The sequence below is a fragment of the Osmerus eperlanus genome, chromosome 2, assembly GCF_963692335.1.
Source record: "Osmerus eperlanus chromosome 2, fOsmEpe2.1, whole genome shotgun sequence".
Taxonomy (NCBI): domain Eukaryota; kingdom Metazoa; phylum Chordata; class Actinopteri; order Osmeriformes; family Osmeridae; genus Osmerus; species Osmerus eperlanus.
In genome coordinates, this window is record NC_085019.1 from 6,689,340 (window position 1) to 6,749,273 (window position 59,934).

The 59,934-nt window shown below is 48.2% G+C and overlaps 6 protein-coding genes and 2 long non-coding RNA genes across 12 annotated transcripts; 2 read left to right on the forward strand and 6 right to left on the reverse strand.

Annotated features, from left to right (window-relative positions):
- Positions 1–904: 904 nt before the first annotated feature.
- Positions 905–1,861, reverse strand: LOC134009623 (RING finger protein 222). Its single transcript, XM_062449183.1, has one exon. The coding sequence runs from the start codon at positions 1,754–1,756 to the stop codon at positions 1,082–1,084; it is 675 nt and encodes a 224-aa protein (XP_062305167.1). The 5' UTR covers positions 1,757–1,861; the 3' UTR covers positions 905–1,081.
- A 641-nt stretch (positions 1,862–2,502) lies between these two features.
- ndel1b (nudE neurodevelopment protein 1-like 1b) lies at positions 2,503–9,774 on the forward strand. Its single transcript, XM_062449195.1, has 9 exons — positions 2,503–2,659; positions 4,139–4,235; positions 6,211–6,364; positions 7,405–7,553; positions 7,810–7,946; positions 8,061–8,234; positions 8,347–8,438; positions 8,729–8,874; positions 9,160–9,774. The coding sequence occupies exons 2-9, from the start codon at positions 4,150–4,152 to the stop codon at positions 9,248–9,250; spliced, it is 1,029 nt and encodes a 342-aa protein (XP_062305179.1). The 5' UTR covers positions 2,503–2,659; positions 4,139–4,149; the 3' UTR covers positions 9,251–9,774.
- A 543-nt stretch (positions 9,775–10,317) lies between these two features.
- Positions 10,318–11,200, reverse strand: LOC134009638 (uncharacterized). The gene is made up of 2 exons (XR_009928259.1): positions 11,057–11,200; positions 10,318–10,829 (listed from the first exon to the last, which is right to left on the reverse strand). It is a non-coding gene; the product is annotated as an uncharacterized LOC134009638 (long non-coding RNA).
- Positions 11,201–11,461: 261 nt separating this feature from the next.
- LOC134009645 (medium-chain acyl-CoA ligase ACSF2, mitochondrial-like) lies at positions 11,462–15,974 on the reverse strand. The gene is made up of 15 exons (XM_062449215.1): positions 15,835–15,974; positions 15,116–15,311; positions 14,571–14,699; positions 14,337–14,390; positions 14,019–14,137; positions 13,669–13,831; positions 13,462–13,557; positions 13,188–13,339; positions 12,762–12,930; positions 12,565–12,672; positions 12,304–12,455; positions 12,068–12,209; positions 11,866–11,976; positions 11,705–11,773; positions 11,462–11,596 (listed from the first exon to the last, which is right to left on the reverse strand). The coding sequence occupies exons 1-15, from the start codon at positions 15,951–15,953 to the stop codon at positions 11,546–11,548; spliced, it is 1,830 nt and encodes a 609-aa protein (XP_062305199.1). The 5' UTR covers positions 15,954–15,974; the 3' UTR covers positions 11,462–11,545.
- A 389-nt stretch (positions 15,975–16,363) lies between these two features.
- Positions 16,364–23,567, reverse strand: slc16a5b (solute carrier family 16 member 5b). 5 transcript variants are annotated; one of them, XM_062449341.1, is made up of 6 exons: positions 23,141–23,313; positions 21,540–21,840; positions 21,335–21,407; positions 20,062–20,202; positions 19,092–19,943; positions 16,364–18,376 (listed from the first exon to the last, which is right to left on the reverse strand). In XM_062449341.1, the coding sequence occupies exons 2-6, from the start codon at positions 21,822–21,824 to the stop codon at positions 18,123–18,125; spliced, it is 1,605 nt and encodes a 534-aa protein (XP_062305325.1). In that variant the 5' UTR covers positions 21,825–21,840; positions 23,141–23,313; the 3' UTR covers positions 16,364–18,122. The 5 variants fall into 5 exon arrangements, with proteins under 5 accessions (XP_062305325.1, XP_062305300.1, XP_062305317.1 ...); XM_062449316.1 differs by adding an exon at positions 22,686–22,943 and having other exon boundaries at positions 21,335–21,840; XM_062449333.1 differs by lacking the exon at positions 23,141–23,313 and adding an exon at positions 23,378–23,567 and having other exon boundaries at positions 21,335–21,840.
- An 868-nt stretch (positions 23,568–24,435) lies between these two features.
- On the reverse strand, positions 24,436–26,260 carry LOC134037610 (uncharacterized). Its single transcript, XM_062483020.1, has 3 exons — positions 26,102–26,260; positions 25,998–26,026; positions 24,436–25,809 (listed from the first exon to the last, which is right to left on the reverse strand). Exons 1-3 carry the CDS (start codon positions 26,219–26,221, stop codon positions 24,459–24,461), a joined length of 1,500 nt encoding a protein of 499 aa, XP_062339004.1. The 5' UTR covers positions 26,222–26,260; the 3' UTR covers positions 24,436–24,458.
- An 8,173-nt stretch (positions 26,261–34,433) lies between these two features.
- On the reverse strand, positions 34,434–41,854 carry metrnla (meteorin like, glial cell differentiation regulator a). The gene is given in 5 exon segments (XM_062449353.1): positions 34,434–35,302; positions 35,304–35,311; positions 35,474–35,533; positions 39,098–39,486; positions 41,498–41,854. Coding segments are annotated over 5 exon segments (861 nt in total). The 5' UTR covers positions 41,596–41,854; the 3' UTR covers positions 34,434–34,996.
- A 4,062-nt stretch (positions 41,855–45,916) lies between these two features.
- LOC134037619 (uncharacterized) lies at positions 45,917–49,270 on the forward strand. The gene is made up of 3 exons (XR_009932550.1): positions 45,917–46,044; positions 46,300–46,586; positions 47,630–49,270. It is a non-coding gene; the product is annotated as an uncharacterized LOC134037619 (long non-coding RNA).
- The last annotated feature ends 10,664 nt before the right edge of the window (positions 49,271–59,934 follow it).

The window sequence follows — 59,934 nt, forward strand, 5'->3', positions numbered from 1 at the left end:
ATTTTGGGAATCTGTCTTTTAATTCAACTTGGGCTGTTTAGTTTCAAGTGGATTTTTATTTTTTCAAATGGAAATTAATCATGCCTCTGTAATGAGACCCTGCCCATCCACTCTTATCTACTGTGCCTGTGGGTTCTGTGTCCCAATTATGTCATTAACTTAAAATCACTTTTCACTTCAAATCACTATCATTCCCCTCCTTATCCCAACCAACTAGAGAACAAGAGGCGTCTGAGAAGCATGGACTGACAAGAGATACAACCAGCAGGACAGGAACTACGAGACAAACACCTGTGACAGGAGGAAACTCCGAGCCATACCACACACCTCCCTGTTGTCAAGGGAAATGGGAAAACATCATTTCAGCCACTGCTGACTGTGAACTTTTTTGTTTGTGAAACAATATGTATTTAGCACTGACCCCATGCTCTATCATGGATAGGCCTAGTAATTCTTAACTTTCTGATGTGCTACAACAGCACAACTAACATTAAGTAATTGGCCTTAGTGTGCAATCTGCTGTAAGTCAATACCACTGGTTACCTGTGTATCTCCTTACAATAAACAATTTACCAGACTAGCTCATCTTTACCTGCTAGTCTTTCTCTTAAACGTCTGAGATGCATTAATTATTTGTCATGGAGACCAGACCACTTGGAGAGTCTCTCTCTCTCTGAAACTTTGGAAAATGGCTAGCTACTCTAGAAACATTGTATCTAACAACAAAGAAACTAAATTAATTGCAGTGAAACCAGACACCAACCAAGTTATCTGTCTCCATCTGGCTGTCTGTTCTTATTCAGAGTGATCCAACCACCATATATCGAACCCACACGTTACAGTGCACTCACAAGGTTATATAAACACAGACATCAGTGACACGTTTCAAAAGGCCACAGCTGACTTCAGATCACCATTTTTAATTTGTTATAAAAATAAAAATATACAAACATGAGCAAAATCAATGAAATTTGTTACTTTGTTGCAATAACCATGCTGTGTTTGTTGTGTGTCTAGTGCAATTATTAAAGAATAAATATATCATGCCAGCCGGCCTTATCAGTCGAATGTCCACAATAGTTTATGCCAGTAAAACCCAAGGAAGTGTCGCTGCTACCAATGCCAACAAGGTAAACAGCAGAAGCAGCACGACCAAACAACGCGAAGTTGTGCAAATTTTGAGTCGCCGCCGCTGCCTGCGGTTGGGTTGAACGGTCACTGTAACAACACTCAGCGCATCTTCCTCCTTCATTGGTCGACCTTGGGCACTAATGATGAAAAGCTGAGAATCGATTTGGCTGGGTTTGATCAGTCTGTGTCTGTTTAACCTCTCCACAATTATTCTAAGACGTCCCACAATCCAGTTGAATCCATTTGGTGCAGTATTTCTTGAATCGCGTCGTGCGCTTTGGAACTGTAAGTTTCCAGTAGGTGCGAGGACTGGGACCTCCAGAGTCTGCCCCTCTTCTGCGTCCTTTTCTGTACCTTCTGAAGCCAGGACCTCCAATTTTTTGAGGAATGTTATGTGTCGGCATATGGGACATATAATCATATCCTTTATTATCCCGCAGTCCTTGTTGACGCTGACCAGGGTTTTGACCAAACAATCATGGCAAAAAACATGTCCGCAACTCAGGGTCCTCTTAAGGCCTGAAAGACACTCGTAGCACACTGGGCATTCGTGTGAGTCCTCCGGTGCATCGTCCCCCTCAAGTGGCTGCATATTCATCCTAAAGGAACTGAGTGAGCAGGACATTTGAAAACGAGTTTTCACCACTGTCACCTGGACCTACCTGTATGGGTGGAGGCGAGAACGTGTTGAACAAGACAAAGCCTTTACTTACGTGCGTACTTTAGAACCCCTCCCCTACTTGGAGCAGTGTAACAAGATTTGTCGTGTTTGGAATGGACCATCACATTCCAATTGAAGAAACGCTTTCTCTCTCTCTCTCTCGCTCGCTCGCTCGCTCTCGCTCTCTCTCTCTCTCTCTCTCTCTCTCTCTCTCTCTCTCTCTCTCTCTCTCTCTCTCTCTCTCTCTCTCTCTCGCTCTCCTATGTATGACCTATGTATTCGCAGCCTACATGAATGAGTAGCCTACAAGTATCCTACTTTAAACATAGCCTATCTCTATCAGGCCACTTTGTAACAAAATTCCAGGTATGTTATCATTCTGTTTGTGTGCAGTTAAGGCAAAATTCTGTGATAAAAGGGAAATGAGACTGATGAATGATGAATCAGTGAAGTGGCCTCATAGCATCAAGTTTGACCTCTAGGTGGAGGCATAGTCTATGAACGTTCTAAACTTGCACCTCAATTAGTCACGTAATCATTAAATAAGTGGTATAAGAGCATAAATCTAAACCTAAACAGAGGAAATGTTGCCGAAGGATAGTAGGTTAGAAAACTGCAGTGTTTTTTGTGTCGCATGCAATAATTTACCACAAAATTATGAGAGAAAGCAATTGTATGACGTATGACGTACATTGACATCACTGCGCTGTATAGGAAGCTACGTTTCATTTCCGAGACGCGTTGGCAATTTCCTAAACACGGGAAGTCGGTCCCTACATTGACAGTCCAAGGATAAGATGTGGTGAATGCTTTCTAGCTGACAAGCTACCGAAACTGGAAACATTGGAGACAGTCGGACATGCGAAGGTAATGAAATCGTCATTTTATCATATCCTGAAATGATTATTCAAGTGTGTATTTTGAGTCCTCCCGACTGTAGTCTACGCTTCCGCCTATAGCCTATCAGTACTCTTTAATACCTTTTCAGTGGCTTTTTAAATTTTGTAATTCACGTAGGTTTTACATTCGCATTTCACCATACCCTATTATGTCTTCATTACTGTGATCAGTGCTAAAATTCACACGGATTTAAAAGTTTATAAATATTCAGTTAATATTTAGCCAAGTCGAATAGGCCTATTACGAGAGTAGCACATTTTCCGTTTCTGTCTATGTTTAATTCAAAAGTAGCCTATGTTCACCTCAAATAGTTTTTAGACCATTTAAAATATTAGTCTACCACATCTTGTGACAATGGATAAATCATACAGGGAGGTAAACTGTTTACACTTAAATTCCAGATTGTACTGTCCCCCCAATGCTTCCAGTGTGTTGTGTTGCCCAGATTAGTGGTGTAATACCACGTGAGAGGACTGTGGTGGGTTTCCAGTACACCTGACACTGGGAGGATGTTAACAACGAAGAGGAACGTGAGGGGAGAGAAACAGGCTGTTCTGGCTTTGACCCCTCACGTCCCTCACACCAGGTCACTTTCCTGAATAACAACAGAAGTGTCAGTAAGGCCCCCCCCAAAAAACGGTTTGCTTCGGTTTGTCTGCAAGTAGCGATAAACTGCTGTGAACACGATGGTAGACTTACATGGCTTAGATGACAAGTCAACCATGTTTGGCTGGGTCAGTTCATCAAATTATGTTCTTTTCTTCAAAAGAGGAACTCTGGTTGAGTGAGTAATTAATGAGTGAGTAACTGTCTGGGACATTACCACAGTCCTGCAGTGGCAGTTATTCGACGCAGCACCCCTCCCCCCCCCTCATGAGTCAGGCCTACTAGGAATGACAGACCGAATGTCAGGACAGTGCGGGTGACCTGACCTACTCAGACTGAGTAGTAGATTCAGTCGATAATGAAAAGGTTAATTGTGTAGGCCATACTGAACATTTAATGAGGGACTTGTTGTCACATCACACGAAGCTCTTTGGAACATTGTCAAATGATGCTGGGATAGCATGGGTCATCAGGTTTTGCACAAACCGGTGGTGTCATTAAAGTAAAAAAGGAGGGACATACCAAAACACTAAGATATTCTTTTCTCAAATTTCTTTCTCAAACATTCAGCTTTTCACTCAAATTGTGAAGCTGATATTATTTATCCAAAAATGTGTACCAAAATCGAAAAATCCCATCTGATAAGTGATCTCAGACTTTTGGACCCTTTAGTCTCATTGATGTCTCACCACACTGCATGTCCAGACTGACTCAAATTATTAGCTTCAGGATATGTATGTTATCAACTCACCTCTCAGTTATAACCCCTCAGGACTTGTTTGTCTGTCCAATACTGATGACTGTGTGTGACTGATGACTGTTTCCTCTCTGCATCCTCAGGTCCCCCTAACATGGAAACAGAGATGATTCCGAAATTTTCATCCAAGGACGAGGAAATCGATTACTGGAAGACACTTTCCCTGAAGTATAAGGAAAGGTATGGAAGTGCCATGTTTGTTTGAGAAAAGTAGGCCTAGTGCTTTTTCTTAGTATGATTTCCATCCCCTCTGTCAAGGCCTCTGGTTCTGTTGCTTTATCCAGTCTTTTGTTGTTGTGGTTAGTTATGTTTGTGCAGGCATCCACACACCAAGCTCTCTGCTCTCTGCTCTGTTACGTAATATGAAGCTTTAGTGTTTGCTCAACGCTATTTAATCGTCTTATATCATCATATCACCTGACTGGCCTTTATTACCTGTTCAGACAGAGGTTTTGTACTATTCATTTGTGGGGCAGTATATCCATTGGCCTAAATTATTAGCATACCAGTGTTTCGGAAATTGTATTGAATAGTGTCCTAATTACTGCCGGATTCAGCTTTGGCCTACTCCTTTCACTAGCACCAGGGAGTGTGCAACCAATCCAGGATCTTATGTCATAGACACTCACTAAGATCCCTGTGGACTCCCACCAACACACAAAGCTTTGAGTAAACCGCTTCGTCATGTAATCAGCCATCTTGACCACAAACAAGCTTTGACCCCACAGTAACACATTAGCTGGAAATATTTGGCAATACAATTTTGACTATTCTATACTGAAGATACATTACTATTGAGGACATTTGTGTAGATGATTACGACTTTAGGAGTTAGCTGAGCTGGGATTTGGTCAGGATCAAACTATTAGGCATGACGTGTTGATGGTTATTGAGTGAAAGTGACTGTCTCATTAAAGTCCACCATTGGTCTGACAGCTGGGTAGGGTTCAGAGGGTCAGTCTGTGTGTGGGGGGTGTACAGAAGGTCACAGGAGGGGGTGAGTATTAATACCTCCAGTGTGTCCCAGTGTCGTACAGCTGCTAGCCCGCTCCTGTTGTCTCCGAGCACTGCTGCAGCGGCACTCAGGCAGTTAAAAACCAGGAGTTTTATAGAGAATTCCTGCCTCGGAGGAAGGGGGAAAACACGTCACGGAAAAAGAACACCAAGTCCCAGAGTTAACCAGCCGCGGGTTACCTCACACACATATTTGGGTGTTGACGCTGTCAGAGGAGACCACTTTCAAGAAGAGTATACAATGTTTTGTTTTTGTTTCACTCCAATGTTTTTATTTTTTTATCTTTTAGAGTCTGTATGTTTCTTAGCTGTTTTTTGTCACGGTGATAAAGTGGGCTGAGCATAGAGGCCATAGGAAAGAGCGAGTTGTGGGGTGCGAAGGGAAGGCCTTGGTGAACAGACGTGCCATTTGACCCTGGGAGCTGCTGATGAGGCGGACCCAGGGCTTCTGGAATGCGTGGAATGAACTAATAGGGGGAATACCTTTTTAGGCTAAGCTATGGGCAACGGCCCCTGCCTGTGATTATGAGGCCTCGGCCAGAACGGCTAACCTCAACGCCGTCTGAACCAGATAGCCTGTTGTCCTCTGTGTGTCCACGGGCCAGCTCCTGTACAGGGGTCAGCCCCGCCACGGCGCAGTGACACATCCTGTGTGTGTGTGAGCTCATATCCTCATCCTGTCTCCAGACCCCCTGGTGTCCTGCTGCCGACCCCTGACCTGAAGCTCCTGCTCCTCCGCAGAACTTGGGCCAGAAGGCCTGTTTCCAGCCATCTGCTAGCCTCCTTTCAGGAACTAATTAAGAGCTGTCTGTCCCTCCGTTGTGCACAGTCTGGTTGACGCTCAGCCCGGCTTGGACGGTTTCTGTGTCGCTGTGTTCTATTGAAGGGAGACAACATTGCTAGCAAAACTCAGGGCTTTTTTCGACAGACTGTGTTTCGTCCCGTGGCCACACGACGAAGAGAGCTCCAACAATTCGAAGCTGCACGACTCACGACCCGTGTATCGCCACAGAGTAGACCGTGCCACTCGGGCCTTGAAGCCTGCCATTCCGCCCCTCGGATACATTCCGCGGAACGAGCGTATCTTCCGTGTGGCTCCGTGCACCCTAAGCCTCTCCATGCCCTCGCTGTGTTTCTCCAGTTACCATGACGCCCAGGAGGAGCTGCAGGAGTTCCAGGAGGGCAGCCGGGAGTTGGAGGCCGAGCTGGAGGCCCAGCTGGGCCAGGCGGAGCACCGGCTCCGAGACCTGCAGACGGAGAACCAGAGGCTGAAAAGCGACGTGGACTCCCTCAAGGTAACTTAAGCCTGACCCGTTAGCCCCGGCCTTGCCTGGATGCCTCTTACAGATCTCCCCCACCTGGGAAACAGGACCCAGCGCCAGCTAGGTGGCCGAGTGAGAAGTTGTCACTCTTGGCTGGCTGTGTGTGTGTGTGTGTAAGGTTGTGTGTGTGTGTGTAAGGTTGTGTGTGTGTATGGGTGTGTGTGTGTATGGCTGTGTGTTTTAGCGGGCAGGGAGGTACTGCATGCCGAATACAGAGCCAGAGGTAATCCTGCAGTGCACCATAATAGGATGTCAGGATCAAAGAGCAGGAAATAGCAGACGGCAGGGACACGGCGGACCTCAGGGTGCTCGCCCCGGTTTGATGCCTGCCCCGCCGTTTTATCTTCCTATTTCTAAAAATAGATGCACACGTGTTTCTGTTAATGGAGGGGGGGTCCTGTTGTGGTAGTAGGGTGTGAGAAGAGCAGGGCATGTGACATGAACGGGGGTGGAACCCTGCTCCGGTCATGATCCCGGAGGGTCCGGGAACGTTGACCAGCCTTAAGCCACGCCTCTTACCCCAGAGGACCCCGCGCTCATCTCCTCCCTTCCTCTCCTCTTTTCCCCCTTCCAACCCAGCCAGCTCTCCACAGGCGGCCTTAGATGGCACCAGAGGACAGGGAGTGAGGGGAGAACTGGTTAATAAAGACAAGACCGTGTCGGCTGGCGCAGTGTCTCAGCTTTCATACATCATATCCGCGCGTGTCACCTTTTTTTACTCTCAGACGGCAACATGCCCGCACCCGCTTGTCCCCGTGTGTCAACGTCCTCTTCTCTCTCGTCTCCCTCTCGTCTCCCTCTCCTCGCCCTCTCTCTCTTCTCCCTCTCCCTCTCTCTCGTCTCCCTCTCGTCTCCCTCTCCTCTCCCTCTCTCTCGTCTCCCTCTCCTCTCCCTCTCTCTCGTCTCCCTCTCGTCTCCCTCTCCTCTCCCTCTCTCTCGTCTCCCTCTCCTCTCCCTCTCTCTCGTCTCCCTCTCCTCTCTCTCTCTCTCTCTCTCCTCTGCTCCTTGTGCAGGAGAAGCTGGAGCAGCATTACTCCCAGAGCTACAAGCAGATCTCCGTGCTGGAGGACGACCTGGGCCAGACGCGCAGCATCAAGGAGCAGCTCCACAAATACGTCCGAGAGCTGGAGCAGGCGAACGACGACCTGGAGAGAGCCAAGAGGTCAGCAGGCTCGGGACACCCCTCCGGTCAATGACGCTGGCTGTCAAGCTCGGGAGTTCCTGCTTAATTCGTGATCGAGCGTCTTTGAATGATTAATGATCCCCGTGTCCCCGCGTAGCCAGATGCAGGCTGCAGGCTACGATTTCTTCTCCTGCAGCTTGCTTCGGGGCAGGATCCCCGCAGGTTTGCTCACAGCTCCAACCAGGAAGTGACGTGGTGTTTGACTTGTTGTTCTCCCCCCCCCCCCCCCCCCCAGGGCCACCATTGTGTCTCTGGAGGACTTTGAGGGCCGCCTGAACCAGGCCATCGAGAGGAACGCCTTCCTGGAGAGCGAGCTGGACGAGAAGGAGTCTCTCCTGGTCTCGGTGCAGAGGCTGAAGGATGAGGCCAGAGGTGCGGTACAGAGCCTCGCTACTCCCCCTATGCTAACCACCCCCCTCCCCCCCTCCCCTCCCCCCCACACCCTCTCTCTGCTCCTGGCCCGTCTAATATCTGTGTGTGGTCCAGACCTGAGGCAGGAGCTGGCCGTGAGGGAGCGCAGCACGGACGTGACCGGGATGTCAGACCCCGGCTCGCCCACCCTGGAGCTCGACAAGACGGACTCGGCCGTCCAAGCCTCGCTGTCTCTCCCCGCCACCCCCGTGGGAAAGGGCGTGGAGCACCCCTTCGTCAGCTCCAAAGGTCGGCCCCCTCCCTGTCCGTTCCCGGGGTCGGTTCCGCGGGGGCGTTGTCGGACTGTGTCGAGTCGAGTAGACTTGTGTCTTAACCCCCCGTCCGTGTCTCCTCTGCACAGCCTTGACCAACGGCTGTGGAAGCTCTCCCCTGACCCCCTCGGCAAGAATCTCTGCTCTTAACATCGTCGGTGACCTTCTGAGAAAAGTTGGGGTAAATATCATTTATTCCAAAATGAAAAAGAAGTATTCCAAAAGGGGTAATTGCTGCGACGTGTCTGCCATGAGACCAACGGTGCCGACAAGATAAAGTATGTCGTAAAATGCATAGAGATGATGAGCAGGCATTTCTTTTTTGGGGGATGGGGGGGAGTGACTACACCAGTAAGTGCTGCCTTGGTCACCCACTGACCGTCTGAGAAGCAGGTGTGTGTGTGTCCTAAATCAGCGGCTCTCTGGCTTGTGATTAGGCTAAATGTTGGCCGTGGTTCTGCCTGTCCCCAGGCGCTGGAGTCCAAACTAGCTGCTTGTAGGAACTTCGCCAAGGACCATTCGGCCAGGAAGAGCTACTCCACAACCAACGGCACCCTCATCAACAGCAACGCCACCAAGTTCTCCCACTCTCTGCACACCACCTACTTTGACAAGACGTGAGTGTCTCTGGTGTAATCTTCACCCCCCCCCCCACACACACACACACATACACGCACACACACACGTTATCCCCACCTCACTTGACCCTGACAAACACAACTTGCCACTACACACACACACACACACACACACACATCCTTCACACATACTCACAATCTGCCCACACACACACACACACAAACAACAAAGTGCACTCTGTGTCTACACTCCTGTGATTCAGACAGAGCCAAGATGCGGTTGAAAATGTGACTCACCGGCAGTTTTATCCACCTCTCCTGCAGGACTGTGAATGGACTGGACAACAGCACTCTGACTGCCATGGCGTCACCCAGGACTGTGTCCCCCCCTGGCATGCTGCCACTCATTGTGTGAGCCCCCCTCCCCCCCTCACTCCACCCACTGTGCCCCCACATGCATACCTCCCAAAGCAAGGGAACAGACACAACCCTGGAATGACCGTTACATTGTGTCCGGTGTTTCTCTTTTTGATTGAGAGGGAGAGATGGTGTGTGATGAGTGCATGTGCGCTTGAGTGCAAGAGAGAGGGCGTTTGTGTGTGTGTGTGTGTGTGCCCGCGCGTTTGAGAGAGAAACTTGAATATACACACTTGACATGCCTCACTGTTTGCAGCTGTAAATGTTCCCATTAGTCTGCGTGTGCCCGGGTTGTGAGTGTGTGGGTCGACCGCACACAGACACGTAGCCTGCCTGCTAAGACCTCCAAGTCTCCAAGTGGTTCCAGGATGCCCCACTTCCACATATCTGCTCAAACCACTCCACCTGACAAGAGTCTTCAGTTAGACCGCAAAACAGCAAGAAGGATCGTTCTGTCTTATTTACCTGTTCAGTTTGTTGCACAGCCTAAGATCATTTCTACGTAGCATATGTTATATGAGAGAAAGAAAGAAAAAACACAACACCTAAAAGGGATATGTTTCAAGTTTGAAGTTAATCAAATTGTATTGTATGCTTTGACATTTCCTACGTGTTCGCTTGCACAAGTGTGTGTGTGGTGTGGGGTCGGAGGAGGAGGCTGGGGGAGAGGGGCCACTTGTCCAGGAGGACTGAGGTGAATGTTGCCCGTGTTCAGAGCCACGTGCGGGTCTACCCGCTGCTCCTCCTCTGGATGCAGAGCAGCCAGGGACCCAGCGGGAGGTCAAGCTCACAGGACGCTCCATGATGGCTATCATGATGGGACTGAAGCCATGCTGATCCTGGATATCTCCATGTTCAGGCTGCTGACATTTCAGGGACATTTCTTGCAACCTCTTGTCCCCCCCCCCGTCCCCCCCCGTAATGGTTCACCGGATATTCTGTTTCATGAAGTAGGCCAACGCCGCTGAACCGAATACAGTATTTATTATTTCTAACGTGGATCCCTTCGCAGGACAGGTCAGTTGGACGACATCAGTTGGTTTTGGTGTGTTTTGTCACAAGGCGGCACCCTGTTTGATTCTGTGTTTTTGTGAACCTCTTATTTTGATGTGCCTCTTGCTTTTTTTAAATTGTGGATTTGATATTATTTAGGCTTGTTATTGATCAAACAACCCATACTGGCAGTTTGAATCCATTAGACTCTACATTACCTGGTCTCCCCATCATCTTTGCAGACTTTTACCATCGTCATTTGGGGCACTTAATCCAAATAGTATGTGTCAACTTTGGCTAACATGTAGTTGCTGTGAGCAACCTGTGGGCTGGTTGCTATGTTCCCATGTATATATTGTAGCCTTATAAGAATTGTAACGTTGCCTACCACGTTTGTACATATTGACATTTGGCATTACAGCTTTATTTATTTAAGATTCTTTATAGCATGTTTTGAAAGAAGAATGTGTGTTTTACAATTGTACAACGGTTAAAAATTATGTTATGTGCAATCAGTTCGGTCTATTAAAAATAAATAAAGATATGAATTCTGAGTAGATGGTTTGATTTTGCTTGTCACAATACTAGGGAGTACACAGTAGGGAGTCAGGTGGCTGAGCGGTGAGGGAATCGGGCAAGTAATCAGAAGGTTGCTAGTTCGATTCCCGGCTATGCCAACCAAATGACGTTGTGTCCTTGGGCAAGGCACTTCACCCTACTTGCCTCGGGGGAATGTCCCTGTACTTACTGTAAGTCGCTCTGGATAAGAGCGTCTGCTAAATGACTAAATGTAAAAATGTAAATGTATTACACAAAACGTTGAACTATGAAACTATAAGCATGGAAAAAATGTATGCAACTGTCGTAAAAAAAAAAAGGAACATTTTAGGGTGGGAACATTGACCAAATTCTTCACATCGTGAGTATAGACAAGCAGGCCTAAACAGATATAGCCTTAACCCTTGTGTTATCTTCGGGTCATTCTGACCCATCAGTCATTGTGACCCACCTTCGTATTGCGACAGATTTACCGCATACAAAGACAAAGTGAAGCATTTTCTTTTAACAGCTAGGCTGTCTCAGACCCCCCACATTGCAAAGGTTAAAAGAAAATTATTTTAATTTGTTTTTGTATTGGGTAAAATTGGGTAAACACAACGATGGTTCGTTATGAACCTTTGGGTCATGTGACCCGAAGGCAGCACGAGGGTTAAGCAGATCACAGGCCAGAGTCTTCCAGCCTCTGTCTGTCTATCAGCCTTGTGTGTCTGCAGCTTGACCCACTCTAAGGTCCTAGGTGTCACAGGCCCAGCTTCTTCTCAATGGCCTCCCTCAGGTTGTTCTTCTGGATCTAGAAAAGGCAGAGAGACGGCAGCAGCCCTCAGTAGGTGTACAGTCCAGCTATCTTCACTTAGTTCTGCACACCTGGCTCCTTTTAGCCTCACCATTGACCACATACCTTCCCGGAGGCTGTCAGAGGATACCCATCCACAAACTCCACATAGTGGGGGATCTTGAAGTGAGAAATCTGAGAGATGGAGCCAATACACTATGTTTACATGGAGATATGAAGGGAGTTTGACCATGGATCACAGGTCTCGGTGCCCACCACTATCTCACCTGGCCCCTGCAGAAAGCTTGGATCTCCTCCGCACTGCAAGTTTGGCCCTCCTTTAGCTTGATACAGGCACACACCTGTTCTCCCAGCCTCTCATCCTTCACTCCCACCACCTGCCGCAAAGAAAGACACATTTAGTCGTTTCGATTCAGACCAACTTTTCTAGACTGCTCTCTGTTGCCCTCTAGTGACAGCAGTCCTTACCTGCACCTCCTGGACTTTGGGGTGTGCGTGGAGGAACTGCTCTATCTCGGCAGGGTAGATGTTCTCCCCTCCTCTAATGATCATGTCCTTGATGCGGCCCTCGATACGGCAGTATCCGAAACTGTCTAGGCGGGCGATGTCCCTGTGTAGGACAACCGAACACGGCAGTCAGAGCTAAGCTCGCGTCTCACTCCCCATCAGTCTTCCAGTGTGGTTATGGGCTGTACGACACGTACCCGGTCTTGTACCAGCGATCTGTGGAGATGCACGCCCTGGTGTTGTCCTGGTCGTCCCAGTACTCTAGCATCACGCAGTAGCCTCTGATATGAAGCTCTCCAGAGGCTCCCAAAGGCACCAAATGCCCACTGGAGGGGTCCACCACTCTGGCCTGGACAACATACACACACACATACAGAGTTGCGTGTGAGAGCAAAGCTAGTACACGATCATGTGGTCATCATCGGTCGACATGGAAACTGATGACACAGCCAATCTACCTCAGTGTGATTCAGGATACACCCAATGGTGTTCATCTTCAGCTCCTCGTTGTCCAATGGGAAACCCAGAAACGTCCCAGGGCTGTTCTCCGTGGTACCATAAGCTATCTGACGCCAAAACGCAGAAAAGCAATGAAGACACTTGACATTTAGGTTTTCCCTTGACAGGGTTCTTTACAGGAAGCCGGGAAACTCACCATCATCTCTTTCACGTTCATGTCTCTCCTCAGCTTCTTCATCACCTCCTGAGGACATGGAGATCCACCCATGATCCCAGCCTCAACGGAGGACAGGTCATACTTATCGAAATCAGGCTGCCCGAGCATGTCAATGTACATGGTGGGTGTCCCATAAACAAATGTGCACCTAGAATACCAATAGAAAACAATAAACATACTTTTTTTTCTCATTTCCTTTAACCTCTCCACCCAGCCAACCCCAATACTCTCTCTCTCTCTCTCTCTCTCTCTCTCCCTCTCTCTCTCTCTCTCTCCCTCCCTCCCTCCCTCCCTCCCTCCCTCCCTCCCTCCCTCCCTCCCTCCCTCCCTCCCTCCCTCCCTCCCTCCCTCCCTCCCTCCCTCCCTCCTTCCCTCTCGCACTGTGGCCCGGGCATAAAGGCATACCTCTCCTCCTGAATGGCCTGCAAGCTGGCACGGCCGCTGTAGTCAGTGGAGGGGAAGACCAGCGTGATTCCGTGCACAGCCATGCACATCCCTCCCAGCACGGAGCCAAAGCAGTGGTACATGGGCACTGGAATACACACCCGCACCTGAGGCTACAGAAAGAAGGCACAACAAAGGCCTCAGGTACCTGCTGTCTCTGCATGTGAACGCATGTGTTGGCGATTATAGACGTGTGATCGAATACATGATAGTAGATTATGTCCGGCACACTGACCCTCCAGCTGTACCCTACTCTCAGGCCCATGAAATAGGCGTTGTTGACGATGTTGTGATGGGAGAGAGTGACGCCTTTCGGACTTCCTGTTGTGCCCTAGAAACAGGCCCCAAGACACGTAGCTTGATGAGAGGCTGACATGAATATTAGCGGCCGGCTTATGACACGTTACTAGCAGCGGTGTGGATAAGGAGATGGGGGAGTTACTGATGTGAACTGAATGTTGATGGGGTCGTCAAAGGACAGCGAGCTCTGCAGAGCCTGCAGCTCCTGGTGCTGCTGTCCGGAGGCTGCCTGCATCACATCATCCACGTGGATCATGCCTGGCTGTCTGCTGTCCGTCAGTATCACCATGCACAGGTCTGGCAGTCTGACACACACACACACACACACACATACATGCATGCCCACAAATACAGTAAACTCACACAAACACACAGGTTGGTTACAGTGCTACATTCAGAGTCGGTTTACAACAGTGTACACTCTCATATTTATACTGTTATCAACACCAACAGTCTACTGTCTACATACAGTTTATAACGACGACAAAATACCTGGCACTCTTGAACAACCCTGCTGCCCCTGAGTCAATCTCTGGACAGATCTCCCGCAATATCTCACAGAACTTCTGGGTTTTAAACTGGGTTGGGCACACCACTGCTTTACACTGGACCTGAACAGCACAGGCAATGAAAACAACAGAGATAATGGGTCAACTATTCAGATTGTGTGTTGGACCGTGAAGAATTGTCTTTGGTTACTATTAGCTATTTTAAGCAAACATCTTTCTGTTGTAGAACTATGTTTGAGCTCAACTAGCTTAACTAAAGTGTCCTCTAAATGAATAAAATGAAATGCAACTGTCCACATACCCTCCTCAGAGTGAACTCCACTTCCTTCAGCTGATAGGCTGGGTTCACTGATACCTGCGGGAAAAGCAGTTCCTTATTTTATTTTGTGAAAGTTTACATGATCAAAGCTATTATGTTGAAAAAGAAAGACCATGCTATGTTTCATTTACCGTGCTACATGTGATTACTTTCAATCATCCATACAATGTCTTTGAACCCTGTGCCTACCCCAGATTTTCAATCGGCTCGGCTCACCAGAATGATGCCAGCCTTGGCAGAGGCAAACTGGAAGAGGAGCCATTCATAGGTGTTGGGCCCCCAAACTGCCAGCCTCTCTCCCCTCTTCAGACCCAGGGCCAGCAGGCCTGCAGCTGCCTGGTCAACCTGCAGCACACATGGAACATGATAACATTCAGCATTTACCTATGCATTACAATGAGACTTGACTTGTTCGTAGTTTTGTTTAGATGAGCATGCAAGAATCAAGGTGTTAATCAAGAATGCCCTGGTGGCTCACCAGGTAAGGGTGTGTACCACTAAGGCAAAGGTCTTAACACTGTGGCCTGGGTTCAATTCTAGCCTGTAGCCTTTCTGCCCCTCACAATGTTAATACGTAACCACCACAGGCTGAAGTCCAACAAGACCATGAAAGCACTCGTAAAGTTACACCACGGCTCTCAGTACTTTTGATCAGAAAACCAGAAAGAAATAACTGATTATTTAAAAGGGATGAAGGTGAGCGAGTGGCGCATTGAGAGAGACTGGAGAAACCTGACTGGGTGTGCCGGAGGGGGACTCACGTCCTGGTTGAACTGGGCAAAGGTCTTGCGTATGCCGTCCTGTCGGAAGACCAGGGCCTCCCGTTCAGGCCAGCGACGGGCTGCGGCGTCCAGGCTCTGGCCCACGGTCAGAGGGAGCAGGGAGACCGAGGAGGTGCCGTGGACATAGCTGCCGGTCAGGGTGGGGACGTGCGGGGGGCTGTCAACATTGAGGGAGCTGGGGGAAGAGACATTTTTCCGAGAAATGGACGGTGCAGAGAACGAGAATGAGGGTTTGGTCTCATGGGAGTGGACTGTGAGGGAACATGGGAGTCTGTAAATACAGAGGCATGGGGGGGGATGCTCGGATCTCTCTTGTGGTGTTTCGTAACCGCTGACCACTGTGGGCCGCTCTCCAAGGAGCCATAGCAATAACACTCTCACTCGCTATACCCATGGGGGTCACAGAAGCGATCCAGCCTTTCGGAGGAGAAACCTGAGATAACGCATGCGAGGAAAAATACGACCAGTGCCAAGACAACCATTTAGAACCCCAGATCTAGTGGCAAAGACCTAGCAAAAATATGGATTGCGTAATCAGTCCAAATATTTATGAAATGGAACTCATGCAGGCATTGTTCCTGTGCAGGGATATGAACAGGCACTGAAAGAGATATACCCTGAAACAACATGTAGTTCATAAACACTGGAAATCTAAAGGTTGAAGGGCAATGGTATTTCAAAGAGAGAGTTGAACTTACCGACAACAGAGCCAGTTCGTGTTAATGGGAATCCATGTTTTTTTCAATGTGCGTGCACTCATGAGGCATAAGTTGTGAGAGTAGGACCTGAGTAGTAACGAGGGGAGTCGAGCAGACATGGTTCCAGGCAGGCTGTGAGAGAGACAGTTGGACCCAAGGAAGCCAGAGCCCTGGCTACTCTTAACTCACATAATCTTTAACTCTGCACTCTGGTTGGTTGGAGTAAATTGCACATAACTGGAATGCAGAGCAAATAGGCCAACACTAACCAGTTAAATGTCAGTGAACCTTCAACTTTCAATAATGTTTGGGTTCTTGACTTCTAGGTTGGTTAGACTATAATTGAGATATGATGTATTCAATGTGGAGCAGCTGCCGCCTCAGCCTTTTGCACAGCGCAGAAGTAAAGAGCTCAACTTTTGTTTTTTGCTCTCTGCTTTCGAAAAGTCAACAGTGAACTGCCTCAGCATTCCCACTAGGGGCTGTCAAAGATTAGAACAAAAGTAGTCCACCAAATTCAGATACAGAATCCGCTTATCATAAAAACAGTTTTAATATTGTGTAAACATTTTAGATGGAACAGTGTTAAAATATTCAAGAATAAGTTAAAACTAATAAAAAAAATATTTCGGTCCTTTTTTTTTTTTTTACATAAGGCTACCACTTCATTTATATGAATCCATCTATACAACTTACTGAGGAATACATTCATTAAACATTCTACATTTTACATTCATAGCACAAGGCCATGATTCCAGTCATTTTTTCTGAGTGCACTTATACCCTGATACATAGTTTGTAATACTGCTGTGTTCCTAACTGACAACTCATGAATGAACATACTATGAAATGCTTTTAAATGACACATATTCTAACACAATTTTATACCATTTCACAGGATATGGCCAACATAAATTAGAAAAAATCTAATATTCCCATTAATGTGGATATTCAGTTCAACATTTTAGATTTAGGGGATTTACTCTCATTTTGACCGTCTTAAACAGCATTACTATCATGAATAGATTGAGGAATGTTCAGTAGTTCTATGACCCTTGGGCAGAAGCTGAAGTACAACAGGAACAACTCCCTGTCTATAGACAGAAATAGAGAGATGGATAAATACAGGAACACGAGGGGAGGAGCTTTTGGCATGTGACTGAACATGTGCCTTCCAGGTCCACAGTGTAAGTGTGAGGGGGTCAGATGGCTGAGCGGTTAGGGAGTTGGGCTGTTAATCAGAAGGTTGTTGGTTCGATTCCTGGCCGTGCCAAATGACTATGTCCTTGGGCAAGGCACTTCACCCTACTTGCCTCGGGGAGAATGTCCCTGTACTTACTGTAAGTCGCTCTGGATAAGAGCGTCTGCTAAATGACTAAATGTAAGCCAATGCGGTGTGTGTGTATGCACACACATACCGTTATCAATGCCTCAAAATTTCAGGAAAAATCAAAGATTTCCTATGTGTTTATATGAAATACAATCAGTTACTTAGCTATTGCCATCTGTTCATTGTATCTTAACTCGTGTGTTCTTCCTGTAATCAATATTGTGTATCAATGACAGTCCTGTGCAGTTACTACCAGTAGTCAGGCCTAGCTTCTAGGAGTCCTCATATGGTAACCCTTCCTAAAAACACTGTGGCTATGATGTTGTATCCGCCTGATTGAATAATGAACAACTGTTGGCCACGTTATCTTTGTTTTTTCTATTCACTATAAATTCCATCCCCTGACTTTGCTAATACAACAGTGTGTCTGAACTGGTCATTATTCTTGTACAGGGGTGGTGAAGGTAACTGAACATGTGAGATGCGTGTCTGGGCTACGAGGCCATTTTGTGCCAAAAGTATCTTTGGTACAGCTTAGTACTTAGCCCTCTTATTTTAACACCCCCGTACTTGAAGTATAAAACTATTTTCTTTCTTTTTCAGATTTAATTTTTCCTATATCAATACTACAAGTGAATCAAGAAGTGTCACACATTTGTCAGCCTGTATATTGGAAATGTAAAGTAAAATTGCGAGGTGATGGATGTTTCATTGCGAAAACAAACTCTGTGGACATCTGTGTTGTGTTGTGAGTATCTTTTGATACTTAAATACTGTTAAAATCCAATACTTAAACACTTAATGAAGCGGTATTGTAATGGGTGACTTGTAACTTTGTTCCCTAGTGACCTAGTAAGGTATCTCGACTGTACTTGAATCTGGTTTATAGGTACTCTAATACACCACTGATGTGTTGATACTGTACAGTGTACAGTATGTGTGTGTGTGTGTCCATTTGTCACACATTGGTGACGTAAACCGTGTCTGATGCTTTCCCTGCTTGTGAATGTATATGGCTATAATGGCAGTCAGGGGCCAGGATAAGAGCAGGCTTCTGTGGGTAAGCAGGGGCTGACGGTTTCTTCTTCTTCTTCTTATCTTGTCTGTCCAGCCAGTAAAAAGAGGCCATGAGAAAGAGACCAGCTGAGGACACAGACACACAGCAGGCGTAGAACACGTACGAGTACTGGCCAGTGCTGTCCACCAATATGCCTGAAGAAACGACACAAGACAAACAAAACCGTAAAGAAACATGACTGTGATGAGCGAAAGCCTTCGTATCAGCCAAAAGATATATCACTACGCGTTTTTTTTTTTTTTATCCTTTCATGACCACCTGTAGGGGACAGGATCTTATTGGAACCCTGTTGTCAAGACCCGGTCTGATGTCTGACACCGAGCATGACATTTGAGTTACCATGGCGCTCGAAACCAGAGACGGGCCTTTTGAATTGCTTCTCCCTACTCTCCGCAGCCTGTGGCGCCCCCTCCTAGGTGGCGAAAAAGCTGACTCATAATGGAGCAACCAGCAGGACTGAGCCCACCACCACCAGCTCAGCACAACCCCCCTTTTAGGCTCGTGGAATACCGAGCACATGACCCCCTCAGCTCCAGCTTTGATGACGTGGGCTAGTGTGCTGGCCAGAACATTCCACAGCTGTGTGACAACCCCATACCTTCGGAGCGCACACAGTCATACTGTGAAATAGGAGATTTGTGTGCCCTTTGCCAGTTTAATGACAAACTCAGAATACACACTGGGCTACACAGCCTGGCCGTAGTGTCAATATTTAAACACGCATGTTAAACTAATGGATGATATCCGTTAAACACAGTACTCAGTACCACATGCACGAAGCTCCCACAATGAAAACATACATAGTGTGTGCATGTGTGTGTGTCCATGTGTGTGTGTGTGTGTGTGTACCTGCGAGGGGCGGCCCCACTAGCAGCATGCCGCTCTCCAGCATGCTGATGAGCCCCAGGGCGGAGGGGAAGCGGCTCATCTCCACCGTCTCCATCAGCACGGTGAACAGCAGCGAGCCAATCACGCTCATGGACAGGCCGAAGAGCACCACGTACGCCACGAGCACCGGGAAGCTGGCCGACGCGCCGCAGACGGCGTTGCTGAGCCCGTTCACCAGCACGGCCGCGGCGAACACGTACACGAAGCAGCCGCTGCCCTGGAACCGGGGCAGGCCTAGGAGGAGGGCCACCACGGGCCTCACGGCGATGTTGACCAGGCCCAGGATGGCCATGAGCAGAGCAGCGCGGTCCTGCTCTATGCCATGGTCAGTGGCATAGGGGACCAGGAAGACCAGGGGCACCACGAACCCCAGCATCATCCAGGTCACCCCCAGGGCGTAGGCGCGGTAGCGGACGTTGCTGACCAGCAGGTCAAAGGCCATGTGGTGCCTCAGGAAGGCCGTGAGGTCAGAGAAGGTGGTCCTCAGCCGAACCTTCAGCCCCTCCCTCTCCCGAAGCTGATTGGCCGGGTTGGCGGGCCACGCGGAGGATTTCGGCTTGGTTGGTCCTGGTCTGGCGGTCAGAGGTCTCATCACAGCCCCGCACACGCAGCAGTTGAAAAGCACCCCTCCCAGGACCAGGAAGCTTCCCCGCCAGCCAAACTGGCTGAGCAGGTAATTGGACAGCAGCGGCAGGGTGCTCAGCCCCAGTGCTGTTCCGGTGGACGACAAGGCATTGGCAAAGACACGGCGACGCACAAAGTAGTGTCCCATCATCGTCACCGAGGGCTGGAACGACAGGCAGAACCCCAACCCTGCGGATCACAACACGCCAAATCTGAGGACAATCGTGACAAAGGATGACCGCAGGACAGGAGGTTTTCGTGGGCGTGACCTTGGAAGCTATATGCACTTTAGGCTATGACCTCTGACCTGTGATGATGGCAGTGATGTATAATTCTGTGATGGTTCTGGCCAAGGCACTGACCACCATTCCCAGCCCACTCAGGACCCCGCCCACCATAACTGTCGCTCGGCAACCGAAGCGTTCCACGAGCACGCTGCATAGTGGACCTGTACAGACAGAGAAACAAGTTTCAAACATGAGATTCAAATTCAGGGCCAGTGCCCACACACATTGGGGATTTTACACAATGGACGTATTTAGCATGACAGTTATACATTTGCATCAGGATATTTATTGCTAAACATTGGACAATGGTCTGCAAAACAAAAAACAATCACTATCCACTTATCTCTAATGAATTCCTAGAAACACAACTAAACTAGTTTGGGTCCATGCTTTCTACTCTTGCCAGCAACTGGGAACAATTTGTAGATTTGAATGATCCAAATGAATTTTCCAGCTCTCAAATCTATAACCAAAGCCAAATGGACTACTTATCAGGTTAATTTAATAAAATGACATGAAATTCAGCTTAGTGAGTCTCTCGGCTCTTTGATGTTATAATAATGGCTGTATTATTGGCCCATCACAGCTTTTAGGATTATGTCTGCTATTGTCATGTGGTCTGGTTGTGAGGACTTTCAAGGATAAACGACAGTAATATCTGTCCCTCCCACCGCCTCAAGCAGACAGACTAACACTGGAAAATGAGCTCTTTATTCATCACTCCATGGACAAACTCATGTTAGCCTAAACTGAAGTGATGTGCTCCAATTGAAAATCCATGCTCTTTTTAGTTGCTGAGCTGATTTCTGACAGTGAAGCAGACCAAACTTCCAAAACATGATAAATTAATTCACCCAATCATTTCTTTTTTTGCAGACATTTGTTTCGCCCAATGTTCCTCTTAGTTTAGAATTTCCTATTGGAGGGAGCAGAAACAGGCAGACGAAAGATAAACAAACTTCCCAGTGTAAGAACAATGGACTCCTGGCTGTGTCTGACCCTGAACTGAGGCTCAGCAAGAACAACAACCAACGCCTGATTTACTGCTGTCTGTCTGAACCTCCTCCAACCAGGGGTAAAGCAAGCAACATGCTGTGTTTGCAGAACTCTTCATCTTATTTCACAAGCTCACAATGATGGTGTAATTGTGTGTGTGTGTGTGTGGGGGGGGGCAGGGGGGGGCAAAGAGAAGAGAGCTGACTAGACAAAAAACTACTGTCATAAATGGAGGTTGGTTTGAAGTGAGTAACAAGGAAACACATGATCCCTACAAGTAAAGCAGTCCATCCCTACCGCCTGCATGCAGCACTGCAGTCATTATAGCTGGCACCCAGGACGTCTCTGTGTTGCTGGTGTTAAACTCTGTCTGCAGCTCAGTGAAGAAGATGCCAAGGCAGGAGGGAAAGGCCAGTGTTAGAGCCAGGACCAAGACGGTACCCACCAGCACCACCCAACCCCAGCCTCCGTCTGGGGCCACCTGTTGGCCATGCTTAGTCACCCCATCCTCCTGCCCTTCCGGACGGCCCGCAGGGAAAACCCTCTGATCGGCCGGATCCTTCTGCTCATCTGAACCACTGTCGGTGCTTCTCATGGTCCCGTGTTCCTCTCCATCCAGCGTCTGAGAGCACCGGGACTCTGGACCCCTGAGGCCCTGGGCTGCCTCTGTGCTGCCCCTCCTGAAGACAACCGTGTCCCCCGTGCTGTGCCTGTGCTGGGGCCTTTGAGTCGGCATCTGGAGGCCCTCCACCCCCTCAGTCATACTGGCCGTCTGGCAGGGGAGCATCTGTTAGGCCAGCTTCCTGTGATGACGATCAGAGGAGATATCTGACTGATGGAGCAAACTCTACTGCTCCCTTTATTATTACTGGCCATGAACTAATATTGGATCTTTTAAATGCAGCATACAATTGTGATAATGAGACTGGAAAGTGTACTCTGATAATTACTAGGATAGAGATATATGGCTATGTGCCTACAACCAGCACTTGTAGATAGTGTGGTGGCCATAAGGACAAGTTAAATTGGAAGCTGACTTTGACGAGTCAAGTGAATGAGTCAGTTTTAGGAGGCCTAATTTGGGGAAACTCAAAATGTAACTTTACATTTTGTTATGGAAATAGTTACCTAGATGCCTAACTTGCTCCAGCACCTTTATTGTTAAACACCATCATATCCCTTTGCCCCAGCAGTGGCAGCTGCGTGCAATAAAGTAAAGTATTTTCTACCAAATCGAAAGACATTTTCTCGGTGATCTAGTCACATTTTTATTAATTTAAATGAACAATTAATTCACCATCCCCACAAAACTGCTGCCATGTGAAAGCCTTCTAGTCAAGTTCTCTTAGCTTACATAAAGTCATCTTCTTTACTACATCGTCAATCCCTAATTATGCTGCCCGTTACAAATTTATCTCCCGTGGTTTTTCTAGAATAATACTCTTCAGTGTGCGATGGTGTCAGGTTACCTCATTCACTATCTTCTAGCGATGCATCAGACAAATGTTGTTTGATATCCTATTAAATAGCTTGGGAAACTAAATTTACGGGCATATTCTCATTGCTGCTGCTGTTCTCAACTTTCACTGCCCTCTGAACTACATACACAAAAAGCGAACCGGTAGAATCTGGCTTGCGAAATCCAAACCTGTATGGTGGCCACATGCACGAGGCAATCCCCTCTGACCGACATTAGTCCAATGTTCATTTTTTCATTATATGTGTATATTGTTTTCTTCTAAAAGACCTCAACTGGATGTGATAGTCAGAATGCTGTCAGTGTCTTTGTATGAAACCACCGTTGAGTGGCTCTGTTGGACAAGAATCATCTAGCACATCATGCGCATTTGTCTCCATGGGAACAGCCCGGGCAGGCTTGCACCTGCACGCTCTACAGGATATCGGACTGCAATAAATCCAGATAATTTTACAAAACAATCATTAGCAGCATCTAGAAACAAACATATTAGTACACATGCTTACAGTATGTTTAGAAATCACTAAACACAATAAATGTGCTATGTTAAAACAATTTGTCAGAACAGCCCATTAATGAGTAACCCAATAAAGTTTTTTTCCTACATTGGCGTTTAAGTTAATTACCTGTTTTGACACCAGTTTGAAACGCTTAACCTCCTTTTCATCATGTTCTGACGCATTCCTGTCTGGTTAACAGCTTTCCTTGACATTAAGTCTTCCACGCGCTTGCCCTGTTTACCGTAACAGAAGCAGCTATGAGCATTGCTGTCAGCTACAGAGTGAAGCTGCGCTCTGAGTTGAACGGGGTTTCAGTACAGTGGTCAAAAAAAAACTCGTGACTTGAGAGTCGTGGTTACTTACACACATCATCGAGGAAAACCGAGGAGGGGGCTAAATGATTTGCCATCCTTTTTCATATAGAGCGTCGAACTGTAGTCAGATTAACCAGTTTACAGATTTAGTTCACCATCAAGTTTTAAGCAAAGTGTAGGCTATTACATATTTAGAGTAGAGTAGTTTTGAAAGAATTTCTCTGCTGCATCACCCAACTGACCCAAAAGGATGATAATTGATCTTATAAAAACAAAACCTAGGCGGTCCAACACAGGAAAGGAGTTCATTCTGAGTAAAACACAACATGGTTGACCTTGACTTGAGAAATGTAGGCACTTATGTGCTTTTGTTCTGCCCAGGAAGGAGTCAGTGAGGATCCACCCTGTATTTCTGGCAGAGATACAAGGGTTTTCAATTGGGCGTGAGATTAACATCTGGCTCTTAATGTACTGTAGCTTTCTTGTCATTTCCAGTCTGTCCAGACATAAAATCATATTTACTGGATCACAAAAGTGAAAATATGACTAACTGTCAGTGAAGAAAATTGGCCTGGGGCAACATAGCCAGCTTTAATTTACAGTCAAGGATGAAACATTAGATTCTGGAGGGTCGAAAAGTCAGGGCTGGAAATAGTAACCAAAACATATTTATGTCAACTTGTGGCTTTCTGAAAACTCCAAAACAAAGAATACGTCACTGGTAGGACAAATGAGCCTTTTAAAAAAAGTGTATAATGAAACCTATGCCCCTCCTATATCTAGATACAGGAGCTTGCATGAATTTGAATTTCAGCTCTATACAGTTCCATCATATCTGGATGCATTTCAGTCAATTAAACAAAATGCTCTTCAAGTGTACTACTGAGTGTAGGTCTCCCTCTTGTGGGTTCTCTACGCAATTAAACAGCTAATACAAATTACACAAACAAGGGATGACGCAAAATGTACACTGTATTGGATTGGAATGAATTGTCCTTCCTCTAGGAAAGATGATTGGGCGAGACTGAGAATAGATATCAATCACACATCGGCTGTTGTTTATACATAGTGAAAATGTTTTTTTCCCACTTCAGAGTTGTTCTCTGTTGCTCCTGGGGCATCGATCACATCTATTCTGAGGGGCTCCCAAGAGGATTAAACTTCAGTCCAAGGTCTATGGCAATTGACTCAGGAAGCGCATATACTTTCAGTGAGTCCAACACTCGTGTTGGGTAGCCCAAGTTCCTGTGAGCCTTCCTCCTCATCACATTATCCTCGAGAGCCGCTTTCCGTTCCTTGGTCAGAAACGACAGATCACTGGTCATCACTTGGATCTGATAATGGCCTGTTGAGGAAAGCTTAGAGCTGGCCACCTTGTGAGCCTTGGTTGTGGGGGTTTCCAAAGTCCAAGGGACTTGCTCCGACAAACCTAGCTGGTGCAGGATCTTCTTGCGCTTTATGTGAAACTCAAGGTTGTCTCGGATCTCTTTACTGATAAATGGTATCTCTGAGTCGGAGCTATTGAATTCCAAGTTTGCATTTGGTGGAGGTGTAGCCTTCTGAGATAAATGCAGGGCTGCTCTAGATATGATCACTCCCAACAGTTCCGTGGAGTCAGTGAAGATAGTGGGAGCGCCAAACAGATTCTCCAAGTGTTTCTTCCTCTGGGTCATCTCAATGAGGTTCATGGCCTCATGGTTCATGAACAAAATGTGTTTGACTCTGGGCAGAGTAATGCACGTGCCTGGCTTAAACAGCTCCCTCATAGACTGTTCCGGAACGGGGGAGAACAACTCACAGGTCTTCGGTTCCTGACTCTCTCTCGTCCACCCACATAAAGTTTGCTCGTTTATATAATCAGTAGCCTGAATTGGAAAGCCTGGTGGGTTATTTGTCCTCAAGGTGTATTTTAACTTGAATGCTGTCACCGACCGGACAGCAAGCCGGAGCAAATCCCAACGCTGTTGTGTCACTGTGTGCTTCATGTGATTCGCCGGTGTGTCCTTGTACTCATGAGGGATGAATTGGGTCCCTGTAGCTTGGAAATCTAACACTTGTTTGACAGATGGTGTGGCCTTGCTCACCTGAGGATCTAAGCTGAGAGGGGCCTTGGAATCTAATGGTCCATCAAACAAGTGCCTCAAACTGTGCATATTCTCTCTCCCACTCCTGGAGGTGTAATCCCTAGACGCTTGGGACTGCTCTCTGATATCTTTGTCGTTTCGATTGCTGTTATCACAGGGGTGCAGAGGCATGCACTTCCTGCAGTCAGATGGGAACTGGGCACGATGTTGCTGGGGTTGTGAAGCCTTTGTCTCCAAAAGGCATTCGGAGTCAGAGGTGTCCGAGTCATCACACTGACTGATAACTGAGCTGTTTGCAGCATGGGACTTTACTGTGAGTTTCTCTAGCTGTCCCAGCTGGTCTAGGCAGTCAGTGAACAAGGTGACAGTCTGTGATGAAAGCTCCTGCAAAAGTTTCCTTTTAAGACAAGATCAGATGTACAATATGAACATTAGAATTGTTTTTGTTCATTTTAATTAATTAAATTAATTTACAGAATGTCACCCACACGTTTTTGCCCTTGCTTTCTCATTCTCTCTCACACACAGACCTTCTTTTTCTCTGACACAAACACACACAAATGAAAAAGCATTAGGCCTACTTACAAATCCGATGTTTGATAAAGACCCTCCTCCTGAAAAAGAAAGAAAATTGTACAAGTTAACAGTGATTTTTATTACCACAGTTGATTCAAACAATCTCATCTTACCTCACTGTATCTGTTCCATGTCTTGAGTAGCTCAACCAACAACAATATTATCAGGATAATACAAAGTAAACACACAGCGCCCTTGAAAAGAATTGTCACATCAAGGCCCAGCGACAGCATGACTCGATAAATGTTCTCTACTCCTGAAATGGTGTTTAGGAGCAGTGAACATAGTGGCGAAGCGAGAAGCATTTCACGCCAATGTTTTTCTGAAGATCGTTTTTACATTCTAATTTCATATGGAATGCACGGTTGAAACACCCTTTGTTACACAACAATTAATTATAGATTCTAAACTGTATTCTTTACACTCATGAAAGACTGACTTCAAGGACTCTGGTGGGTCTAAAACTAAATAAAATAAAAAAAAGGGCCTGTCCGGAGAATGTAATCTATACACAATACCCAAACACCATGGAGTCATGTCTTTGCATACTGATTTTAAATAGTATAGTATATTAAAATACAGAACAAAATCACATAATCCTACAGATAGCAAAACACACCAAATTCCAGATTGTGTAGGCTACTATAAAAAGTAGTCTGACGATCTGTTTTATTTAATCCCTGGTACACCAACAGGTGGCAGTCTGCACCTATGATCTGCACACACCAATCCAGTAGCCAGCAACATAGCTAGTATCCAAAAACAACACCTTGCACTTGCACCAGACCCAAGCTCTTTCCGAAGCATGTATGGTGTATATAGTGACAAATTGTATTGTATACAGTTAATGTACATGTTGTTCAAGATAGTTTGTGAAATTACCAATGATCATGAAAGAACTGATGGATTCATGTGTGCAAATAGACATTTGAAGTCATTTGGTATTTGTGAAAAATTGATGTGGTGATTTTAGAAGATGGGAACATTGTTTTGTGTTGATGTAGTAATACAACATACTCAAACCATGAAGAAATTCTGTAAGTAAAGTTGCTCCAGAGAGGATCCCTGTCCTCTTGTGGGCACGGCAGATTTATTACTGGTCTCTTTCCCAGATAGTAATAACATGATCTATAGTACAATATGTGCATGCTAAATTTGGTCTGGAAAGTCATCCAACACTAACTGAAAGAGTAGGGTCTCTCCCCTCGTGGATACACTGATGAGATTTTAAGTACACACTTGGCCAAAGCAGTCCCACCAAGAAGTGGAGTCAAGTTTCATTCGGCTCTGAATCTATTATTTTTAAGAACTATAAATGACGTCTCATGGCCAATCGTCTTCACGGTCATGGGAGAAGATTTGTTTTGCAGCGTCTGCATGTGTCATCATGTCTAAAGGTAGTCTTGGTCTCCCGCAGAGCTGAGGCGGGACTTGCTGTTTCCTGATTATGATGGGTTGAATTCACTGTTGTGTTTGAGGTCACCGGCTCATCCATCAGAACGCAGACATCAAGTCCCGGGATTTTAATGATGGGGTGTCTGTGTGTCACTCGTGCTTTGTTATGACTGCTTTATAAATCTCCGTTTTGCCACGGTTGGAAACGCGAGAGGCCCCTAGAGCTTTATCTACGTGACGCTCTCTGTACAGTATGCTGTGTTCTCTCCGTCTATGGGGGTTAGGGTTAGCAGACTGAAATATGACTTGTATGTAATATATCAGGGATTTTATAGTGAGGCTGAAAAGTCAGCTGAATGTCCTGACTTGGTTGATGTAAATGCACATTCCTCCGTTCGGTGAACTACGCTGCCTCTGTTGAAAGATACATTTTATAAATCACATTGTGTTGTATTCTCTTCCATCGTGAACATGAACTTCCTCTGTTCCTTAACACATCAATTTGTCACAGATTGGTTCCAAAGAAATAGCCTACCAGATGTAGGTCTTAGTGTAAGACACCAGAAGGGGGCAGCACCTGTTCTACAAAAGAAGAGTTGTTCAATTTTTCCTTTCAAAATCCTTTTCATGATAAAGACACAGGAACAGGGCTAGATTAAAATATTAGAACATGCACCCAGTTTGCCTCATGCTCCATAGAGGGCTGAAATGTTTATATATCCAATCAGTCCTGGCACTGCAAGCTAGAATACGTTAGAAGTAGTACATGCATCTAGTTCCAGAAAATGAACTGTTATAAATCATTCATTGAGAAATCCAAAGTGATTTATAGTTACTGCTGCAACAAGCAGTGGTTATAAAGACTTCTACTGTTTTACTTGACTCCTGGAGTTGCAGTGGACCAAGTATACCAACAGAGTAAGAATGAAAAAACTCCTGGCATTCGTACATGCTTGAGATAGCAGGGTGAGAGGGAATGTCCCCGTCAGCACATTATATCGAGGGGCTCTCATCCCGCCCTGCCTCTCCTCCTCATCCAAACATTACATACATTCCATAGTAAAACAGCGATAATCCCCATTAGATCGCAGCATTATGTCATCCCATGCTAGAGCCCTGCCTCACATGTTCATGCTGTTGGGCGAGAGATCAACTCGATCGTTTCACCTTGAGAGAGCATTGCTATCCTTGCTTCACATTCTTAAAACTCAGCTCTTAATGTGTTAGTTTCTTAAAATGCTGTTCGTTTTCAGAAGTCCGACTAACTGAACAGGTTCTGTTTTGCGTTACTGTCATACAGGTATTGGGGGTGGGAGTAGGCGTGATTAAATAATCGCTTTCTTTCCATCTAACATTTGCCAGGCCCCCACCTAGTTGCATTTCATTTCAACACAATCATTATCATTAAAAAACACAGTTGTAGTTTATCTTCAGTTGTTGGTCTACTTTTAGTTCTGTTTAGCTTTGTTGATTACATCCTCTGACCTGACCTAACGGAGTAAAAGGGGATGACCTCCCATGACCCCTGTCAGGGGCCTGGCTGCAAAAGTAGATGCCAGGCCATCAGATGAGGGTCATGCAGACTGTCAGCTCTGAGTCCGGCTGAGCTATAAGTAAAATGTGTCGACCCTTGTGTTTGTTTCGGCGTGTGTGTGTGCGATGTGTGTGTGTGCATTTGTACCTCCCCCATAAGCTCTACTTTCCCTAGGCTCAGCCATTCTTTCCCCAGCTGCTGCCGCAAACACTTGTCGATTCTCTAACTGTTGTCGTGGCACATTGCACCCCACGCCACAAACAGTAATGATTTTCATCCTCCTGCACAAACCATTATTCGATGTGTGGTTGGGATCCTGTGAAACCAGCATTAAACAAAATCGAAGTAAAGTCAATAGGTGGAGTTATGTGCCACTAGGGCGTGTACTGTGCTATGTGCATGGCAATAGTGTGTGAGCGCTCCCAAATTCCATTGATACTTTCCTGAATTTAGACTGCTGTGTTGTCAGCTTGGGTTTCCATTTAAAACAGACTCACAGTGTTCAAAAGGCACGCTCAAGCTCTTTTACACCCCCACCTAAGATTCGTAGAGCCTTTTCTCAAAGTTCACCTCACGACACAGACATGGTTGGAAGAAGCTGAATTGAGGGTTTGGAATTGGCTTCATTTAACGTCCTCTGTTTTTTGACAGTAAAATATATGTGGTGACATGCATGGAAAATGGCCACAGATTTACATCCAGCTGGGGATGTGTTTTGCAATTCTGTCATGATGTATGCGGCGATATTTCCATAGCTCACAGAATTAGCCACACTAACGAAACGTTCTCTGTCAATCTATTCAGCAGTGCAATAATGTATTTGTAACGTTGTGTTTTTTTCTGTTATCCAACAGACCTCCTCACTTTCTCTCTGGTCTATTTTGTGCAACCCAGTTCAGACACACAGTCCATTGTCTTGTGTGATCCCGCTCGGAAGAGCTCAGATCACATGACAAGGGGATGCCACAGAAAGCTGGTAGGTGATTGGCTATGATCCGACGGTGGATCCTTTCTCCATGGTAACCCGGTGGTCTGTTATGAAAGTACCACTCGGTTCTGAAGAAGATGGAACTGGAACAACCAGGGGCAATGCCAAAGGGTGGATCTTCCAATCCATGTACTCACTGTTTGCACTGTTGTGCACACTGTTTGTGGAAACAAAGGTGAACTCAGGACAGACGCAGAGATGTGATGCGCACCTTCTGCCGTGTTCCGGTCATCCCTTGCCCTCCGCCCCCCACGAGAATCCATCCATCATTCGTCGTCTCAAAGTAAACAGCTCACATCCGCTCCTGTGTGAAATGCCGAGTGTTCTCCGTCCCCACTTCCTACCTATCCATCACGCCCTCCATTATGGCCCCTATTTAGGCATCCCTCAAACGTCACGCGTTCAATTAGGCCATCAATCACGCTCTCCACTCGTCATGCCAAGGCTGATGATCATTGTCAGGCAACAATGCCTCGAGATTTGTGAGTTTCTCCTGTGGGCTAGGGGGCACGCCCTTGTCTACCTCGGCTCTAATGACTGAATTAATCTGAGATCCAGTTTGCCTTTCCTCTTTCCCTCGGACCAGGGGTCAGCCAGGGTCAGGCTGGTTGCCACAGAGACCTTCTACAGCGCGACAAAGCTACTGGTGCTCATTGGACTGTGCAAACAAGAGATCCTGGGCCCTGACCCTGACAGTGACGTGTCTGGGAGTGGAGGAGGCTGGGAAAATCTCTCGCAGCCAATCGGATCACAGGGCTGCGATGACTGATGTATTGAGTGCACACAATAACCTTCATTCAAAGCCGTCATAAAGTGACTGAGCCATGGTGAGATTATTACTATTTTATTTGGATCTTCATCACATCCTCCACAATGGACGACCTCCACAAATCGTTCATCCGCAATGGATCGTACTGACCACTGCACTGATAATATCTAGGATGTAAAGATTAAGTGGGGGATGGATCTTGAGTGAATGGATCATTTTGTCTATGTAGCAGTTGGAACTCGCTCTTCAGTATAAACAGCGCCCACCGCACCATGGAAGAGCTTGCTTTATAGTAGAGTAGCAGGTTTACACAGAGAGTAAAGTTGGTGTGCACAGTGCCAGTGGACCCGGTGTAGTTTGAATCCCAGTGTAGGAGGACTCGAGAGAAAGCCATGCTGATGGGCGCCAACACAACTCCTGTGACACCTACACATGAGTGAAACCAGATCTTGTCTTTCATTAGCAGTATCGGTTCATGGTCAGACATCTCTGCATAATCCAGAGCACTTGTGGACTGAGGGAATGTTACGGAGAAGGACGGGTGGAAAACGATGCTATGCATCCTTCATCTCATCCCTGGCGACCGCATATTATGAAGCCACGACGACATCATGAGAAACCCCCTCCTCCAAGTTGACATGGCCTGGGCTAGCGTTGCCATGGCGCTGTCTAAACTCACTGACCATCTCGGTAGATGAGGAGTGTTGGGAGGCAGGAAGAGAGGCCTTGGTACGTATGTAAATAAAAGTGTCATTTGCTGTGTGTTTGTCTGAGGTCCTCCTCTTGTTGAAGCCAAACACTGCTCTATTATTGGGCTGTTGAGGGCCCAGAAGCTTCCAATAGCCAAGAGTAGAGAGAGACTGGAGGACCTCCTTGTTTCAATGTGTTTGCTGTGCTGACCTCCTCCCCCCAGCCTTGCCTTAGGCAGCCATGTGACCAGACAGCAGCCCCTTCTATTCACTGTAACCTAACCGGAGGAAGGAGAGGGACAAACGAGAAAGGGGCCAAACTTGTAACAGCAGCAGACCGACTATCTGCTTATGAACAGAGAGAGGGTCACTAAATCAACATTTAATTGACAGACATTCATTGTCTAACAGGAATAGCTACATCAACGCCGTGTCAAGGTGTGTTGAGAACATTTGCTGTTTGAGGTCAGTTTAGACTAGCAAGCATTTGATCAAGAAAAACCCCTTTTAATGTCTTCTGGCCAAATGGAATTTCTTGTGGTTTGTCTCACTGTGATCTCAATGGTAAGTGTCAGCCAAAAACCCAAGTAATCCTCAGCTAGAAGACTTAGATTATTCCAGATCGAGAAGAGCCTCACCTACAAACGTCAACCCATTCCACTGTTAAGGCGCACACAATCCCCACTCCCTTTGATACCTGATATTTGGACAGGCCCATAGCATGGCCCCAACACCACTTTCTGCTGGAGACACCAAACACCATGGCCTTAATCCTGCTGTACCCCTGTGACCCTACAGTGGAGGGCGAGGCGGGGTGAAGGAGGCAGAGAGGGGCGGAGAGGCATTTCATCATGGCAGACTCACGGCCCCCTTGGGGATTAGAGAACGTTCTGGAAGGCGCCTCGTCGGCTCTGCCACTCTCTCTCCCACCTCATCCTGTTGACGCGTTCATCGGTATCTGACGAAACACGGTAAACGCCGAAGCAACAAACAAAGCTCGCGAGCAACACAAACAGTACAAGAAAGCGTCCAGACGCTTCAAAGCCAACGGGCGATAAACAGATCAGCTTTTTCCGCCGACGATGGATGAAGCTGTGTGTTTTTCCTGCATGGCTGCGTGTTGTTGAAGCCCCCCACGTCGTGGTGGACCAGGGAGGTGTCAGCGCAGCTGCTGCTGGTGCTGCGGCTCGGTGTGGGTGGCGGCGGGTCCGTCCGCCGGGGCGCAGTGTTTGTGTGTGTTGGAGGCAGGGCCACGTGCACACACACACACACACACCACAGAGTCCCCATTGATTCCCTCTAATCAAGGTGGGGGGCGGGGGGGAGGGGGGGGAGGGGAACCGTGCACGCGTGTGTGAAGTCAACGCATTCTCCGCATTCCGCCACTCTGCCAAGTGGCAGAAATGTCACCAGTGTACTGTTGCTCACTGGGCTCTGTTCTGGTGTCTCTCCTCTCCTCTCTCCAGGGGACCTCTCGTTCTTTCACTAAGTCCTTCTCTCCTGCCAAGTGACTGGGCAATTTGCTGCCACTGCACATTTGGACGGGGCCTGGCTTTTCCTTCTTTATTCAGCCCCGCGAAATGGGCCGTGCCCAAGCCCCGTGGAGGACAGGACGATCATTCATCTGCCGTTGTCCACAGTGATTATCATGGTCTGTGTGGCTCGTTCACTGAGGTCTTGCCGCTGTGAGTAAGCTCTCCCCTCTAACACAAGCCTTATTCAAGTGCCTCGCTTATTGACTCGCGCCAAAAGGAAATCATCAGAGGGAAACTAACTGTGTCAAGACATTCCAGATAAATCCCCTTCTCTGTTTTTGCGCAAAATACATCAAGCGCAGGAGCTAGCAATCACCGGTTGATCTAGTCTTTCTAAAGTCTGTGTGAGAAGGACAAGGGTTAGCACCTGAGGAATGGAGACACGTACCCGCCAGACAGCTGCTGAAGGCACACCAGTGACAACAGAGCAAGGTGGGCTGAGAGGAATGACAAGAAGGACAGCTGGGCAGATGAACACCCTGTCAACAGCCACCCGGCCCCTCCTCCTCCTCCCCCTGCTTCCTCCTCCTCCTCCTGCTTGCTCCTCTCCTCTCCGAGGAGAAAGGGTTCACAGCACGGCACCGTTACCATAGGAACTCTGTTTGCATTTCCCAGTGAGCGATTCCGGGGCTGCTGGCTTTCAAGCTGGAATTCAGACATTCATTCAGCATGCAGGGCTGTCTGGAATAGCAATTGTCTCCTTGGGCCGACTTATTGAAAGACGTGCGAGGTACATTTCCGTTTAAGTAAAAAGAGAAACAAAGACTTTTTAGTGTCTCAACAAATACTCAGGCAGCAGCATCCAGAGTGGCAACACTGAGTCTTTGACTCCCTGTTTAACCTGAGGCAGAGCAAATGAAAGGCCTTTTTTTAGAAAGGCATAGTAGAAGAATTTAGAAGGCTTATCAAAACCATGACTCTGGTTCCTGGGTGCAGTCGCCAGCCCAGAGACTGGTCACAGAGCTGTACTGAGCGCAGTCCCCTAGGCCTGTCCTCAGACTCCTCATAGCAGGCAGCCCCTGAAACAAAGAGGCCCTTTCAGGTTGACCTTGACGCACTGCCCACCCCCAACACCACAGGAACCATGCAGAGGAATCCACCCAAGTCTCATTCCAACCAGAGACATCCATCTCCCAGAGATATCAATCTCCCTCAACTTTGAGTCTGAGGTGAACCTTGGAAGGAAGGATAATGCATGTTGTATGGAGGGGCATCTGTTCAAACCTCAGACGAGACTGTGGAAAAATAACCAGCTAATGCTGCCGTGCATTTCAGATGGGATCAGAGTGGTAAGTTTATACATGGAGATGGGCCCATGATATCATTTTTCTAGTTGCTTTCCAAAGGGCAGGAAATGCTTTGCTCACAAAATGAAATTTAAGGCTTGTTTTTTTTTGTTTTGTTTTTTTGAAGCGGGACATTGCCACACAACTTCCATCCCACAGAACTTGACTGGGTTGGCTTTGCTAAAGACGTGATTCCAGGAATTGACACGGCAAATCACTTATTTAAATAACTCAACTCAAACAAAGAAGTCCAGAAAATACACGTTTTATTTGCTGAAAAAAAAAGGCAAAGACATCTTTTACACAATTAAACAGCCTGAGGACATAAATTCAGACGGTAAATTGCACATCTAATTTTCTTAAAATCAAAATACAAATAAAAAGCAGGCTTTAACTTTATACATTTCTGTCATAAGAAACATCTTCAAAACTGTACATCAAGCTTTTTACAAAGCACTTGGAGCTTCCATTTTAGAATGTCCTTTCACATTATATACACATTGGCCAAACAATCTGCTACATTAGACACAAGGAGTTCCTTCTCCAGGAAAAAGGTCTTCAGTCTTCAGACATTCCTCGGTGGGTTAAGGTTGGCTTGGAGAACAGAGTCCAACCTCAATGCTGCTTGGCAACCCTGACGAGCACCAGCCTCTGTCTCACAGAGCAATAAGACATCGGGAGAAGGGGGGTCAACTCTGTCAGTTCGACACCACCCTGCTCGTTCCTCAGTAAGAGTCAGCACTTGGGACAAGGTGTTCCTTTCTGCTCAACCGGGGGGCTTGTTTCTCCCCCGAATCGGCCAGGTCGACAACTCAGTCCGTGTCCACGTGACAGGGGTTGGTCCCCTGGTTCTGCGCCTCCTGGTACAGCCGGAGGAAGTCTTTGTACCGTGGGGCACACCCCAACCAGGCCTCCCCGAACCTCACGGTCCCCGTGAGGAGGAAGTCGCCCCTCCCGGGCTTCACCCCGCACTGGAAGGGCACCTTGACCCGGCCGGTCCAGCTCCTCGCCCTCACCCCGCCGGACACAAACACCTTGGTCTTCTGGCGGTACAGGCGGCTGATCGCCACGGTGACCGAGGACTGTTCGTCCTCCCGCTCCACTCTCTGGATGCGGCCCGCGCGCCACTGCAGACAGAACAGGAAGCAAAGGGTTAGCGCTACAGCATGGTATAAGTACGGCTTAGTTCTGCCGGTCAGGAGGATATGAGAGTTAAGGAAATGCATATGACGCTTTGTACAATAAAGGATCCCCGGGGGAAACGTGAGGTCGCGTGGAAGTCATCTTACCAAAGTCGCTGGTGCAGACTGCTAGGAGCACCTCGGCATCACTGCAAGGCTGGCAGGGAGCTGGAGAGAGACAGAGAGAGACAGAGAGACAGAGAGAGAGAGAGAGAGAGAGAGAGAGAGAGAGAGAGAGAGAGAGAGAGAGAGAGAGAGAGGGGGGGGGGGGGGTGAGGGAGGGGAGAGAGGGAGATGGGGGAGAGAGAGAGGTCAGATGAGCTTGGCGCCAGACCATAGCTCAAAAACAGGGCACACTGTGAGGCCTTTATTGTTTTAACAACTCCTTGCCATACAGTGATAAAAATCTCACAGTCGACCCTACAACTTTCCAGCTAACTACCTCAAACACAAAACACCCAGCCGGACGCAGCCAGCCGTGGAGGGCACGTGCTCCACACACACACACACACACTCACTCACAGGATCTCTCCTCTGTGATTCATTTCCCTCCCCCGGATGGTTATTTATTTATGTGGACGGCCGAACGGGAGTCGGCTGTCATGGCTCTGGGTTTTACACCAAACAGAGCTGGGGTACGAGAGGGGGGGCGACGGGAGGTTAGGACTTTCTCTTCTCATTATACAGGCCACTAGGAGCAGGGAGGGGGAGGGGGGGGGGGGGTCATTGGGCCTGCTGCCCCAGGAAGGACCTCTTACTGCCGCCTCTGCTAGAGCCCCCCCCCCCCCTCCCTCTCTCTCTCAGAAGAGCCTGACACCCCTCCACTAACGAGAACCAGATGACTAGGGTGGAGCGAGGCGGGGCGGAGCCAAACTGCTACATGTCTGACCTGCACAGAGTCAAGTCAGTCTCTACAAGGGCTGCTGGGAGCCGAGGTTCACAACAACAACAACAGCAGCAGCAGCAGCAGCAGCAGCAGCAGCAGCAGCACAGCCAGGCAGAGGGCCGGGCCCACATGACCCGGGCTGGCAACGTGACCACACGCGCCATTGGAAATGCCTGAATAGATATATCGGAAATAGAACCAGAACCGATGTAGAAGAAAAGAACACAGACGCACGATTGTGCTTGACTTGTGACCTGTAGGAAAGCACAGTCTCCAGTCACTTTAGGGCCAAAAAAAAGTGTTTCAAATCAAAAGTGACCCTTTAAGTAGCCTCGTCCACCTCCAGCCCGGCCTTTGAAGACGACAGCCCCCGGGCCAAGCTTTACCTCACGCTGGTCACACCCCCAGCAGGCTCTCCTGCCCTGTCCTGTCCAGGCCTCGGTCTTCTTTACGACAGGGGAAAGGCCTCTGAAGGGAGAGCCGACAATTCGATGATTAGTTGACTCAGGTGGTCCTGTGTCTGGGTCAGGAGAAAACTGCTTTATTAGCCCCCGGACCTGGCGTGGTTATCTGTTTTCCAGAAGAGGCCACAGGGGCAGGTGTGGAGGGCAAAGGGGGAGGGGGGTGCACAGTCAGCAGTGAGCTGAGGGGGAGGGGGGGGGGGGGCTGTCTGTCTGTCCAGCCGAGGCCGTCTGTCCAGATGGGGTACACCTACTCCCTCAGCTGAAAAACATCTTCTTTCAGCTGGGGCCAGAAGGGTATGGAAGAGTATTTAAACAAACCTTTGCCCTCTGATTTTGTATCCTGTGTATCACATTCATAGCCGACGAAAGGCTGGTTCTTCAAAAAGGCTTATGGTTACAATAGTGTCCAAGACCCTTGCCATGCTCGGGGGCTGCTTAGATTATATTTAGACAGGTTGTTCTTAAGTTGTGAGTGAGGGGGGCGAGGTGGGGCACGTCTCAGGTCAGCTGGTGTTGCAACACAAGGCTCCGGCACGCCAGCACTGGGGTCAGGGGTCACCCAGGAGCGGGCCCGGAGGCTTAGGAACAGCTGGAGAGCGGGGAGACCTCGGAGCGGTCGACCCCGGGCCCAGAGCTGGAACCAGGGGACCTTCGATGAAAGGCGGCCTGCCTCCGCGGCACCAGGGACGAGCCCTGGCCCAAATGGTTGGTGTTGTTGTTCCAAAGCAAAGAGCAGTGCTGCTCCAGTACGGGGGCTGGGGCTCACATGTCAGACATGAAACACAACCACAGGAATGACCTGGCAGCACAGCCAGCATCCCCCCCCCCCCCTCCCACCACCACCAACCCACCCCAAGCGCACGCCGCACCGCTCCGATCAGAACCACTTCATAGGGCCGAGGGTGGAGGAAGGAGGGAGGGGCGGAGAGGGGGGGTGAGAGGCGGGGGAAGATAGTGTCCCTGCAACATCTGGTACCAGATGCATTCCATCCTAATAGAGCACGACTCGGTAATACCACTCCGCCCAGACGAGAACCACTTCAGAGGACAGGGAGGAGAGGGGGGGGGGAAGACAGATGAAGGGCAGAGGAATGAAAGGGAACAGACAGCGCGGACAAATGGAAGGCAGGAGGACAAATGGAGTCGTAGGAGAGAGAGAGCCGAGACGCCGGGACGAGAGGCGGTGGGGGGGGCGGGGCGGGGAGAGAGGGAGAGGCGCGGAGCGGGGCCGGGCCCGCGCGGCGGGAGGGAGAGGTCCTTCCCGATGTCTGGAGCGGGGACGCGTTCCGCCCTGACGGGAGAGCAGCGCCTCCGGCCCTGCGGGTCGGAGGCGACTGGGAACAAAGAGGAGCAACTCGACCGAGGGGAGAGCCCTGCTTGCTAGTGACGCGAGGCCCGCGTCTATCCCCGCCATCCCACATCACAACAGCACCACGCACGCGCGCACGCACGCACGCACACACCACACAGGCGCCCAGCGCAGGAAGCGTGCTGGATGAAAACAAGCGTCTGCCCACGGGGTGGAACACCTCCCCCCCCCCCGCCCCCCCCCCCCCCCCCCCCCCCCGCCCCCCCCCCCCCCCCCGCTGTGCCAGCAGGTTCTGCAGGATGTGGATAAGAGAACTCTGGGACTACAAACAGATGTGGGGAGAGACATCCCTCATGTTTGTCTTTGTGTGGAGGAAGAAAAAGAAGAAGAAAAAGCGCTGAGATTGTGCACATTGGCGCAGCTTGAAGTCATGCAGGTTTGGCAGGTACACAGCGTGAAAATAACGCTGTGTTTTGAAAGGGAGGCTCTCTGTTTGGCTGTGCCTCTCTCCACACACAGTTCATCTCTTGACAGTTTTACAGGGCGGCAGTACAAGCCTCTGCCTGACACATGGTGCTCAAAGGTAACTGATAATAAACGAACCGGCGGGAAATTACCTGTGAACTTTTGTCCTCCAAACAAAGTTTGATACAAATATAAAGAGGAGAGAGAGCGGGGGGGATGGGGGGGATAAGCAGTGTTTTGATACTGCAGTGCGGCTTTCAAATGACTTGAACTACAAAAACAATACTGGCTGACAAAGATATAAACGTGAGTGTCTGTGTCAAAAGTGTCCAAAGAGGACATGTACCACGAAAAGGGGCCTTCAAAATCGTTTTTCACCAGCAGGTGGCTACATTTAAGTTCGCCAAAAACACTGAGACTAACAGACAAAGCAAACCAGCCCCGTGGTTGGAGTTAGAACCCTAAATGTAGAAAGGGGTTTGCGATTCCTAAAGGACTTCCATCTAGATTCCTACATTGAAATCTAGGAATCTAAAAAAAAAAAGAGCTTTTTCCGGTCCACCCACCCTGAGGAGGAGCACCGTAGCAGTCAAAGGAGCGCCACTCACCAGACACAGAGCGGGGCTCGGCTCCCGGCCTCTCGTTGACCAGCTCGTACTGGAAGCCGGTGATCTTGCGGCTGATGTCCACGTGGGGGATGGCCTCGATGAAGAGCGCCCCCTCCTGGATGCTGAAGCAGTGCACCTTGCCCTGGGCCTGGTCCCGCTCGTGGAGCAGCAGGCGCAGCTTGCCCGCCCGGTCCAGGTAGATGTTGGTGCCGCTGGACTCGTGCAGGGGCTTGATGCAGACGGAGAGGCGGGTGGCGGCGGGCGATGCGGTGTTGGGCCGCAGGTTGACGATGATGGCGCCCGTGGGGTAGAGCCACTCCAGGGAACCCTGGGAGCATCGCAGGTACACCTGTTCCACATCCCTGGCATGGCCCTCGTGGGTCAGTCCACTAGAGATCAGAGGGACGGGAGACGAGGGGGGGAGGGACGGGAGAGGGGGGGAGCGCAAAGAAGTGGCAGAAGAGGAGGAGAGAGAGAGAGAGAGAGAGAGAAGATGAGGGGGACAAAAGGTTAAAAAGATGTTTAACTAACGCAATTAGAATAAAGCAAGGTTGTTGGAACGCCAGGCAAAACAATATTTCCAAACAAACAAACAAAAACGACAGAACGACAAGCGCTAAAATATAATAACCACCAGCCAGGAATCTGAAAGTCTGATTTGTATGGGGTGTTCTACTAGTCAACCTCCACCACCACCACCACCACCAACCCCCCCCCCTTCCCACCACCACAAAAAAGCCCAGAGTAAAACGCCAGGTTCTTCACACTATCTCCAAACAAAGCCGTCAAAGGGTCACTGAGGGCTCAGACCCCACTGTGTGTGTGTGTCGGCCTGAGCCTGGGCAGAGCGTGGGCCTGGCTCCAGGCTCAGGAGAAGCTTCCTGGCTGATTGGGAGGAATGTGCTTTAATATCCAGACAGACAGACACAGAGAGAGACAGAGAGAGAGACAGAGAGAGAGACAGAGAGAGACAGAGACAGAGACAGAGACAGAGAGAGAGAGAGAGAGAGAGAGAGAGAGAGAGAGAGAGAGAGAGAGAGAGAGAGAGAGAGAGAGAGAGAGAGAGAGAGAGGGCCCCGGGTGCGCGCGAGCCCAGCGGCATGACAAGTCACGAGCCAAAACGCGGCTACGCTGACCTCAGCCCCAATACACTCTCCTTCGACCACATTGTTTTCCCCCCTCAGGGCTGTGGCCAAACGCACCACTGGCAGTCTGCCTTTGGGAAGCGTTTGGAAACAGAAAGTGGATGAATGAGGGGGGGACACACAGGCTTCGACGCCGACAACAGCACAAACAGTAGCTGGGGCCCGCTGCATGCAAGTGCAAATGCGGGTCACGCACCGAACCTCCCCTTGCTTTCAAGCCACCAAAGAGACTGGAAGAGACTTGTCCGGGCAACACTCGTGGACCCTGGCGCCAGCATGACCAACTGAATCTCTTAATGCCTGCCTGCGCAGCGATCCAAACTACCGTCTGTCACTCATAGCAAAGCCATATGCAGGAAACCATCGCCATTCTACCCATGTGGACGCCAAGTTAGCGGTTGCTTTTCTTTGGGAGAAACACCCAGTCTTGGGAATGAGATGCTGAAATTCTAATGTGCCATAGATCTGGAGCAAGCTGGCACATGCTGAACACATGTAGCAAAGCCCCAGAACCAGACTTTCTTAGGCACGCCTTTAATTAAGTCTTTTTTAACTTCATCATCTCTGCATGCAATTATAATAGATTAGCTAGGAGCCTTGCTAATGAGCAACAGATAAGTGCAGCATAGAGCTACCCTTCCTGGCTCTGAAGATGAAAAACATGTCAGACCTTTTTTACTAAGCCAGAGGAAAAACGGATTTTACTGGCTGTAGGATGTTTGGAGGTAGAATGTAACACTTCATATACATTCAAAAGAATGAGCTTCTCATTGAAACGTTGATCAGGACCAGCTAGACCAGGACCCCAGCTCAGTGATACTTTGGCGGGGTGGTATAATTAGGCTAGGGATGTTATTACAGTAGCATGAAATCATTTAAATCCCTACTTAGTTTACATATCAATGAAAGGGACCCAATCACTAATCATTTTTCCTACAAATAAAGATGTAACTGCTCACCTTATGAGGGGTTAGTAAAGAGTCTTAAGGGGAAAATTGTGCATGGACCAGAATAAACAATGATTAAAAAGAATGTCAAGCAGCGCTGCAATTCATAAATAAAAGCATTCTTATCAGTGGTGTTAAAGCTCTGCATGGCACAGCTTTAACAATTTGTAGCATTTTTACGTTCTGATTTAGTAGGCTATAACAGTGTTAGCTGATAGCCAGACCACAGACGTTTTTTAAACACTTCGCCTCAAAATTACATTAGTGGAAGTAAATTTGATTAATATAAGACATTCTATTAATCTCACCTGCCCCTCCAACTGCACTGGTCGCTTGAGTATTGGCAGAGCACAATTTTACAAAAAAGGAGAAAAGATAGCAAATGCGCCCAGATCGGTGTGACCATGTTTATCCCACACAAGCAGTTGCAAGAAGCGCAACACTGTCCTCTTCTTCTCAAGTGAAATAAGAAAGTCCACCTCCGTAAATCCAACTACATATTGTCTCCATGTGTCCTTAAGGCATAAACGACTTTACACATAAACAAACTCGGCATTCCGTCGCAAACTACTTCATACCATATCTACGGACATCGGCAGCGCCAGCGAGTGAATGCGTATGTGCCGAATTGAGTTCCTTCACTGAAAGTTCAGAAAGTAATCTTGCCCTGATTACTCCCTACGTCACACCACAGGAGATATTGCGCTTGCGCTCTGCGGAGCGTGCCTCCAAGATAAAAACAGTGATCAGTAAACCTACCATGTTACACTTGTGTAAATGTTTTTTGGGGTACTATGTCAAATGTATATATATAAAAATATATATTTATGTTTACAGTATAACAAAATAAATACATAAAAATATCTTAGATTTTTGCTCACATTTTGTTCACATTTGTTAGATAAAAATGTGTACGGTGTAAATCCTTCCGAACAATTTGACAACTTGTTCTATTAAGATCCGTGTTTTTCATCTGAATCTGTGTTTCGATTTAAGAAAAAAAGGAAACCCGTTAAACAGGGGAAACGAGTTGTTTGTAACAGTTACTTCTCCTCTGATATCTGGACAAGTAATTGGCTGTGGTTTGTGAGTGGTGTGTGTGTGTGTGTCTGTGTGTGTGTGTGTGCGGTCTTTGTGTGAGAGTATTTCTGCATGTGCGTGCGTGCGCACATGAGCATGTGTGTCGGGTATCTGTTTTCGTCTTGATACACTCCAGGCTTGCTGTCTAGGTGTTGTAACACGGCTCTGTGTGTTGTCATAATCACAATGCATGTCGGAACACGCTCTGAGCATCCATCAAGGACACCTGCACACAGCTACAGACACCTATTGTAGGCCTACAATAACACGTGTGCGTGTTTCTCAAATGTGTCTGAAGGTGTGAACCAGAGAGGGGAAGAGAAAGAAGGTGACATGAGTGATGATCTGTTGTATCCGAATCATATGTGCATTCTAAACGACTAAAAACTCCAATCCAAACTCAAATGTCTGGCGCTAGCTGCTGTGATAGCAACTCCACAGGAGATGCAGCTACAGGCTCCTTGTTTCCAGGCATATCAGTGGTCGTCTTCTTGTTATTCCAGTTGCTTTAACACTGGCTCCCATGTTTGTTATTTTCCCTCTCATTGCAGCTTAAGGGAAAGCAGGTTTTCTTCTTCTAAACCTCCACCTGTCACACATTTCAGAGGAGGAGGGGAAAGGAGGAACAAGAAAAACTAAAACCAACAAGGATAACTGAGGGGGGAAAAGGCAGGCAATCCCAGTGTGTGTGTGTGTGTGTGTGTGTGCGCGTGCGTGTGTGTGTGTTTGTGTGTGTGTGTGTACATGTACATGTTGGTGGTAAACTTGACAGACCAGAACAGAATTTCTATCGAGTAGTGATGCGGTGGATGTGAATGGGCTGGACATGTTTGGTAAATATGGTGTGTTTAGCTGGGGCCAACGGGGGTTGAGGCAGGGGTGGGGGTGAGCTCAGGCCAGTGCTGAGGAGCGAGTGAGGTGAAGGGTTTTTGGGGGGAGGGTAGAATGGGTTTTTGGGGGGAGGGTAGACACTAAGAGTAGGGGAGAGTTGTTTTTTCACTGGGGCTGTTGTCCTGATCCCATGTTGAGAGTGACTCACTGTGTCTGACAACAGCCCCCAGGTGAAAAACAGCAATAAAATGGATTGTGCTTCTGTCAGGATGAGACCGTGTGGCTTCTTCGTCGTGTCCTTTAACGTACTTTTCAATTCTGACAAAGAACAGCTTTCTCCCAGTCTGTCAAAGTATGAGAAACCCTTTGACCCTAACCCGGTACAACTATGCTAACCATATTTACAAAGTATGTAACGACAGGCACTCGTAGAAAAAAGAATTAAGCCACGGACCTATTGTCTATTGTCAAACCACCTCGGCTGAGTAGAGACGACAAATACACGCCTTATTGATTCAATAATGTTCAGACAAGGGTTGCTTGTGGTTGTGAACGGGGACTAGTTCATAATTAATTCTCGACACGGCTTTCCCTTCCTGCTCGGAGAATCAGTCCGTATAATGGCTAAGCCGCCTCTCTGTTCTCATTGTTTGTCCCTAGTTTTATTAAGCCTGTTATCTGGTCTAGATAAACTGTAAACGTCAGTCACACAAGCATGTCCAATATCTCAGTGGTATGCACAGGCAGATAGCAAGGTTCTGATAGCATCCAGGGCCCTCAGCTTGTCAACATCCCTCTCCTGGCGTTCTGCCAGCCTGTCATTTAAGCCACAGGCTCCACACTGGTACCATCATTTTTCACATTCTTCTTCATACGCAGGAAACATGTCATACAAGTGCCAGTCCTGTCTAAAGACAGACACGACGTTTGTGTTCATCCGCACACCTTGTACAGCTCGGGTCGTTGGTGATAATGTCATGTTACGTTTCGTTTTGATGTCGCTGACAGAGAAGGAGAAGAATCCGCACTCTTGCACTGTTGACCCCTTTATTACCATCAGTCAGCAGAGTTCTTGGGGTGTTTTGTTTTCAATCACAGTTACTCGCTTCAAGATATGTAGAGGGGAAGTGACACATTTGTGGGAATGCCCCAGTTACGTCTCCCTCAGAATTCTTCGAAATCCGTGCAGTCCTGAGAACACAAAGCTCGGACTTGTTCCAACCGCAATGTGACCATAATGAGATCTGTGCCTGTGCGTGGGTTCTGTTTGTACGTGTGCATGTGTGTGTATGTGCTCGCGCCTGTGTACAGAGTGTGCCTAAACGTGTGTACATGAGAGGCGGGGTGTGTGGGGAGCTGGAGGTTACAGCGGCTCTACAGCGACTAGCGGACGTCCATGCTGTATTAGGTCCTAATGCCTTCAAGCTGTCCCCACCACCCTACCGCCAGCCCGCTCCCAGAGGCCCACATAAATCTGAAGATCTGCAGCTCCAAATCTCCCAGGAGGAATTTAGGTCAGGCTGCTTTCTGACGGGCCACTCACCCTAGCAGGTGGGGGACTTATTGTCTTAGGAAAGCAGCGCAATGAAAGTGAATTCAACTGTGCTCTGCCTTCAGATTTAAGAGGGATAAGAACAAGCTTAGGACCAGAAACCCAGGTGGTGCATAGGCTCGCGGAATGACAGGGTTGAGACGCCGACCATGACGCTAACACGTTTCCCCAAGAGGAAGGTTCAGGAAGTTGTGATCCAAAGCAAAGCAGTAAAAGCCGCTCATGTTTGCAGTTATCTGGGTGTTGTGCTGAAAGTGGTAGTGCATGTGGGAGGCACCCCCCCCCCCCCCCCCCCCACAGTAGGCAGGGAGACTTCCGTTCTCCAGATTAGCCACAGTGATCTGATTCTCGCGGCTTCCTGCGGAGACGATTCTCTGGCCTGCGTCTCTGCCTCTCCACAGGACTGGGGATCACAGTTTCCTTGTTCGTTCCTCATTCTGCGATGTGCTGGATCCGTCTAGGAGCCTGGCCCCAAAGAACGTCAGCCATTGCAATCCATGATGCTGTGTGACAGCCATAACAGGGTCTCTCTCTGTGTGTGTGTATATGTGTGCCTTGAGAGAGTGTGTCTTTAGAGAGAGAGCGAGAGAGAGCGATAGTGTGTGCATTCGCGTGTGTGTCATTGTGTGAAATCCTGGGCGCTCAGGAGGATGAGATCCTTGTTTCTGCCAGTGTTTTTCACAACCTTCATGAGCAGCTTGAAGGCTCAGAGCTGTACTGTACGACATTCAATTCAAATGTTTAAATATCCAAAACAATGGACAACCCAATCTCTGTTTTTCCCCAAATGCAGTTTCACAAAGGCCATGCCAGTCTCTGTATCCTATTCTTTTGTTTGAGTTTTCCTGGGAAAAGAGAAACAGATTTTTATGAGGCGTAAACATTGCAGGGGTACGTGTCTGTGTTCGATCAGAGTTACAAGAGTTACTGTATCTTGGTAACCTTTGCCAGACCCTCTGTAGGATATGGGATGTTGTGTTAGATTTATTTGAAATGGGCTTGGAACACACATGGGATCCTAGATGTGAAAATCTTTACTTGCGAAAGGTCTGACTATTATTGATGGTTTACACATTTATACACTCACGGTCGTATATAGTCATACTTGTCATGCATACATACACACAAACACAAATAAACACACTTTTCCTTCGTGGACACACAAACAAAGCCCTCACCAGGCTAAGCTCTTTCAGTTGAACTGACACTAACTAGCTCATGTGTTTACACAGTAAGAGAGAGGAGAGACAAGAGAGAGGAGAGACAAGAGGGAGAGAAAAACAGGACCAGAGAACAGTTGCTCTATTGTGTCCATCCACATTTTGCAAGTTTTATATAAGAGCATGGTTTGCTGAAATAATCAACCAACAAACTATTTACATCTTAACCCTTGTGCTGCCTTCAGGTCACATGACCCAAAGGTTCATAACGAACCACCGTTGTGTTTACCCAATTTTACCCAATACAAAAACAAATAAAAATAATTTTCTTTTAACCATTGCAATGTGGGGGGTCTGAGACAGCCCAACAGTTAAAAGAAAATGCTTCACTTTGTTTTTGTAGGAGGTAAATTTGTCGCAATACGACGGTGGGTCACAATGACTGATGGGTCAGAATGACCCGAAGATAACACAAGGGTTAACAGAGCACCAGAGCTTGGTATAAACCACAATCCTCCTATCTTCAATGGAAGTTCTGCAGTGACTGTTCTGTTTGTCAGAGTTTTGATACAGAGGGCTCTTTAACATCTTATGGCACCCTCTGAATGAATCTCATTCTCCCTGAAACTGGAGCTAGTCGTCGGAAACCCTGAGTTCCGATGGTGGCGTCCACTCTGAAGGTGATACCCTGCTAGCCCAGAGATTCACACACTGGTGACAGGGCTCAGACTGGACCGTGACAGGTCGGCAGGAGAGGAAGGGGTCATGAGAAAGGTAAGGGTCAGTGTTTATGTCACCTAGGGCTGCTTCAGCAGTTTCACAAGCAGCACACTCACAACCACACACAGACACATACACCACACACACCATAGCTGCTTAGGGGTTATTGTGGTTCATTGACTTTGATGTCTCTGTGTGGGGTTGTTAGAACCTCTCATCTCCTGTTTAACATGTTCTAGAACACTTCTGGCTCTTTACGACCGGCACAGATGCTACAGGTGGTTAGCCACCTGTCTCATTCAGTCACTTCTGACAGAGACAGAGAACAACCACAAAAACGGTGGCGTGAGGTGGACTTTCAGCACAGTACACAGCAATCCAGAGAGGTGTTGCACAATGATTCCTTTTGTTGTGTATAGATTTAATTGGAATGTGACTGGTTGTGAGATCATCTTTTTCCTGTTGACAGTTGAAATGATTGCTTGTTAGACAAGTCTCCCAAGAGCATGAGCTGTCCTTCGCTGACTGCCTGATATGTTGACGTAATTGTCACGATCATTAGGTTTAATTACACTTTTCTGCGTCTCCCTTGTCTGTTTGAGCCCTGAAATAAGGGCGTTCTGCACAGCATGCTGCACTGCTTCACTAGCGTTGACTTGAAATGCTTTTAGTTAGTTAATTAGATGCTAACCTCAGTAAAGGACATCAAATAGGACGATATGAACCTTTTGTGTAAATTCTATACTACATCACCGCCCCAAACCCCCCATTACACACACACACATCAAAACTGAAACTTTCATTCACTTACTAAAACAACAAGATTGAAGAAGAGGATGTGAAAGACCCACCCAGCAGTATTATTAGGGAAAACATTCTTTATAGCTTTGGTGGGCTTTTCTCTGTTTCTGAAAGGGAGCAAGCTGGCTGGCCTTGGGTATAAAATGGCCACGTTACAATATCATTTCGTTTTTTGGCTCATTGAAGGAGTATCGCCTTTCTGATGAGGATTGTGTAAAAGTACACGACACAGCTTAGTGACGCTTACTGCCAAGGCCTTGCAAAACACTCTCTGTCTCTCTTGTCTTGTTCCACAGAAAAACAACATGGACGTGCCAAGACCTGTACTATAACGCTTCTCTGGATTAAAGAGTGACAAACAAATAACCTGTTGGGTCGGTATCTTACTGGATCCATCCTGAGGTAATGATGGGCCCAGAGCCAAGAGAGCCTGGAGGGAAACTGTCAGCCATTTTGAGTTTAGAAAAGAAATACGGAAGAAAATGGCCTCCCAGTTTGGCTTGAAGGTCTAATCAACGTTCTCAATCTTCCACGCTGACATATCTCTTCAAGAAAGGGTAATTTGCAGAAACCCAGTTACCGTGCTGACAGTGAATGGAAGACGCTGGAAACACAGTGAGCCAACAGATGAAGGGAGAGGGACAGAGAGTGGAGGCCGAAAACCGAGCCCTGCCCTGGATGAAATCACTTACTGAGACGTTGAGCAACACTGGCCCTGATGAACTGAAACCGCTTGGATAAAAACATCAGAAGTACATTGTACAACTCTGAATCGTCTGACTGGGAGTCTCTCCTGACTCTCGGTTGAGAGCAGACTATCTGCTCGGATCTTGGCCGGAGATGAAAGTGCTGGAACATGGAGGGGCCGAGGCCTCAGCTGAGGGCTCATGAAGGCTGTGCTCTGTGATCTTATTATTTAGCTCTGTGTGACCCGGCCCTCCGTTCCATTCCACGTCTCTCTGGCCCGGGCTTAGCACATGGCTAAGCTGCTGACTTCCAGACACACACACGCACACACACACACACGCACACCTCAGGCAAAACAGGGCCGTATCTGGGAGTTGTCTGGCCGGTTCTCGTTTTTCTTTTCTTTCTTTTGTACCCTGACACACAAGTGCATGCGCGTACGCCTTGACCCTGGGTCCTGCCCTTCTGAAGTCTGACACACTTAGAGGCACGCTCCACACCCTCCGAGGGCTGTATGCTGTCGCACAGACACACACACACACAGACACACGCACAGACACACGCAGTCATGCATTGCTGACTCACATGTAGTTGCATGCGGAAACTGCTATAGTGGGACACTGGTACAGATACTCTCACAGTGGAAGTGAGACACCACATGATACCCTAATTGTTTATGTTGCAGATTCCACACAATACAATTCCAAAGTGTGAAGTTTCACTAGCCTACATTTACAGGCACACGCAACCTTTAAAACCAGCAGGATGGGTTGTGCGCGATCTTCACCCTATCTGATAACCAAACTTCTTTTGTGCAGCCGAGTTAATGTTTCTCAAAGACACACTTAGAACACAAGCCTCACTCCTGTGTCCTTTGTCCCTTGCTGCAAGTCGTTCTGCTGAAGGTGCCCTCGTAAAATATGGATTCAAGATTTACTCACGTTGGCTGATACCGCTACTGTAATCAGAGAAGGGAATCATGATACGGCATGTGTGTGTGCATGAAGGCGTACCACAAGGTACAATCTGAGGCAGGCTTCAAGGCCAAAAAACATAGAAGAGGCAGACCTATGATCGTGAAATGTGTGTGCCTATGTATAAAGAAGGTGTCAATTGAACTTCTTTGAGAAATGTACATGTTAATGTGTATTATGGAAACTAAAACAGAAACTATACAGTGCAATACACAATGGTTTCATACATGTGTATGTGTATGTGTGCAGCATTATGTAACGTTTGTCTCATGTCTAACGTCACATGTAGGACCTCAAGCAAAGCTGAGTAGCTTTGTGCCCCGTCTGTTTTTCAACCGTAGGATCAAGATCCCAGGACATGTCTGCAAACAAAGCCAGCGATTCAGCCTGTAGCTGGCTCCTGCTCTGCCTCTGAGTCCCATCAGCCCCTCCTTCTAGCTCCCCTCCCTCTACTCCTCTCCTCACTCCCCTCTCCTCCTCCCCTCTCCTGTTCTATCCTCTCTTTCCTCTCCTCACTCCCCTCTCCTCCTCCCCTCTCCTGTTCTATCCTCTCTTTCCTCTCCTCACTCCCCTCTCTTCCTCCCCTCTCCTGTTCTCTCCTCTCCTCCCTCTCCTCACTCCCCTCTCCTCCTCCCTTCTCCTGTTCTCTCCTCTCCTCCCTCTTCACACTCTCCTCTCCACTCCTCTCCCATTCTCACTCCCCTTTCCTCCCCTCTCCTGTTCTCTCCTCTCCTCCCTCTTCTCACTCTCCTCTCCTCTCCACTCCTCTCCCATTCTCACTCCCCTCTCCTCCCCTCTCCTGTTCTCTCCTCCCTGTCCTCTCCTCTCCCTAAGCCACACCCACCATCCTGGTTAGACAGGTCAGCTAACAAAGGGCCCTTTATGCACGCTGAGGTAATGCCATAATTGTGACAATTTTCTCTTTCAGGTGAACGAGTGACTCCCAAAGATACTTTCTCATGTTTTTGTGTGTTTGAGTGATGTTAGATTAAGTCGGGAGAGAAAACAGGAGAGGCCAGCGCACCTGAGGCCTGGGCTGAGGCCTGAACAAGCAGTCAGCAGTGCGGGAGCGTGTGTGTGTCTTGGCGGAGACCAGGCCCAGACCACATGTCCCGCCGAGGAGGAGGAGTGACGGCTCTCATAACATGCCGACACTTCCTGCAGGTGAACCAACCACGTGCGACGAGAGCACAGCGGCCAGATGGGTAGGTGGACTATCCCCTGCTGGATAGTCCACAAAGCTGGATTGAATAAAACATACTTGGAAAATGATGGGGGGGGGGGGGGGGGGGGGGGGGAAGCGGGTCATCTTCAATGTTACTGCACATAAACAATACAGTTGAAAAAAAAACTAAAACGTTATCCGAAGCATTACCATGTGCCAGAGCTGGAAATGTGTTGCCCCCCCCCCCCCCCCCCCCCCCCACCGACTTCAATTTATTTATTTTCCCCTCGTCTGTCTCTTATCGCATGGCTTTGTATTTAGAGATAGGGATATGAGCCCCCTCTTCCTCCCCGTGCTCCCGACACATCCTGAGCAGATAAATCAGCGGGGTGATTCTGGCTGGGAGGAGCCTGGGGAGGAAGCGGCCTGGAGGCAGCGAGGGATCCTGGTGGCCTTTCAGTTCCTCCGTCGAGTCTGATGCAGGGGCAGGCCTGCGTGGAGCTTCCCTGTCTTTCATCCGTTTAGGAAACATCTGGATGTATCTACCGGTCGAAAGTGATGATTTGTGCGTGTGTGTGTGTGTGTGTGTGGACGACAGCCAGGTTCGGTAACGTGTATTCGGAGGATTTACTGTGCAACGCCAAGCAGGTTTTTTCAGTAAGGGATGGTCGGCTTGTTTGTGTCCTTTCCGGTTCAACGGGGATGAGTTTACATCAATGAAACCATCCCTCACTCTTAACAAAGCATTCTTTCACCAGCTAAATCAAAAATACTTCTTTCCCCCTTACTTCATCAGACATATATTATTTGTACAGATGTTCGCTCTCCAAGCACCACAGATATTCAAAGTTATTCAGTTATTCAAAGACACTCACCAACCATAGTATCCAACTCTTGTGAAAGTGAATAAAGAGAGGAAAGAGAAACTTTCAGCGTGCGTAGGGGCCTAGTGTCGTAAGGTTATTGTATCCGTTTTAGCAGGTGAGAAGACAAAGCCGGCGTTGGGGATGCGTGTCTGAACCTAGCAGGCAGGCCCGAGGTGGTGACAGAGCGGGGTCAGAGGTCACACCTGCCAAGAAAGAGCCCCCATCCCGGCGCACCAGCCCCCAACTCCTCCTTTGCCTGCTCACAGACCGCCTTCTGTACCTGACTGGGCCACCGCAGCACCTGCCAGCCACACACTCGACACAAAAGACAACATCCACCGCAAAGCCCCTCTCTGAGGTCTGCATACGGCTCGGAGCGGTTTTCCTTTCATTCCTCGTCTCCTCGTCCACCTCGGTCGCGCCGCTGATGAGAGGGTGCTGTGAGCCTTCCAGAGTCGGCAGGATATGAGTCATGCTCCCAACTGTACACACACACACCAAAATACCTTACAACAATACTCTGACACAGTTATGTTTAACTCTTCCATGGCTCACTTTTTTTCAGCAGGTTGGCTGTCCATGCAGTGGTTTTGGGGTGTGGGGAGAGCAGAGTGGCCGTGTTTGGACGAGGCTGTGGGAGAGGATGTTCAGCCCCGCAGCAGCGACGCTGGGCTCGTCGTTTTTGGGAGTTGAGGGGAGGATGTTTTGCCTCCTGTGAGAAGACCCCTGACCCCACCCCCCACCACCACCATCCTCTCTCAACCCGCTCTGCCTCGGGTTCCAGCACCCCGCTAACTAAAACAGCAACAGACTCGACTTGACTTTCACTCTGGGACAAACAAAGTTAGTTCGTACTGAAAGAACGGCCCTGGGTTACCCTCATTCTAATCCCTCCGTCTATAATTCCCTCTATAATCCCCAGAGCTGTCCCATCACCTCCTGTATTTCTTCCTTGCCGCCGCCCCCCCCCTCCCCACCTTTCCCTTTGTGAGAGAAATATTTCTTCCCCCCCCCCAATCGACGTCTCCCCTCTTCGACCCCCCGGTGTTCCTCTCTCCCTCCTCGCCCGCTGGCTCCCCAGCACACCTCTCCCCCTGTGTTGTCTCAGTGCTGCGTGACTGCCCCTCCTGCTAACACAACACCGGTCGGTCCTGAGGGCAGCCTGAGAGTCGCGGCGGCCCCCGCTGATCCCACCGTGCCGGGGGCCCCGCTCACCCAAGCTCCTCTCATCTCCTCTAACGTACCCTGACACGACCCTTTGAAGCCAGGGAGGCAGCGTGGTCCTGGGCCGGGCCCAACAAAAGCAACCTGATCCCCCGGCTGACGCACAAAAGCAGGCCCACGGCCTCTGACCAAGGCTGGGGGGGGGGGGGGGGGAGCGGAGGCTGGGGGGGAGCGGAGGAGCCCCCTGGCCTGCTCCCTCTCTGTGTACTCGAGAGTCATCTGTACTATGGGGAGAGGAACCATGCTAGTGTGCTAGTATACAAGAGGCATGCGGCTGGGGGATGGAGAGCGGGCCGTTTGTTCGGTCGCTGCAGAGAATCTTCTCTCCCGTCCTCAAGGAACGTTGCAGGGACTCTACTCCCCTCGCCCCATCCGTTTGTATTCATCCTGGCTCCGATGAATACGGCCCCGGCAGCTTCACCGCGACTCCGTCGGAGAGAGCCCTGCAGGGCCTCTCACCTTGCCCAGGGCCTGCCTTCCGACAGCCTGCGACTGGAAACTGTGGTTTCTCAATATCCGGCGGCGCTCCCTTTCTCTGGTTCCGATCAGCAGAGAGTGCGGTGAGCCGGGTTGTGGTCGGGAAAGTCACGTGGGTCAAATAGCCGAGCGCCGTGTCGCCTGCCACCAGAGTCACGGCGAGGACGGAGGGAGGCGACGGAAGAGGGCAAGAAGAATGGGGGAGAGGAGGGAAGCTTCGAGCCGAATCACACGGAACTTCCGGCGACCACTTGGGGTTGTGAGCCTGGGAAAAGACCATCACACCCTTCGCAGACTGGTGAAGGGTTGCCATCCGCTCCGGGGTGTCGGGCGGAGGGGGGTCTGGAGGAGATGAGCCACGCCCCCGTCTGTCCCACCCTCAATCTCTGCTCTCTCAATCTCTGCTCTCTCAATCTCTGCTCTCTCAATCTCTGCTCCCTCAATCTCTGCTCTCTCACTGCGTTGTCCCACAGGGCTCCGTCCTTGGACCCCTCCTCTTCTCTCTGTACACCACCTCACTTGGACCAATCATCACCTCCCATGGCTTCTCCTACCACTGCTATGCTGACGACACGCAGCTGTACCTGACGTTCCCCCCGACCGATCCGGGGATCTCAGCTAGGATTGAGGCCTGCCTCACAGACATCTCTGCCTGGATGACCGAGCACCACCCCCAGCTGAACCTCGCCAAAACAGAACTTCTCATCATCCCGGCTAAACCCTCCATCTCCCACGATCTCTCAATCACCCTGGGATCTGCGACGGTGACCCCTTCATCCTCTGCCAGGAACCTTGGGGTTACCATGGACGACGAGCTCTCCCTCACGGCCCACATTGCTGCAGTCTCCCGGTGGTGTAGATTCACCCTCTACAACATCCGGAAGATCAGGAGATACCTGTCTGAGCACTCCACCCAGCTGCTAGTCCAAGCACTTGTCCTCTCCAAGTTGGACTATTGCAACTCGCTGCTCGCTGGTCTCCCAGCATGTGCAACCCGCCCTCTTCAGAGGATTCAGAACGCAGCGGCCCGCCTGGTCTACAATCTACCCAGACGCTCCCATGTTACCCCGCTCCTCATCTCTCTCCACTGGCTACCTATCATGGCCCGTATCAGATTCAAGACCCTGGTACTGACCTTCCGAGCAGTGAACGGGACTGCACCCGTCTACATCAAGTCTCTCCTGCAGCCTTACACCCCCACCCGTCACCTACGGTCTTCTTCAGACAACCGCCTGATGGTCCCACCGCTCAAGACCGCCCGGTCCCAACACAAGCTCTTCTCCTGTCTGGCCCCCCAGTGGTGGAATCAACTCCCCACCTCCATCAGAGACACTGACTGTCTCTCCACCTTCAAGAAAAGGCTCAAGACGCACTTGTTCCGGGAGTACAACGGTACTTAGGAATGGTTTGCTTGACCCGATGTTAGTTTCCTCAAGGATCACAATGACTCTTGCTTAGAGACTTGTTGCTCTTGTGGTTAGTGGTAACTGATTTAAATTTTTGTACTCGCTGTGATATATTGTTTTTATTATTGTTGCTTGCTTTTTCCACAGGTACACTTGCACTTATAGCGGTTATGTTGTTTAATTGTAACTTGTTTAACTACCTGGGAGACAGGTGGTTGAGCGGTTAGGGAGTCGGGCTCGTAATCTGAAGGTTGCCAGTTCGATTCCCGGCCATGCAAAATGACGTTGTGTCCTTGGGCAAGGCACTTCACCCTACTTGCCTCGGGGGGAATGTCCCTGTATTTACTGTAGGTCGCTCTGGATAAGAGCGTCTGCTAAATGTAAATGTAACTACATGCTCTTATGGTTCTTCCCTTTGGCACTTACTTTGGTTGTTCACAATGTGTGCTTCATGTTTTGGCTACTCGCAATGTTTTTGTGGCTATCTTGTTGTTATGATCAGTGACCTATGCACTTTGTAAAGCTCTCTCTTGGAAGTCGCTTTGGATAAAAGCGTCTGCTAAATGAACTAGAGAGGGTACAATTTCTGGGGAAATTTTCATTTCCCCTGCAAGAGGCAGCCTCATCGTTGAATCAAAACGAATAAATTTGGCAGACCGGTGTAAAAATTGACCTAATCTCTATGACTTAAACGTCATTTTAAGTTTTTCCCTTCTCGTGATATTTTCAGGCATGTAGCCTACTCATTGCATTCATTCATTAATAAAGAACCCCCTTTGAAGATTATTCTACGACGTTACCCGGCAGTAGAAGATGGAATCGCGATTCAGACAGTCCCATCTGCTAACTGAAAATATGCCCCCCAAAACGTAAATAAGCTTGACATTTATTTAGTGGAAAATCGCTCATTCATAAAAAGCTCACTGGTAGCGATCATTGTCAGTAACAACGCAAAATGCGACATAGCCCTGTGTGGAGAAGCTGCCCCGTAGTGATGGGCATTCCGGCTCTTTTTCGTGAGCCGGCTCGTATGGCTCATCTCACCAAAAAGAGCCGGCTCTTTTGGCTCCCGAACGGCTCTTTAAAAAATACATGTTTTAACTATGAATTTGACTATGATGGGTGTGAAAACAATTTGAATTAAATTATGAAATGAAATCATACTCGACCGTAACCACATATCTTTAAAAATGCATTGATTTGTCATGGCTCTCCTCCGAGTTTTGACTGGCCCTCCCTCATGCAGGATTGACAGGAACAGAATGTGAGGATGATCGTGTGCGCCTTTAAGCCTACAAGTATTTTTTGTTGTTCTTTGAATTAGTCAATTATTTTAAATACAATTAAATTCATTATTTCATAATCATTTAGTTTTTATAGGGTGTATTAATCTATTAAAAATAGAGTCGGCTCTTCAGATATGCGAGCCAGCTCCCGACGTTCACCTTCAAGAGCCGGGCTCTTAGAGACGGATCGTTCGCGAACGACCCATCACTACTGCCCCGGTAAATTGTACTACTACGGTACAGTACTAGTAGACTACTGCTGTGTTCGTCTTGGTAGCGATTGCGTTGGTTGAATTGGATTTAACGTTCCGTTGTACGGTTTAGGCTGAAATAAATTATTTTCATGAACAGATTGACAACGTTTAGGCTGTGGCAATGAAGTTCAGGTTAGAAGTTAGATAGACTTTTGATTTAAGGAAGGGGAGTGCCGAACATGTTCTGTCGCCGTTTGACTTCCTACAGCTGTGTAGTGTAGATGTTTTTGTAGTGTCTCGCGTAGGCTACAGCGTTGCAGTGAGCAACACTGGTTTGAAACCACAGGTAATGATCATTTCACCCACAAATCGTTTACTTGTAATGTAATGTCATAATAAATCCTACAACGAAAATGTATTTGTGAGGAATGTTTATTTTAAAGATTGAAAACAGATGCATCATAGACCACTGTAGTATGTGTTGCCCGGGCAACAGAGGCTAATGTCATGATGCTAATGCTTCAGTGAAATAGTAGACTACCGTTTCCAAAAGTAGATGTGGGCCTACTTCCTTAATAATATCAGCTAATATTGTACATTACATTTCATAATTGTGTTTCACATCACAAAGTAAAATGAGTAAATGGTTATCACCCTGGCCTCTTTGCTTGTGGCGTTCCTACAGCTGCCTTGCAGTAAAGCTATAGTTAGCCTAGCTATGCCCCAAGTTAACAGATGTGAAACGAATGTTCTGCTACAGGTAGTCACGCGTGTTTTCGTGACGTTAGTGACGTAGTGACGTTAGTAACGTCAGTGACTGTGGCTAGCAAATTAGCCACCGTTAGCTTCACTTTTCACCACAAAAACGCAACAAAAATACAACCAACGCAATCGCTACCAAGACGAACCTTTTGACACCGCCGTTGTGTATGTAGTCCAAATATTGACTGATCCTTAGGGGGGCGAAAATAAACAATAATAAATAAATAAATATATATCTGAGAGAACAAAGGTGTTTTATTGTATGTAAATGTAAATGTAGTCAGTTGGCTGAGCGGTGAGGGAATCGGGCTAGTAATCCGAAGGTTGCCAGTTCGATTCACGGTCATGCCAACTGACGTTGTGTCCTTGCGCAAGGCACTTCACCCTACTTGCCTCGGGGGAATGTCCCTGTACTTACTGTAAGTCGCTCTGGATAAGAGCGTCTGCTAAATGACTAAATGTAAATGTTCACGTCATGCAAACGTTCACCACTCGCGATTTGCATGTGGTGGTCACGGACCTCGGCGTCTGCTGTGGCGCGGGCTGCATTCCTGTTTTGTGTGTGCATTTTACGCATGTCTCCCCGAAAGCGTGAGGATGGGCTTGTCTCAACGGCTAGGTCCTGGCAGGGTCTCTTGTTTGTTCGGAGAGTCGTGGGTGAAGTCGTGCCCTCTGGATGACACGGCCCCCAGGCATGGTGTCGTCCCTCGCCCCACCTCCTCTTCTCTTCCTCCAGCCTGAGGGGAATCTCAGGTTTACGGCTCTCTGCTCCGAGACGGAGCGGGAGCATTGTCAGGGGGGCTCCTATGTAGACAGGGACGGATCTGTGTCTGAGGGCCCCTGGGGCCCCTGGGGCAGCAGGACGGGGCCCACTTTAGATTAAAGGCCTCGTGGAGCAGAGACAGGGACTCTGCAGCTAAACTGGCACTCAAAGTCCACTGCTCAGCTTCATGGCCAGGAAAAGCTCGAATTCAGTCTGGAAAACTTTCTGGAAGCAAACTGTCAAGTTGATGTTGGGACGTGTTGCCAACTGGTGAAAGGCCACATGATAGGAAAGAAAGGGGAAACAGCAATTCTTCATCTGCACTGAGGTTCTCTACAGTAACAGACTAAATCATACTTTAACACCAGAGGATATCACACAACACTATAAATGCCAAAGCCTTCTAGAAAGAAGCACTCGAGCTCCACTACCCTGTTGCCATCTCTTTGGATAAGTGGCTTTGAGTACTCATTTGTTCAAAAACAAATCATTTACAAATAATTTTATCTCTCTCTCCAGGAGGGTAAAGATTTCACATGCAGTGTGACACAACCTCCTGTCTCACTGTCTCTCTCTGTCTCTCTCTGTCTCTCTGTCTCTCTCTCTCTCTCTCTCTCTCTCTCTCTCTCTCTCTCTCTCTCTCTCTCTCTCTCTCTCTCTCTCTCCTGCAGTCAACAAGGGAGCTGAACTGTGATGTGTAAGACTGGCAGGCTGAACAAATAAGGCTCCAGTGAATATCCTGGCTGGTAACACTGTACTTGCAGTATTACCCCTTGAATTATCCTACAGGATATGGAACACAAACCTGCTTTTTATATTTCCCCACAAAAATATGCTAACGGCTATGTTGCCAACAGGTCCAAGTGTGGGAGGAGGATAACAGAGTCAAACTTTAAACTTGAAGAAAAGTTCAAGTTTGTGGTGAAGTTCTAGCATGTATATGAGTGCATGTGTGTGTATGTGTGGGTGTGTTTGTACTGTAAATCTTTGTTAATGTGTCTACCTGTTATACTAAATCCATGTGGGAACACCAGGTATATGAACTGTCCATCCTCCCTCACACTTGTAGGATAAATTAGCCTGTCTATCTTAAAACGTTATGTGTATGTGTGTGTGCGTGCTCAAACACAAATATACGGTCACGAAAACAGACCACAGAAATTACCTCAGCACACAGAAACGCACCATGTCCCATCCTCTACATCTGGTTCACTTTAGACTCAGCATCACCGAGCGCTTCCACCTCTCTCTCTCTCTCTCTCTCTCTCTCTCTCTCTCTCTCTCTCTCTCTCTCTCTCTCTCTCTCTCTCTCTCTCTCTCTCTCTCTCTCTCTCTCTCTCTCTCTCTCTCTCTCTCCATCTCTCTCTCTCCATCTCTCTCTCTCACACCCACACACACACATGCACCCCCACACACAGAGAATATGAATCATAGAAGGTGGTGTGTTGCAGATCTCAGCAGATTAGGGGCGAACCATTCAACTCAGTGTATATTTAATGAGGCATTAGACAGTGTTATTCATGCCAAGCTACTCTGTAGCTCTATTTGGAAGAACTGTACATTATACACTATCACCAAAGTCATGGTGGATTAGTGGGCTTGGAGTCCTGGGTTTGATAAAGCTAACAAGAACTCTTTGTTCAGTTGCGAAGTCCAACAATGATGATTCAGTTCTTCTCTGAAGAGGAATTCTTAGTCTGCCGTATTACACATGATTTGACTCATTTGAATCGGAGCTGGAGCGAAAGTACGGCGAGGCATGTTAGGGGACCAAGGGGGATGTAGTTCCGAATCCTTTAGGAGAAATTATTAAATTACTGTGGCAGTTCACCAGGGGGGCGGGGGGGGGGGGGGGGGGGGGGTAGAAATACTAAGTCAAACTTCCCCTTGAGGGAAATTATGTGTAATTTGGATAACCTTTTGTCCAGTGATAAAAATAGGTCTGAAACTGACCAAGACGAAACAACACCGGACTCTGTCCTTGCATCAAACACAATGTTTATCCAGCCACCTTTTGCATTGACCTAGCCCCCACCTGTAAAGCTGCGAGAGTGTTGGCTCCCGGTCTAACAGAGCTCTCTTTGTTCCGAAGGCAAACGCAGAAAAGAAAGCGACGGGTCCTGTGCTGTAAATCATTTTAAACAGATGGGTCACAGTTTTGGTTGTAGTTTATAACTGCTAAGCTTACTCGGTATCGGTCCCTTGAGCCATCACTTTTTTGGCAAGCTGCTACTTTATAGAAGCCTGTAGGTGTGTCTGTGTGTGTGTGTGTGTGTGTGTGTGTGTGCAGTATGTGTGTGTGTGTCTATCTGTCAGTTCTTGAGACTGTAGCTTGGCTGGGTGGAGGTGTTGTAAAGCCATGTATGTGCACATGCGGTAAATATTCTGATCTGTACCAGTGGTTCTCTGAAGACAATGTGTACACTATGCGAATCTCCTACCTCTCGCGTATGAAGGGATTCGGCAAGTGTGAGGGATGAGGAGTTTCGCTCAGGGCACATTCCTTTCATCTGTGTTCTTAGTAACACAGGACTAGGTTTACTCTGTCCTCAGAACGACTGCGAGACCACTGCGGGTCTCACAGGGAGTATATCAATTATACAAACCTTTATATACCCACACTGTACGTTCATCATATTATGGGGTGTAATCAGGGACAGATGTTTATGCTTGGCTCCTGGTGAGGTGCCTCTCAGACTGGTTCTTTGTGGAAGAGGGGCGAAGGGCCAGGCCCGGCGACAGGCCGAGGCGACTCAAAGGAGGACAAACTGAAACGAAAGATATAGCCCAGAGAAAA

Excerpts from the sequence above, each read along its gene's own strand:
- LOC134009623 (XM_062449183.1), bottom strand. The coding sequence starts at position 1,756 with ATGTCCTGCTCACTCAGTTCCTTTAGGATGAATATGCAGCCACTTGAG.
- ndel1b (XM_062449195.1), top strand. The coding sequence starts at position 4,150 with ATGGAAACAGAGATGATTCCGAAATTTTCATCCAAGGACGAGGAAATC. Across the intron at positions 4,236-6,210 it reads TCCCTGAAGTATAAGGAAAG|TTACCATGACGCCCAGGAGG; the intron begins GTATGGAAGTGC and ends GTGTTTCTCCAG. Across the intron at positions 8,875-9,159 it reads ACCACCTACTTTGACAAGAC|GACTGTGAATGGACTGGACA; the intron begins GTGAGTGTCTCT and ends CCTCTCCTGCAG.
- LOC134009645 (XM_062449215.1), bottom strand. The coding sequence starts at position 15,953 with ATGTCTGCTCGACTCCCCTCGTTACTACTCAGGTCCTACTCTCACAAC. Across the intron at positions 14,138-14,336 it reads TGGAGTTCACTCTGAGGAGG|GTCCAGTGTAAAGCAGTGGT; the intron begins GTATGTGGACAG and ends TGTGCTGTTCAG. Across the intron at positions 11,774-11,865 it reads AAGCTTTCTGCAGGGGCCAG|ATTTCTCACTTCAAGATCCC; the intron begins GTGAGATAGTGG and ends TCCATCTCTCAG.
- slc16a5b (XM_062449333.1), bottom strand. The coding sequence starts at position 21,824 with ATGCTCCCCTGCCAGACGGCCAGTATGACTGAGGGGGTGGAGGGCCTC. Across the intron at positions 20,203-21,334 it reads TGCAGTGCTGCATGCAGGCG|GTCCACTATGCAGCGTGCTC; the intron begins GTAGGGATGGAC and ends CTGTCTGTACAG. Across the intron at positions 19,944-20,061 it reads CATCACTGCCATCATCACAG|GGTTGGGGTTCTGCCTGTCG; the intron begins GTCAGAGGTCAT and ends TGTGATCCGCAG.
- LOC134037610 (XM_062483020.1), bottom strand. The coding sequence starts at position 26,221 with ATGCTGTCGCTGGGCCTTGATGTGACAATTCTTTTCAAGGGCGCTGTG. Across the intron at positions 26,027-26,101 it reads CATGGAACAGATACAGTGAG|GAGGAGGGTCTTTATCAAAC; the intron begins GTAAGATGAGAT and ends TTTCTTTTTCAG. Across the intron at positions 25,810-25,997 it reads CTTTATCAAACATCGGATTT|GAAACTTTTGCAGGAGCTTT; the intron begins GTAAGTAGGCCT and ends TTGTCTTAAAAG.